Here is a 72,089-nt window from a genome sequence, read left to right as displayed (position 1 = left end):
CAATGAGAGGGATATGTGTAGAGAAATACCTAATATAGATGACAGGTTGATGGGTGCAGCAAACCACCATGGCACATGTATACCTATAGAACAAACACGTTCTGCACATGTATCCCAAAACTTAAAGCATAATAAAAATAAATTAAATTTTTAAAAGCCTAAATTATTCAGCCATGAATGACAAAGGGATTACTTGAACTTACTTAGAAAATTTATACTCAGTAAGTAAAATACATTTACTGAAAAACTTTTTCACATCAAATTTAAGTCCTATTGATGTTATTATTGAAGTTACTGGAAGAAAAAAAATATCACTCATTCCTGACTGGATTAAGGATTAAGGAATTCCTGACAGGAATGTTGGAAGTATCAACAACTAAAATTGCCTTACATACAGAAACATCCTTTAAAATACATCATTGTAATCCAAATAATTTCCAACTCTTGTAGATTTATTTGATGATAATACATTATTTTCTTGACTCTTTTTGTGTGTCTACATGACCAGTTAGGAAATAAAATCTCCACATTAAATGTAACTCTCTAGTCCAATCTAGGGCAGTTATTCAGAAAGTCTCCCAAAATAAATTTGAAGATGTTTAAGAGGGTTTTCCTAAACATGTCATCAAATATGGGCATTATAATGGCAAATAATTTCTTCAATTATATAATGACCAAAAATGGTTGTGTTAATATACTGATTATATGGCAAATGGGTTTAATAAAATGGTAAAAATGGAACTTGTAAAACAATATGACTTAAAGTTTGACCCTGAACAACAAACCTGATGGTATTATCTCCTTCTAGAAGAAACAATATTAAGTAAGGGTTAAAGGCACAGGCTACTGAATCACATTGACTAGTTTAAATGGTACCACTTGTTATTTGTGCAATCGTAGGCAAGTTATCTGAATTCTCTGTGATTTTGTAACTTCTTCTATAAAAAAGGAAAAACAACAGTACCTGTCTTACAAAGTTTGTATATGATTACATGATTTAACATATTTAAAGAACCTAGAATAAAAACTGAACAATGGTAAGAATCTGATTAGTGTTAACTACTGATATTACCAATTTAGTGTGAATATCTTGTTTCCTAAGCAAGATAATAAACTATGCCATGGCAAGGACCAATTATTACATTTATTTTTACTTCAAATATTAGAATGTAGTAGGTATCCAGTGAAAACTTGTTGAATAATATAAAAATGCACTAAGTTATATCTTATAACAACATCGTAGCATTAACTAAAATTTGGATCTGATAAAGATTCCATGCAAACCTTTCAGAATAAAATAATTATACCAAAGCAGATATCTGTAGGTAAATTACAGATTCTCATTTTATCAAAAGCCCAGACATATATTTTACATGCATTATTTTCACAAAAGACTGTGTTGTCAGCTTTTGAAGGGAAAGATTCAAAATCTCCATCTCCTAAATGGTGTTTCATGAACATATTTATAAGGGTTATTATTAATAAGATATAGTTTAAATTTTATACGTTAATTTATAAGGTAAAATATTTAAGTATATACTGGGTCATCTGAAAATCATCCTAAACCTGTGAACTACTTCATAAATTCAGCACCCAGTTTCTGTTCATGATAATCATATTAAAAGAGGTTGTCAGAGGCTAATAAGAAAATAACCATTTATATATAACTAATGAATTTTTCCAAGTGAAGATTAAGTTACATTATCAATGTTAAATGAACAAGGTATTCAAAGTATTTCAAAAAGAAAAAAGTTATAGAGAGTTATCACACAGTCATGTGAAATTATAAGTAGTCTTTCCTTTAAAGGAATGAGTATCACATACTAAATCTATTTGATAACACAACAGCATAATTACAGCCAACAATTTATTGTACACTTTAAAATAAAGAATATAATTGGAATGTTTGTATCACAAAGAAGTAATAAATGCTTGAGGTGATGGATACCCCATTTACCCTGATGTGGTTATTAAAAATTGAATGACTGTATCAAAATATCTCATGTACCCCATAAATACATACACTTACTCTATACCCATAATGATTTTAAAAAATTAAAAAGGCTGGGCATGGTGGCTCACACCTGTAATCCCAGCACTTTGGGAGGCCGAGGGGGGTGGATCACCTGAGATCAGGAGTTCAAGACCAGCCTGGCCAACATGGCAAAATCCCGTCTCTACCAAAATTACAAAAATTAGCTGGGCGTGGTGGTGGGCACCAGTAATCTCAGCTACCCGGGAGGCTGAGGCAGGAGAATCACTTGAACTCAGGAGGAGGAGGTTGCAGTGAGCCAAGATCATACCACTGCACTCCAGCCTGGGCAACAGAACGAGACTCCATCTCAAAATAAAATAAATAAATAAATAAATCTATCATTTTCATCTTGAAGAAAGTAATGCATTTTTAACAAGATATTCATTACATCAAATTAACATTGTTAATTTTATTTGTTTTGTGTTTTGGTTATATAAATATATATGAACTGTAAACAAAAGAAATTTATACCTATTTCTACGTTTTAACATATTTAAGTAACACAGCAGTAAACATAATTTAAATAACTATTATGGATATAAAAGAGGGCTTTCCTTTTGGTTCCATTCATTACTTAGGTGAGAAATAGTGACTAAGATGATGGCAATGCCTTTAGCATATTAAACATTGTAGTGCTAGACGAATCTAGCACTACAATATAAATATTGTATATTTAGAAAACACTGAATATTCAATCATCTCAATAATGAGATTTACATGAATTGTGACTTGTTTCTTTATAAGAGTGGTTGGCATACTGCAGCCTAAATGAAATACAAACTATGATATGTTTTTGTAAATAAAATATAAATGGAATACAGCCACACTCTTCACGAATTGTCTGTGACAGCTTTTTCATGATAACAGCAGAATTGAATAGTTGTGACAGTGACCACAAAGCCAAAAATATTTACTATCTGAACCTCGTTTTGAGTATGTAGTCAGTCAGACATGAGCAGGGCATGAGAGGGTCCCTCACCCCACTAGGAATGTCTGGCAACTATCAGGTGATGATCAGGTGCTTGTTAGCTGTCTCTCTAAATAATTGGTTGCAGTCAGCACCAGGGAAAGGAAGTCTCCCAATAGATAGAAAAAAACCTGAAACTGGTGATCAGCAGCCTCCTGATAAGATCTTAGGAGTTGGGCAAGTGGGTTCAAGCATGCGCACTAAAAGGCAAAGTGGCATAGCTTAACTGGTTTATGACCTTCCTCCAGGAACACTTGACTGGTAAGGGGAAAAGGCCTCAAGTGAGCATGCGTACAACTTCAGTAAACACACTGCACATATGGCCCCTCCCAAGTGCTGGCAGGCCACTATGCATGTGGACAGCCCACTAAAAGCGAAGTATTGGGGGAGAAGACCTGCAACCCTCTGTAAGTCTGCCAATGTATAAAATCCCAAGGTAAAGGTCAAACACACTTGAATCTCTCAAGTGACCTACTTAGCCCTCTTCCAAGTATACTTTATTTCCTTTCATTTCTCCTCTAAAACCTTTTAATAAACTTTCACTCCTGCTTTAAAACTTGCCTTGGTCTCTCACTCTGCATTATGCCTTGGTTGAATTCTTTCTTCTGAGGAGGCAAGAACTGAGGTTGCTGCAGACCCATATAGATTTGCCACTGTTGACATACTTCGGTGCCATGTAACTGAGATATGTTCCCTAGTGGCAAGACACCTCTATGCCTTGCCTGCTTCCGCTGGAGGCATTCAACCCCCAAATGCAGTTTCCTTCTCCCATTTCACTGTCCTTCTTACTAACCAACCCCCAAAAAGATTCTTCTCAGCCAAAGGGGCTCTGTTCTCCCTGGCTGATCTCTCAGCTCACCCTGATGGATGGCTCATGGGGCAGGGAAGGACCTTGGAGTCCACACCAAGTAGACCTGAGACTAGTTGAGGAGGCTTACAAGAGTGGTAAGGCTAATGCCTAATACCTTGTCTGAGGTTTCCTCTGCTTTTTCAACTAAAGTCAGCTCTTTCCCAAAACCCGCACTTATTTAGTGACAACCTTCATAGAACTAGGAGACTTGGAAGACATTTTGAAAACATTGTTACAAAAGCACTACTAAATGATTCAGAGGATGAGTAACCAGTTGGAAGAAAGGATCCTAAGGACGTGATATTGTTTTGTTGTTGTTGTTGTGTTTTTCGAGACAGAGCCTCACTCTGTCATCCAGGGTAGAGTGCGGTAGCATGATCTCAGCTCACCACAACCTCTGCCTCCCAGATTCAAGTGATTCTCCTGCCTCAGCCTCCCAAGTAGCTGGGACTGCAAGTGCATGCCACCACACCTGGCTAATTTTTGTATTTTTAGTAGAGACAGGGTTTCACTTTCACCATACTGGCCAGGCTGGTCTCAATCTCCTGACCTCAAATGATCTGCCTGCTTCGGCCTCTCAAAGTGCTGGGATTACAGGCATGAGCCACCATGCCTGGCCATGATGCTGGTTTTCAACAATATGCTGAGAGAACTCCTGAAGTGGAGATCAAGTGTCAACTCAATGAATACAATGTTTTCATTGAATTTATTTTTTGAAATTTATGGGGTGATAGTGTGGCTTTCTGAAATGGGAAAATACTCAAAAGATCTTTTGCATTTTCAGCTACCAGGTATTGGGGAGAGGGAACAGGGGAACAACCTATGGAAGGACATGTGTGCTATGTATGCTAGGCATCACTGTCAAGTTTCCGGGAAGGGATGGGAAAGGATAAATGGGTTTGCTTGGCACTGTCCTGTGCTGCTTGAGAGGACCTGGGAGATTGAGGGAAATGTGAGTGACGGGGTGCCCAGGTCATGGCCCCTCATTTCTATGCTGGGTTCCCACAGCCTGTCATGTTTCCCTTGGCAATATAAATGAAGATGGAGGGGCTAATTCATTATTTCCTGCTACTGATAATAAATGTCTTGTGAAAGAAAATAAAAAGGAATTCTGTGTATGAACGTATTAGCTAAAATTAAAGGGATATTACTCAGTTTATTTATAAATTGATGAACATTTGAATAAAAGCATAACAGAATTTTATTAAAGCACTAATCTGCTCTTTAACCAAAAATAAATTGTCAAAAAAAATTACAAAAGGTTTATGAGAACCTTACCTTATGGTCAAACTGACTAAGATTGGATAGATTTGTCTATAAGATTTTAATAAGAATTGGGTTTACCATCAATAGTACACTAATTCAAAGGTAAAATCTGGCTTCCTTTGGACTATATTTGTATAAATACATTGTTGGTATGTGTTCCAAAACTGTGCAAAACTCCTGCAATTCTGATATTACTTAGTATACATTATCAGTAATAATTACAATTTTTATGTAAAATTATTGTGTGCCACAAAGGTAACCAAATTTCCTTATCTATTGTGTTTTTTTTACTGTGGCTACCCTAAGACTTTTTGTCATCTATTGTCTTGTTTTCATCCTCTTTAAAAGGTGGTTTTATAATCAGCTATAGTACTCTAACAGGTGCTTTTGAATGCAGTTTTCAGATAACTTTGGAGACTGTGACATTAAAATGGAGAGAAAATTCCAAGACTCTCTTGGAAAACTAATGTGTTCATAAATATCAAGCAAAACAGGAATTAAGTGCATAGACTAACCTAATCAGAGGCCAAAGCAATCTTTTTTGACTTTTTGCTTAAAATTTTGCTGATCCTTTGTTTATCAGAGTCAACAAAGCTTTTATTTTGAGATATGTACAGCTTTTAAAAACTGTAAGGTACATTCCTTTAGACAAAATTTGGAGCATATTTCTCTCTACCAGATTTCTGCAAAGTTTGGAAACTATTTGTGAGTATTCTTAACTCATGGCAATATAGTTATTGGCATATGTGCAATAAGAATCTGTTTTCTTTTACAACAGGATACAATTGCAGAAACTGCTTATTTTACCAAGGCTCTAACTGGGATGGCATGCTTTCTTTTAAGGTAGAGGTGGCCAATCTCTGGTCCATGGACCAGTACCAGTTCATGGCCTGTTAGGAACTGGGCTGCACAGCAGAATGTGAGTGGTGGGCAAGCGAGCAAAACATCTATATTTACAGCACCCCCCACATCAGTCATATTCTCATCTGAGCTCTGCCTCCTGTCAGATCAGTGGCAGCATTAGATTCTCACAGGAGTGCAAACCGTATTGTGAGCTCTGCATGCAAGGGATCTAGGTTGCGCACCCTTTATGAGAATCTAATGCCTCATAATCTCTGTCTCCCACAACCCCTAGATGGGGGAGTTGTGGAAAAACAAGCTCAAGTATCCCACTGATTCTACATTATGGTGAGCTACATAATTATTTCATTATATATTATAATCTAATAATAATGCAAACAAAGTATACAATACATGTAATGCACTTGAATTATCCCAAAACCATCCCCCTCAACCTGGTCCGTGGAAAAATTGTCTTCCATGAAACTGGTCCTTTGTGCCAAAAAGGTTGAGAACTGCTGCATTAAGGAATCAAAATTGACCTATAGAGCCAATAAAATCCCCTCTAGAAAACTGGCCTCATTCCTTGTCTACACAGTCCCTGTGCAGGGTTCCTTACTTGCAGTAACTAAAAAAGCCACTTTCTGACAGACTCAGGAGTCCCAAATTATCTTGGGAACTCAAAAGGAGAGGAATTTGCTTAACTCCCACAGGTATTCAATAGTACACACCTATGGGTGGGCTTAAGGCTATAAAAAGTCTTATCTGAGATGTCTTATGGAACAAAGTTTCATCAAAGCCAATTTTCAAAGGAGTCTATGTAGCAAATAATTATTCTTGTTGTGCTTTATGCAAATAATGAGGCCAAGTATAATAAGACTAAAGCTTCTTTTGCAAATAAGTCAGTCCTATCGTGATTGTTTTTAATAAAAATGAGGACTAGAGAGTAAATAATTATGCTTCAAGACGTATGGTACACCTGTTATTAAATTCTAGTCTCATCAGTTGTTTTTAAATTTTTGTCTGCAATTTATACCAACCCTGCTTATTCCTCTTATATAGGTGATCTCAGGCTATAGCTCAAAAATAAACAAGAGGATTGGGCCACTAAGCTCCAGATGATTCTCAGTGAGGGATATCATCCTCTCAATATTCAAGAGTTAACCCTCTATAGAAGGCCACTAGACTTCCTATCAGAGACACAAAATACACACACAAAACAACCATCACTCCAACTCTGTCAGCAGGAAGTTACAGAAGAATAACTCTCACTCATTTTCCCCACAGAATTGGGATCTTGGACTCTTAAGGGGTAAATGTTAGAGAGGTAGTTAGTCAGACATGAGCAGGGCAAGAAAGGGTCCTCCATCCCACCAGGAATGTCAGGCAATCATCAGGTGATAGGCGGTAGTTAAACTATCTCCCTAAAATAATAATTGGTTGCAGTTAGCCAGGGAAAGACATTCTCCTGATAGATTTAAAAAAAAAAAAAAAAACCTGAAACTGGTGATCAGCAGCTTCCTGATAAGATCTCAGGATTTGTGTAAGTGAGCTCAAGTATATGCACCAAGAAGCAAAATGGCAGAGTTTAACTGGTTTATGACCTTCCTCTAGGGACACTGGTAAGGGGAAAAGGCCTCAAGTGAGTATGCATGCAATTTCAGTAAACGCACTGCACATGTGGCCCCTCCCAAGTGCTGGCAGGCCACTATGTGTGTGGACAGCCCACTAAAAGGGAAGTGTTGGGGGAGAAGACCTGCAACCCTCTGGAAGCCTGCCAATGTATCAAACCCCAAGTCAAATCAGTCACTTAAATATCTCAAGTCATCCCCTTGACCCTCTTCCAAGTATACTTTACTTCCTTTCATTTCTGCTCTAAAACTTTTTAATATACTTTCACTCCTATTAAGAACACTGGCAAGGATGCAGAGACACTGAATCCTTTATACATTGCTATAGAGATGCAAAACAGAATAGTCATTATAGATTTGTTTGGCATTAATTTTTTTCCTCTTTTTTTCCCCCCTCTTAGAGACAGGATCTCACTCTGTTTCCCAGGCTGAAGTGCAGTGATTCCATCATAGTTCACTGCAGCTTCAGCCTCCTGGGCTCAAACAATTGTCCTGAGTAGCTCAGACTACAGATGCACGCCACCATGCCCAGCTAACTTTTTTATTTTTATTTTTGTAGTGACAGGTCCTCGATATATTGTGCCCAGGCTGGTTTCAGACTCCTGTACTCATGTAATCCTCCTGCCTCAGCCTCTCAAAGCGCTGGGATTACGGGCATGAGGCACCATGCTCAGCCTCAGTTTGGCAATTTCTTATAAAACAAAATATACAATTACCATATGGCCTAGCAATTGCAATCTTGGACATTTATCCCAAAGAAATAATACTTATGTTCATGCAAAATCTACAGACAAATGTTCATATCAGCTTTATTTGTAATGGCTAAAAACGCAGATGTCCTTCAGTGAGTGAAAGGCTAAACACACCGTGGCACATTCATACCATGGAATACTACTCAGCAATAAAAAGGGATGACGTATTAATATATGCAACAAATTGGATATGCTTCCAGGGAATTATACTCAGTTGTTATTAAAGCTCACCCTGAAAGGTGTTATACTATATGATTCTACACATATAACATTCCAAATGATAAAATTATAAAGATGGAGAAGTGATTAGTGTTGTTAGAGGTTAAAGAAGTAGGGGTGCAGTGGAGAAAGATGGGTCTGGTTCTAAAATTGCAATAGGAATCCTTGTAGTGATGAAACTAATTTACCTTGACTGTGAAGGTAGTTACATGAACCTACACATGTAGTGAATAAAACTAAATACACACATGCAAATTGATACATCTAAAACTGGGCAATCTGAATATGATGAGTGGATTGCATCAGTGTCAATTTCTTTATTTTTTTTCTATACTTTATACGATAGTATCACATTGGGAGAAACCAGGTAAAGAGTATATGTTACTGTGATTATCATCATTATTATTATAGCTATTATTTTCCCAGCTGTATGTCAATCTTCAAATATCTCAAAATCAAAAGTTTAATCAATTTTTTAAAACTATCCTCCACAAAATAAAATTTGCTCTCAAATATTGCTCCCCCTTCTTTTCTTTGAGCAAATTTTACTGATAAATTTCAATGCATAATTTATTCAACATCTATGTATTAGGTATTCATAGTATTAGATAACATTGTATAATTAATAATTTATTCAACATACATGTATTAGATATTCACAATATTAAATAATGACATTGTATTAGGCACTTAGGAATGAAAGTAAGACTAAACTATGGCTACAATAGAACACTTACTTAGAAGATAATATTAACCAATTCCACCTGAAAGTGCCCTCAAATTAATTATACAAATTACCACAAAATGTATTACTGTTCTGTTGTGTTAATTCTATATATCCCAGACACAATAGAATTACCATATTTAAAACGCTTTGGCCATTCATAATTAAGAAAATGAGCTCTGGATTCAGAATGCCTAGGTTTCAATTAAGTCTTTGTAACTTACTATAAGTTTGGCAAGTTAATTGACTGTTTTATGTCTCATGCTATAGTTTGGATATTTGTCCCTTCAGATTTCATGTTGATATATTATTCTATTAATAGTGGAGTTGGAAACCTAATAGGAGTTGTTTGAGACATGGAGGAGGATCCTTCATGAGTACATCAATGCCCTCTCGTGTGATAGGTGGGGGGATTTGACGGAGTTCTCACTCTATTAGTTCCCTTGAGAGCTGGTTGTTTAAAAGAGCCTGGCACCTCCCTTCTCACTCTTTCTTATTTCCTCCCTTGCCATGTGATCTCTGCCCACACTGGTTCCCCTTCATCTTCTTCCATGAGTGGAAGCAACAGAAGGCCAGAAGCAGATGCTGGCACCATGTTTTTTTGTACAGCCTGCATAACACTGAGCCAAATCAACCTTTTTCTGTTTATAAATTACTCAGTCTCAGGTATTCCTCTAAAGCAACACAAATGAACTAAGACACTTTCCTAACTTGAACAAAATTGAGATAATAAAGTACCCATCTCAGTTTTTGTGAGAATTAAACAAAAAGAGCTTGGAACAGAATAATAACTAAATTACCTTTGTTGTCTTTCATAGTAATGAGTGTAAAAGACCAAAATGATTTCATGTTCTCAGCTATTTTTAGCAATTTAAAAAATCATATTTAGGATGACTCAAAAGAATCATAAAAATGTACAAATGTAGACATTTTGTTGGGTTCTGTTTTTAAAGTATCTTGTACTTCTATTTTTTAAGAAATATAACAAATATCATAGAAATATATGTTGATTAAACTACTATTAACTTTTGAAGTTGTGGTTTACATCATTATCTTTCAGATATGTTTACTTATTTTCAATGATAAAAGACTGAAATATTATGAAGCAGATATCAAAAGTTCAACCAGTGAAGTATTTATTACATGAGATATTCAAAATTACAATGCTACCAGTATTCATTTAAAAGGCTAGTAATTTTTTACTTCCTTAACACATTTGAAACAGAAACATGTTTTTTTTCTTTTAATGCTAGTAAATATTGAACTGGTACTGTTAAAATCTGATGCCATTTAAAGTGCTTAGCAGATGTTTTCCGCTTTCCCTTATTTTTTTAAATTTTCATTATATTAGCCCTCTTTCTTTCCCACTTTTTATTTTACAAAATTATTTTCCCAGAGAAGTAATATGTGTGAATAAAAATATGTAACAGAGACTGACAACACTTTACAACACTTTTTATTTTCAAAATTCTTTGAAAGTCCTCATTACCCTTACTACTTAATAGACTAGTAAAATGTGACTGTATTTTATTAAAAGAATCATGTTACCTGCACTAGTCACATTGTTTTTAAATTTTACTTTCCAATGGCAAATACTATATAAAAGTTGCCTTTTTATTTAAGTCACACAAAGTAGATATGGCAAAGGCCTATCAGGCTCCTACTCAACTCAACCACTGTATAAAATGACTCCCGGGGTGTATTTTTAATGCTGTTTCCAGGCTGGTTTTGAATTTTTAATAAGTGAAGTTTTCACACTTCCCATGGGAGGGTATTTCATAGCATGATTTTAGTATTAGAATATTTTCCCTGAAACTCTATTTATTTAAAATTTCCTTTTTTATATTATAATATAATATGTATTCAGTTCTCTAAACACACTCCACATTTATTTGTATGAATTCCTCATTTGGTTATCTCATGACCAACTGAGTACTTTATCATTAATATTTCATATAATTTATATTAACAGCTATTCAAAGAAATGGAGAGAGTCTAAGCATATATTATTCGGAATCACAGATGACTTACCAAATATGTGATTTCTAAATGTCTATTAAAATTATATTTATTAAGCTGACAAATTTTGCAGGGTTTCAAAAAAGAAAAGGCACATTATAAATACATAATGAAATAAAACTGAATTGGAAAGATTGCCAGGATACAGAGGGATTAAAAGCATAAGGAACAGGCCAGGCATGGGTGGCTCACTCCTGTAATCCCAGCACTTTGGGAGGCCGAGGCAGGTGGATCACCTAAGGCCAGGAGTTAGAAACCAGTCTGGTAAACATGGCGAAACCCCTCTACTAAAAATACGAAAATTAGCTGGGCGTGGTGGCGGGCACCAGCAATCCCAGCTACTCAGGAGGCTGAGGCAGGAGAATCGCTTGAACCCGGGAGGCGGAGATCGCACCACTGCATCCAGCCTGGGTGACAGAACGAGACTCCGTCTCAAAAAAAAAAAAAAAAAAAAAAGAAAGAAAAGAAAAAGAAAAGAAAAAAGAAAAAGGAATAATTGCCTTATCTATACAAGAAACCAGCCTGGATATAAGCTCAATCTTAAACTAACTGAAGGCAATTGCCCCGTATATTTTTTCTAAGAGTAGCTGAGAGATAAATATAACCATTCATTCTTTAGGCCGGGCGCCCGTGGCTCAAGCCTGTAATCCCATCACTTTGAGAGGCCGAGGTGGGCGGATCACGAGGTCAGGACATCGAGACCATTCTGGCTAACACAGTGAAACCCCGTCTGTACTAAAAATACAAAAACAATTAGCCGGGCGAGGTGGCGGGCGCTTGTAGACCCAGCTACTCAGGAGGCTGAGGCAGGAGAATGGCGTGAACCCGGGAGGCGGAGCTTGCAGTGAGCCGAGATCTCGCCATTACACTCCAGCCTGGGCGAGAGAGCAAGAATCCGTCTCAAAAAATATATAAATAAAAAAATAAACATTCTTTAAATTTTTGATGAATGTAACTAGTACAAATAAGCAAGAAAAAATAAAACTGTAAATAGATAAAATTTCGTGTGAAACATCATAACATATAAAATCTGGTGCAAGTATATTGGATTTCGTAGAAATAATAATCACCAAAGTAAATATCTAATAGCAGCAGTTATAACTAATAACATTTTATAGAGACAAAAAAATCAGCGTATCAAATCACAGTTAAAAACTTAAGAAAAAAATATATTTTGATAAAAATTTCAGTAAATTTAAAGTGAAATAGCAAAGTTGTGAATAGATAACTGTACAGAAATTGATCAATAAACTGACATGTTTAGTACCCAAAATATTTTTTCTTCCAAATTTTTTCTCAAAAATAAACAATTTTGTCATAATTTCTGATTAAAATGTTTTAGACTTCTGAATAAAAAACAAAATTACCTTAGGGTCAAAATCTAAAGTTAAGTACCCATTACCTAAAATCAGTCAAGTCAAAATATTCTGTGCCTGTATTTAAAATATGCAATAAAGACATTCAGATGTTTAAAAACAAGATAAATATTTTTATAGGATCCACTATTCGCTAATTATTCACATAACCTTTACTGAAGGACTTTTAATTGTCAAATTGTGGTTAGTAATAAGAACCAAATTGCTGTCAATATCAAGATCAAAATCTGTGAAATATATAGAGAATCAGATACTGTAATTTTAACAAAGCTTCAAAACTATAATACGCTTTAATATGAATGTTTCTTTAAAACATTTACTAATATTTTTACAACGATTTGTAGTTCACAACACATTTTCACAACAAAACTTCTTAATTGATACTCCTTAAAACCTTTTTATAGGTTAGAAGCATGTGGGCCTGAAAAATATATACCCAAGATTATACACTTGTACTCAATACCAGGTCTTCTTACTCCAGGTCCTGGCTCTTCTCATTACATGTTGTTTTTTTTTTTTTCTTATAATTTTAGTGTACAGCTACTTTCATTGTTTTCCCCAATTTGACTCTTTTATATTGCTAAAAAGTCACATATTATAACAAAAATTTAATAAGATTTTAGCAGTACCATTGGGAAACTTAAGCAGAAACAAAAATTAAATAAACATTTCCTTAATGGTAAATAAACATATATTTTGCTTTTAATAAGAGTAAAGACATCAGCAGGATGGAGGAAAAGATCTTAGACTTCGTATACTCATAAGAGCAACAATTAGACAGCTATCCACAAATGGAAATACCTCTGGAAGAGCTCAGGAGTTCAGTTAAGAAGGTGCAGCAATGTGGCAGGGAAGAAAAATGAGGATAATCTCACAGAAATGATAGAAAGAACAATTTTATTTTTGCCTGCATCATCCCATCCCCCAGGTCCACACAGCTCAGTACTGAAAGGGAGCCCTGAGCTCATAAGTTTCCTTCATGAGGGAAAAGGAGAGCAGGGTGAGCCTTTCAGAGCACTGCCTGAAAGTTTGGTTTTATCCCACCCAGATTAGTAAGGAGATAGGAATAGTCAAGACATCTGGAGACAGCTAGGAACAAAGAAGGTTGTGCACTATAAGTATCAGCCATACTGCAGGTGCCACTGTGGTCCCCAGTGGTGTGCTCTACAGATGATCCCGGGAAATTTCACAGCTGGGGACATCAACAACCATCACAGCCACTGAGACTCACTATGTTCACCACCAAAGACCTCACGGTGTGGGCTGTCAAGGACCCCAGAAGTGTGCTCCACACAGAAACCAATAGTTCTCACCACTGAGAAATCCAACAGCCAGCACAGCTGCCACAGACCCCTACATCTTTTGCCACAAAGGACCCTGCAGTTTTTCACCTCTGCAGAGCCCAGCTACCTGAGCTGCTGTCCCTACCCCTCTACCAGGGCCACCCCAGTCAGCACACTATGAGTGCCCTGACCTTGGACAGAGTACAGCCACCCCATATGCTCCACAACCAACCCCAGTCCCATCAGTAGTCTCATCTATACTTCCACGTACATATCTACTGCCAACCCCAACCACCAGTCCTCATTACCTCGCACACACACACACTGAGTCCAGAACCCACAGCCAAGCATACATATGACCAGCTCTGACCAATATTGCCAACCCTCATTTCTATGTGCACATACACCACAGCACCAGCCCTCGCAACAGCGCATGCACATGTAGACAGCCCTGATCCCAGCTGCTGGTCCCACCATAGCACATATGCCTGCAGCAGACCCCTGCAACCACAATCACAGGGCACCAGCTCCAACCTCTGTAGCCTCGTGCACTCACCACTGATTTTGCCACTGTAACCATGCATGCCAACAATCAGCCCTAACCCCTTAGACTGGTCCCAGCCCTTGACACTGGGTGCATACCTACAGCTAGTTCCCATCACTGTGCACACACTTTACACATACCAGTGCCACATACTTGCCCACTGCTGCCCATGGTTTTCACCAACATGCATGTTCATCACTGACCCTCACTTGCTATGACCAGCCTCAGCACATGCCTACTTAGGTATACCCACAACTAGAACTGGAGGCACTGCTGAGGACTCCAACAGCTCTCAAAGCCACTACAGACCTAGAACAGTGGGTCTCTTACCACTGAGGACCACGAAGTTGCTAATACCACTGACACTAACTGCCTGAGCCCCCTAGCCACCACACCTTCCTAAACCTAGAATCACTGCACATTCCCACACTTGGCACTCCATGCCATCAGACTTGCTACCATAGTGTGCTCCATCATACACCCCATAGTCACCACCCCACATCTCCTTCCTACCCCCACCTTCCTATAAGTGAAGGTCTTTCCTTACCAAAGCCAGTCCATAAAATCTGGAAGAAGTAATTACTTATTCAAATGTACAGACGCTTACGCAGAGCTACAAGAATCATGAAGAATCAGGGAAACATGATAACATGAAAGGAACACAATGAATTTCCAATAACTACACGAAAAATAACATAAAATGAATCAAACCAAACCACCACAAACATCATCAAATACCAAAAGAAAACAACAAAATAGGGGGGGGGAAAAAGAAGAAAGAACTGCAAGACAAAAAGGAAACAATGAACAAGATGGCAATAGCAAGTTCTTACATATCAATGATCACTTTAAATGTAAATTAATAAACTCCCAATCAAAATGAATAAAAATACAATATCCAGCAATATACAATCTACACGAAACTAACGTTAGATACAAGGACATACATAGACTAAAAGTAGATGGCTGGGAAAAGGTAGTTAATGCAAATGGTAAGAAAAAGAGATCTGGGTGGCTATACTTATATCAGACAAAATAGACTTTAAGTCAAAAAATGTCACAAGACAAAGAAGGTTATTATGTAATGATAAAAAGCTTAATTCATCAGGAAGACAACAATTATAAATATATAGGCATTCAGCATTAGAGCACATAAATTTATTAAACAAACATGGACAGAGCTGAAGGGAGAAACTGACAATACAGTAATAATAGGAAACTTCAATGCTTTCACTTTCAATAATGGATAAAACATCTAGGCAGAATTCCAATAAGAAAACAGCTAATTTAAACAAAACTATGCACCAAAGGGACCTAACAGATATACACAGACCTTCTTCCCCAACAACAGCAGAATACAAATTATTCTCAAGCACACATAGGACATTATCCTAAATAGGTCATATGTTAGGTAACAAGTCAACAAGTTTTAAAAGATTTAAACCATATCAAGTGTCTTCTCAGATCACAGTGGAATGAAATTAGAAATAACAAAAACACAACTGGAAAATTCTCAAACATGTGGAAATTAAGTCACAGCTTTTGAACAACCAGTGGGTAAAATAGAAAACCAAATGGGGAATTTTTAAAATATCTTGAGACAAACAAAAATGAAACTACAATTTACTTAAACTTATGAAATTCAGCAAAAGCCATATACTAAGAGGGAAATTTATTGTGTTAAATGCCTACATTAAAAATGAAATATCTTAACTAAATGACCTAACTTTATAACTCAAGGAACAAACTAAACCCAAAGGCAACAGAAGGAAGAAAATAATAATGATCAGATCAGAAAGAAAGAAAATATCAGATAGAGAAACAATAGAAATATAACAGAGTTGGTTTTTTAAAGATAAACAAAATTAAAAAACTTTTAGCTAAACTAAGAAAAAAAGAAGATTCAAATTATAAAAACAAGAAATGAAAACAGAGGTTTTACAATTGATGCCACAGAAATAAAAATGATATTAAACAATTATGATGAATAATTATACAGCAACAAATTTATAATGTAAAAGAAGTAAATTCCTAGAAATATACAACCTACTAATGCTGAACTAATAACAAACAAGGAAATTGAATCAGTAATAAAAAACTTTCCAACAAGGAAAAGCGGCTTTCATGAGAGGCTTCATGAGTGCATTCCACCAAATATTCAAAGAACTAATACGAACCCTCTTAAACTCTTGCAAAAAATAAAAATAAAAATAAGTAATACTCTCAAACTCATTTTATGAGGCTAACACCACAATTCTAAAGCCAGAAAAAAACCAACACAAAAAAAGAAAACTGCAGGTCAACATTCTCAATGGCCATAAATGTAAAATTCTTCAATAAAATATTAGCAAAAGAATTAAAATAATCATATATCAAGACTAAGCAGATTTTATCCCTGACATGCAAGCACAGTTCAACATATAAGAACCAATCAATGTGATATACTAAATTAACAGAAAAATAAACTACATAATCTCAACAATGCAAGAAAAAATATTGGAACAAATTCAACATTAAGTTAAAAACTATCAACAAAACAGATATAAAAGAAACTTTCCTCAGCACAATAAATGACATATATGAAAGAGGCACAGCTAACATCATAATCAATGGGGAAAATCTGAAAGCTTTTTCTCTAAGATCTGTAAGGAGGCAAGAATGCCAACTCTCACCACAGCTATTCAGCACAGTACTGGAAGTCCTAGCCAGAGCAATCAGGCAAAAAGGAGAAAAAAAAAATAAGTATCCAAATTGAAAGGGAAAAAGAAAAATCATCTCTTTCTGCAGATGATATGATCATATACCTGGACATCCCTAACGACTCTACACAAAACACTATTATAACTAACTTAAAGAGTCAATAAAATTACAGGATACAAAGTTAGCATACTTAAATCAGTGGTGTTTCCATACACTAACAAACTTTCTAAAAGGAAAACCTGGAAACAAGCTCGTTTAAATTAGCAGCAATAATAACAAGGAAATACTTAAAAATTAAGAAATAAAAGACCTGTACCCTGAAAATTGTAAAACATTACTAAAAGAAATTTTTCAAAAGACACCAATAGAAAGACATTCCATGCTCATGGATTGGAAAAATTAAAATAGTTAAAATGTTCACACTACCCAAAGCAATCTACAGATTCAATGTCATCCTTATCAAAATCCCAATTGCAATTTTTACAGAAATAGAAAAGACAATTCTAAAATTCACATGGAAGGATAAAAGACCCTGAATAGCCAAAGCAATTTTAAGAAGAAAGAATAAAGCTGGAAGCATCACACTGCTTGACTTCAAATCATATTACAAAGCTATAGTAATCAAAACAGTATGGTATTATCATTAAAAACAAACATCTAAATCAGTGTAAAAGACTAGAGAGCCCAGAAATAAACCCATACATTTATGGTCAATTTATCTTCTACTAGGATGCCAAGAACACATAATGGGTATAGTTTCTTAAGAAATAAAATTGGTGTTTGGAAAACTGGTTATCCACATGCAAAAAAAAATTAAATTGAACCCCTATCACACACGTACAAAAACCAATCTATAATGAATGAGAGACTTAAACACAATATGAAACTGTAAAACTCCTAGAAGAAAACATAGGGAAAAAAATTTTTGACAGTGGTCTTGGCAATATGTTTTTGAATATGGCAACAAAAGCAAAAATAGATATCCAGTATTACATGAAACTACAAAGTTCTGCACAGCAAAGGAAGCAATCACCTAAATCAAAAGGCAACTGATGGAATTGGAAAGGCATATGCAAACCATTCATCTAATAAGAAATTAATACTCAAAATATATAAAGAACTTATACAACTCAGTTCCAAAATACAAATAACTTATTTAAAAATTGGGCAAAGTACTTCAACACGTATCAAAAGTAGAAATTCACACGGTGAACAGGCATATGAAAAAGTACTCAACATCTCTAATCAGGGAAATGCAAATCAAACCACAATAAAATATCACCTTACACCTTTAGGATGACTATTATTAAAAAAACAAAAGATAACAAATGTTGATGAGGCTGTGGAAAAAAAGAGAATGTTTTTCCCCTGTCTTTTCAAAGGGACCTTCTCATAGAAACAGTTCATGATTACTAACACACCCTCTTTACTTCTCAACACAGCAATCAGGTTCCCACCTTGCCATGCCACTGAAGCTGTTCTGGCAGAGGTCACATCCAGTCTAATTGCTAAATCCAGTCAACAGTTCTTAGTTCTTGTTTCGGTTCTTAATTCTGCAGCATTTGACAATAAATTATCCATTCCTAAAAGTATTTCAATTCTTGTCTTACATGACCTTATTCTCTAGATTCTTATTTAGCTTCCTGGCCATACCTTTTCAGTCTCAGGTGCTGTGTCCTCCACCTCCCCCTTCCTGAGTTACTGTTAAGTGAATTGCAGTTCAAAAACAGGATGCATATTATGGCACTATGATTATGTATACGTAAATATGTTACTGGATAGAGTTGTCCAGGTTCTTGCCCTGTTGAACAAAGAATTGAACAAAATGCAGAAACAAAGTGACAAAAGGAGAAAGCAAGGAAAGACAAAGCAACAGGAGAATGGAGCAAGGAAAGCACACATTTGTTGAAGACAATTCACAGAGTGGGAGCCGGCTGTAGCAAGTGGATCAAGAGCCTCTCCAATTAGGGTTTTTTTTAAAGTCAAAATAACTTGGCAACACCCCTACGTGCCGTTTAGAGGCCTCCAATTGCTTACACCCTATGAAGGATGGGCCTGAAACCCAACAGAGGCTGAAGTGGAAAATTCTGTCTTGTTATCACAGGAGTGAAGATGTGGCCTGTATGCTGCCTAATCTTGCCTAGAACTGACTGCACCTGCTATTCCTTTGCCTAGAACTGGCTGCACCTGCTATTCCTTTGCCTACAACTGGCTGCACCTGCTATTCCTTTGCCTACAACTGGCTGCACCTGCTAGTCCTTTGCCTACAACTGGCTACACCTGCTATTCCTTTGCCTAGAACTGGCTGCACCTGCTATTCCTTTGCCTACAACTGGCTGCACCTGCTATTCATTTGCTTACTTATGACTCAAGCCTTGGCTATCCTAGTTCCCTATTTTTCTGCCTCAGATATATTATACATAGATATTTAGAGTGTACACATATAAGTTGTGTTTATGTGTAAGATAAGTGTGAAATACAAATATGTATATTATTTATGTGTATATGATACATATGTGTAAAAATGTTAGCAGGCAATGGAAGTAATCTGTGTGAATTTCACTTTAATCATTTCTGTAGCTCTTGAATGTTTGTAATTATTATTTATAACTCTAAGAATCAATGTTATTACTCCGTTTTCAGACTGCTATAAAGAAATACCCGAGACTGGGTAATTTATGAAGAAAAGAGGTTTAATTAACTCACAGTTCTGCAGGCTTAAGCACGACTGGGTGGCCTCAGGAAAAATACTCGTGGTGGAAGGCGAAGAGGAAACAAGCACTTCTTTACCATGGCAGGACAGAAAAGAGACTGGGAGATGGAGGAAGTGCTACACATTTTCAAACAACCAGATCTCGTGAGAACTCACTCTCACAAGAACAGCAAGGGAGAAGTCCGCCCCATGATTCAATCACCTCCCATTAGGCCCCTCCCCCAACACGTGGTAATTATAATTCCCGATGAGATTTGGGTGGGGACACAGAGCCAAACCATATAAGTCAATAATAAATTATCCACTAATGCTTATAGCTCTTTAATTGTACTTATATGTTGATGATTTCTAAACTGCCCTCTAAAGCCCATATCTTTTCCCTGAATTCCAGACCTGAATGATCCATAGTCAAATTTACCCTTAAGCTTTATTGTTTTGTGCCTTCACAGTCCCCAAACAATTCTCTAGGTAATTGCTTTCTTGCAGCTATATCTTTACAAGTTTATAATATTCAAAATGGAAAGCTTCGTGAATTATTCTTGTTTCTATTCCTAGTGCCCATGATAGATACATAGTGCCTTGTTACTGATATTGGTTGAGTGAATAAACTAAGAGGACTTTTTTTTTTTTTTTTTTTTGAGACGGAGTCTTGCTCTGTAGCCCAGGCTGAAGTGCAGTGGCGCGATCTCAGCTCACTGCAAGCTCCGCCTCCCGGGTTTACGCCATTCTCCTGCCTCAGCCTCCTCAGTAGCTGGGACTACAGGCGCCCGACACCACGCCGGGCTAATTTTGTTTTTGTATTTTTGGTAGAGACGGGGTTTCACCGTGTTAGCCAGAATGGTCTCGATCTCCTGACCTCGTGATCCACCCGCCTCGACCTCCCAAAGTGCTGAGATTACAGGTGTGAGCCATTGGCGGATTATTCTTTATTCCTTGTGGTTTAAGGAATTTTCAAAGTATTTTTTTAGTTAGGGAGTAACATGTTCAGATTTCGAATTTAAGATTAATCTGGATGTATATTTAAAAATGAAATAAGGCCGGGCACGGTGGTCTGTAATCCCAGCACTTTGAGAGGCCGAGGGCGGTGGATCACTTGAGGTCAGGAGCTCAAGACCAGCTTGGCCAACATGGTGAAATCCCGTCTCTACTAAAAATAAAAAAATTAGCCAGGAGTAATGTCGCAGGCCCCAACTACTCGGGAGACTGAGGCAGGAGAATCGCTCGAACCCGGGAGGCAGAGGTTGCAGTGAGCCAGGATCGCGCAACTGCACTCCAGCCTGGGCGAGAGAGAGAGACCACTGTGTCACAGGGAAAAAAATAATAATAATAAAAGAATGGAGAGTTTAGAAGAAACCAAGTACAAAAAAGTCGCAGAAACTCTAGACACCAATGATAGAACCTTTCTGATGAAGTTTTACTTCTAAGGAAAAACAACAAAGAATCTGCATTTCTTACACATTAGCTTTTTAAGATACATACTATTTGGTTTAATGGCAGGTTGTTTACTGATTCTAAAATAAATCTTTGCTGCCATCTAGTGGACAGAAACAATTTTATCTTTTTATACGAATGTTTAAACTTTGTAGTATAATAATTATCCATAATCGTTACTCATTATTTTAAAAGAAACGTCAACTTAACTCTTAAAAATCAAAAAAAGGATTTTTTCAGCTACTTTCATGCAAACTTACTTTTAACTCTACATGGACTTTTTATTTGTATATATTTACAGCCATACTGTCTTGTTAATTATAAGTTATTTCTAAACTAATTTCTCTACTGAAATTTGTTGTTGTTCAATTTTGCTCCAAATTCTATAGGCTACAGAAAAACCTCAGTGATTATTTCATTGTGAATATATTTATTGAGCTTCTTTCCTATTATTGAGTTCTTATATATTAATTTATTCTATTTAACAAGTATCTACTGAGTACCTACCTTATGTAAGTCATTGCTCTAAACACTGAGGATGTAATAGTTTTAAAAAGAGACAAAAATTCTTTCCTTCCAGGAGTTAATATTTTAGTTAGATATATGGAGTAGAATTGTATGTGCTAATGTTCCTTAAAAATGTATTTCCCACTATAACAAACTATATAACTTTCTGATTTGGAAGAAAGATATAGGAGAAATTATCTCTAAAATAGACTTTTTTTGAGAAATATGGTCTGGAATACTCAAAAGTTAGGGTCAGACATACAAAATTTGGTAGAAACTGCAAGTCTTAGTAACTTTCTGTATTGATAGGATTATAGAAAAGTATACTACCAATATACAAAAATTCAGTCAAAAAATTCAAAACTGTAGGTAGTTTATTCAAATCTGAACAAAGCAATTCATTTAGCACTTGTATGCTCCATTTAAAAAACTAAAGTTTAATAAAAATTGTAATGGTTTGGAAAAGCTGGGATTTTAGATAATGATGGAAAGGTAATTTTTTTGGAAATGCCAGCCATCATTGCACAAAAAAATTGTTCTTCCTAATCAACAACAGTTCCGAACACTCTGCCTGTAAACTTGTTTTTGTTATTAGTAGAGCAGTTAGTTCATAAAATTCTGAAATATGATTAATTTCATTTTCTGAATCTTTAATTTAAAAAAAAAAAAAGATGCTCAGTAAGAATGCTTGTATTTCAAAATATTTCAGTTTGTCTCATGCCTACATCATCTCCAAAAGCAGAGCTGAATATAAAGGCTTGTAAGCAGATTGTTTGTTTGTTTGTTTGTTTGTTATTAAATTATCTCAAAGAAGAGAAGTGGGAAACCGGGAAGAGAAAGAAAGGAAGGAAGAAAATTAAACCTTAGAGTATACGGTTGCACTAATTATTGTAGTATTACTTGGGGCTCAATCTTTCTGAGAAGTCGTGTAGAAATCATCTCAGGTGTATTTTCCACTTCAGACAGAATCAGGGAGAATTTACACATCAGTTCCCATTCCTAAGTTGGACAAGTGTTGCACTATTTTGCATTTACTTCTCTCACTTCCAGGTTTTATAAGCATCTTTCTACCAGACATTCTACATATTGGCAACAGAGAAGCCGAAAAACAGAAAGATAAAGGTACATGACGCAAATGTGTTTTCAGATTACTTTGCACAATGACTGGAGGAAAACTGTTGCCAAGAGAATGTGAGGTGGGGCACAAAATGTCTATGCATCTCAGCTCTTTTACGAAACTATTAAAACTAATTAAGGAAATTTTAAAAGTAAAAATACATATAAGATTTTATCGTAAGAAAGTGTATTTCACAATTTGGATATAAACATTTAATAAATTACTCCCATCAAGATTACTGTTTATAGAGGAAACTCAAACATGAGTAACATTAGAAAAGTTGTATTCCTCAAATAACTGTGTGTATGGTTGCATGAGTGCACACAAGCACGTGCTAAAGAGTAAAAATACATATGTATGTTTTTTAATATACAACTTTATCATCTCTAGTTCCTCCCACTCTTTGTTTCCATTTTAGGTTTTTCCTTGCTTTGTACGGATAAAGTTCAATGTATTCTTATTTGTAATCTTTATTTTTAAAAACCACAACTCTCTAAGAATTTCCAAAGCTGAATGTTTTCTGGCAATCTAAATTTATTAACTGTTTTGTTTAAAGATGTTCTGCTCCTTTTGAAAAGAAAATGCAACCGAATTTTGGAAGAATCATTTATAAAATATGCAATACCATTTTGTTGATTTACAACATAGTGAAATATAGTAGTAGTGTTTATGTTGATTTACAAAGTAGTGAAATAAATTTAGGACATTTCTAAAAATTTTATTGATGCTAGGAAGAAAGAGAAGAAAACGTCCTGCCATACTGAGGTTTTGTTTGTTTGGTTTTCAGGAAGGGAAGGAATTCAACACAGGCTTCATCACAAAAAAAGTTCAGTTTAGTCATTCTATGGTATACAAAAATATTTGTAAATTCTGACAGAGTTATATTTTAAATAGTACACTATCATAGTTTAACTAAACAAAATTATAATGTACCAACACTAATCTCAAGTATATTTCTGCTTCATAAATTTCTTAATTTCATAACATTGTACCATCCTGCTGTGCTCCAACAAAATTGGTATTCATATTATATTCCTAATCATAAAACACTTTTATTTCCAATGTAAAATTACTTAAGTGAATTTATAATAGTATTCACCATATCTCAGATGTACAACCTTTATAGAAAGCAATACAAAAAACAAAACGATAGTGAAGCAACATTTTAAAAAATGTCTAGAAGTATATAAAGGATTTTATATCAAGCTCTCCTTTAAGTTTCAGGCCTTTAGAAAAAGCTATTTTAAACATATAAGAACTCAAGGAATATTGTTTTCATAGGCTATTCCTAAGGATTCTGCTACAGTACAAGCTTTATATGACCACAAGAATGACTGAGGAAACTGTACCCAAAAGATGGATGGCAACCAGTGAATATATTTATTTAATATATTTATTATAAATGAATAAATTTAGATCAATTTAATATATATACTTATAAATGTAGGTCAATATATAAATATATTAATAAATAATTTAGATAATATATTTAAACCATAAATGCATAATAAAGCTGGGCTTAAGGGTGGAAGACTATTACATAAATGCTACATTTACTGACTAATACGGCTTCACTCTGTACCCACCCAAATCTCACCCTGAATTGTAATAATCTCCACATGTCAAAGGTGGGGCAGGTGGAGATAATTGAATCATGGGGGCAGTTTCCCCCATACTGTTCCTGTGGTAGTGAATAAGTCTCATGTGATCTGATGGTTTTATAAATGGGAGTTCCCCTGCACAAGGTCTCTTGCCTGCCATCATGTAAGAGATGACTTTGCTCCTCATTCGCTTTCAGTCATGATGGTGAGGCCTCCGCAGCCATGTGGAAGTGCGAATCAATTAAACCTCTTTCCTTTATAAATTACTCAGTCTCAGGTATGTCTTTATTAGCAGCATGAGAACAGACTAATACATGGACAAAGTAAAAAAAAAAACTTAGAGAAGATAGAAGAAAGAAAAATAATACAATAATCTCGTTGATTGTCCTGTAGAAAGCAGTTAAGGGTAACTCAGTTAAAGCTGACAAACTGAACAGTAGAAGCCTAAGTAAGAAAAGAAAGAGGTAATTATATAAAGATATTAATACACAGAAAACCACTGAAACAAAAATGCAAACGTTCCTTTATACCAAAATAAAGACAATTAAACAAAATAAAACAAAACTTGGTTGATATCATTTGTTGCAGTCTTCTATTTAAATCTCTTTTCTTTTTGTCTTTGTGGATTTACATACTTTTTTAATTCCTATACTATAATTTTGGTGGAATCTGAGGAGAAAATGGCAATAAATGTATGTGTTCAATATGACATGGCTTACCAAAATAAAGTCATTTTTTAAGCCCTGGGGTTGGAACTTCCTGCTGTATGTAAGTCATCGGGTTAGGTCTATAACTAATCCTATGTGGTATTCCACATTCACAACTTATCATGAAGGAAGATGAAAGGTGACTTCTCATTGCTGGATATGCTATGTCTCTGGCTTGGGAGGCTGGATGGATGATGGTACATAAATTGGTTGTTTACCGATTTCTATCCACCTTCCCACGGTCCTTCACTGCAATTAAGGGTTGCAAGTTCTTTGTCTAGTCAACACAATCCACCACAATCGTATCTAATTTGATTACTTAATCTAATTTTATGCATAAAATTTTTCTGCTATAACTTTTTTTTTTTTTTTTTTGGAGACGGAGTCTTACTCTGGTGCCCAAGCCGGAGTGCAATAGCGCTCCACCTCCTGGGTTCAAGCCATTCTCCTACCTCAGCTTCCCGAGTAGCTGGGATTACAGGCACCCAACACTCACCCCTCCCCAGTTAATTTCTGTACTTTTCATAGAGACGGGGTTTCACCATGTTGGTCAGGCTGGTCTTGAACTCCTGACCTCAGGGGATCCACGTGCTTCGGCATCCCAAAATGTTGGGATTACAAATGTGAGCCACCATGCCCAGCCTTTCTGCTATAATATTTAAGAGCTGTGTCACCACTGGAAATTTCAAAATACTTAAATACTCTAGGCCTCAGATTCTCATGATATGGAAATAATAATATGGAAAAGTACATAAAATATAAACATACTGCTTTATGAATCGTAAACATTCATGATCTAAAGAATATGCCAGTGCCTCAGAATCATTCCTCTTTCCTACCACAATCTCTCACCTCCCCGTAACCATAGCCTGTTTTTTTGTAATAATAATTTTTAAATTTTTCTATGTGGGTTTACCATGATATACGTATTCTTAAATCTAATGGTTGCCTTTTTTCTGAACTTTATGTAAATATAATTACGCTGAATGCATTTTTTTCTTTAGCTTTTTTTTACTCAACATTATGCTTGTGAAATTCATCACTTTTTGTTGCGTGTATCTGTAATTCATTTGTTCTTAATTTTGTATAGTATGACGTTGTATGGTTATACCACAATTTATGCATACCCTTTATAGTTAATTAATGCTTAGATTACTTCCAATTTTTGATTGTGTAAGTAATGCTGTTCTGAACATCTTTGTACATATTCCTGGGTATCTTTGTGTGTGCATTAATATACATGCAGCATTGCTGGGTCTGGAATATGCTCATCTTCATCATTATGAGAAAGTGCCAAAATTTGCCAAAGTATTTTTACCAATTAACATGAACCAGTAGTTGTACTTTCTTGCAAACACTTAAAGTACAATATTTTCGACTTTAGCCAAACATAAACGTATGGTGGTATCTTAAAGCACATTTTTTTCCAACTGATTAATATTGAGAAAAGCATCTGATCATATGTTTGATGGTAATTAAAATTTTATTTCCCCTACTGATTTCTATTACTGTTATGTAAATGTTCTTTGTACGATGTTGATACAAATGTCTATCAGTTACAAATAATTTAGCTCACTTCATAGTTTGTTTTTTCAGAGTCTCATCCATTGATGGAAAAGTTCTTAATTGCAATATCATACTTTATATATTACTTAGTGGTTTTTGTTTTCTTTATTCTGTTTCAAAAATCATTCTCCAGTTCTTGTATGTCATCTTTCAGAAGTTTGTTTTTCATTTTATTTTGTTTTGCTTTTACTTTCATATTTGTAATCCAGTAAGAATCCTTTTTAGGTATGTGGTAAGAGATATAGGTAATAGTTTACTCTTTTTATGTATGATTAATTAACCCAGCAAAACTTTTGTACAGTTCATCTCTTTCACTACTGCTCTGCTGTGCCACCTTTACCATGAATAGTATTTCCATGTAACCAATGTGGTGGAAATGGAGATGTCATTAAGATTTTCCCTTCAAGAATTGTTGCTACAGAGCACTATACAATCTCTGTCAGTTGTATCAGGTTACGATTAGCTTCAGCTGCAGATAGCCACCTTACATAATAGGATACATTACCAGGCTGATTCACAGGCAATGAGTGATTGTCATGTCAATATAAAGACCTGACCATTTCACTTCACCACAGGACAATGTATTTTTCAGAGCTCCCCATGGGATTGGCAAGATAATGTTGAGCCGGCGTCATAGTTTGAAATCTCCATCTATCCAATCCTGTTTCCATCTCCTTCCTTCTACAGATATTGATTCCTGTAAATATCCTGTATGCCAAGCATGGCTCAATGTCTGTTTCCACAAAGCCCAACCTGAGACAACTGGTACCATTAGTGGTTTGAAAAAGCATTCAAAATCTCTTGTGACATTGATTCTAACCAAGACAAAAGAAGAGAAGCGAGATTTACTTTATTTCCCAAAACACAAGCAAACAGATAAAACGTATGGAACAACACTTCACAAGACAATGGACATTGGGCAATAAATGACAGTGATCTCTGAGAGACAAGACACCAATGAGATGAGTAATACAATAACCCTAGCTTACAGTCTAGAGGAAGTTTCAAGTTTACAACACAGAGGAACTTAGGCATGGTAGTGGAATGGTCTTCCTGAGTTTAAAGAGAGAGACCTGGAGTTCCAAGGAGGCCAAGGTGGATAGAATTTGTGAAGCAGAGTACTGAAAGGTAGAGAGCTGCACAGAAAAAGAATTCCAGGGATCTACCGAGTCCCACTTGAGGAGCTGCTGCATACTGAGCAGCACATGAATTTGAGAAAACGAATCAAAGATGGGAAAAGCATCATCTGAAAAGGTTAGAGAAAACAACCCAAGCAATCATACAATGTGACAATATTTTGGTTCCCATCAGGTCAGTTAACCTCACAATCCATGAGGCGTGAGCTAGAGTACTCTGAAGGTTTTTGTCTCATTAGAAGGCAAAAATACCCACAGATTAACTGTTGCTCTTGTTCTCCTTTTCCCTAAAAAAGCTTAAAAGGTATATCCAAATAATAAAATTTTTAAATAATTTAAGTGCAACGCAGAACAGATATTCAGCACCCACCAGGTAAAGTTCACAATGATAGGAAGTAAAAATTTAATAGGTATGTAGAGAAGAAGGAAAATGTGTTCAATAATGAGAAGAAAAAATCAAACAAATTAAACCAGGGATGGCACACATAATACAATTAATAGGCTAGGACATTAAAAGAGTTATTATAGCTCTTTTATAGCTCTATACCACATGTTCAAAAAACTAAATCAAAGATAAATATGTTAATTAGACACATATTTTTAAAAAACTTCTACAGTCGAAGACTACAATGTAAAATACTGCATGAGATTAATGATGAATTAGACATGGTGGAATAAAAGATTAGTAATTAGTATCAACAGAAATCATTGAAAATAAAACAGAGGGAAAATTTTTAAAAAAGTAGTGGACAGAACATCAGTAGCAATGAGAGAACTTCAAAAGCCTGATATTGGAGACCTCAAAGGAAATGGAAAACCAGAAAAGATGTTTGAAAAAACAATGGCCAGCTTTTTTCCAACTGTGATTAAAACTATAAACATGAAGATTGAAGTATTTCAATCAACCTTGAGCACAAGAAATATGAAGAAAACTACAGTAAGTTTTGTACATGATAATCAAGTTTCCCAAAGCCAGTGATAAAAATAAAATCTTAAAAGCAGCAGCAAAAAAAAAAAAAAAAAAAAAAAAAAAAAGACACAGTACAGAGAAACAGAGATAAGGAAGACTACCTATTTCTTGTCTAAATGCAAACCAGAAGAGAGTGAGGCAACATTTTTAAAATAATAAAGGAAAAAGGTGATAGCCTAGAATTATATACCCTGTGGCAATTCAAAAAGACTGGCAAAATAAAGAACTTTTAAGATATGAAAAAGCTGGGGCTGGGCATGGTGGCTCATGCCTGTAATTCCAGCAATTTGTGAGGCTGAGGTGGGAGAATTGCTCCGCCCAGGTGTTTGAGTCCAGCCTGGGCAACATGGCAAAAACCCATCTCAAAAAGAAAAAAAGAAAAGAAAAGAAAAAAAAGTCAGGCATGGTGGTGCATGCCTGTAGTCTCAGTACTTGGGAGGCTGAGGTGGGTGGATCACTTGATCCTGGAGACAGAGGTGGCAGTGAGCCAGGACTGCATCACTGCACTCCAGCCTGGGAAACAGACAGAGTGAGACCCTGTCTCAAAAAAAGAAAAAAGATATAAAAAAGCTGAAAGATTCTTTCACCACAGAGGCTACTACGAGAAATGTTGAAGTAGGTACGGAAAGCAGAAGGAAAACGATATCACATGAAACCCAAACAGGAAAATAAATGAAACACAAAAAGACAAATACTGTATTAACTCACATGTGGAATCATAAATAGATGAATTCAGAAGCAATAAGTACAATGGACTGGGATGAGAGAAATGGCAAATGTTGATCAAACTGTAAAGTTTCAGATATGTAAGATTAATAAATTCTTGAGATGTAATGTACAGGATGGTGGCTATAGTTAATAATATTGTATTGTGTACTTGAAATTTGCTAAGAAAAGTATAAATTGTTATCACAAAAATGGTAACTATGTAAGGTTATAGATATGTTAAGTCGATGGTGGTAAATATTTACATTTAAATGTATATTAAAACATTATGTTGTACATTTTAAATATATACAATTTTTGTCAATTATACCTCAATAAAGCTGGGGAAAAAATGCCCTCAAACAAAAGTTCAGGCCCCGAGGGTTTCACTGTGGAAAGAAAACAAAGTTTTTCAGAAAAATATATATTTTTTTCACAACATCTTTTAAAATTAAAGATGAGGAAATAGTTTCCAACTCATTCTATATGTCCCCTATTACTCTGTTTGGAAAATTTTTTAAAAAAGGCATTAATAAGAAAAAAAAATTACAGATCGATATCTTTCATGACCATAAATTCTGTAATTCTTCAGAACATGTTACCAAATCTAATTCAACTATATGTGGAAAAGGCAATATATCATGATCATGTGGAGCTTATCCTAGCAATGTAAGGTAGGCACAACATTCAAACTTCAATCAATGTAATTCACCACACTAACAAATAAGAAAAGCAAATTCATATGATCATTTCAATATATGTAGAAAAAGCATGTAACACAATTCAATATTGTTTCATGATAAAGTCTCTCAGCAAACTAGAACTAGAGAAAATTCTTCCACTTATTAAGAAGTAACTCCTGAAAACCTACAGTAAACATGATATTTAATGGTAAAAGACTGAGTGCTTTTCCTAAGATCAGTAACAAAGCAAGCGTAGCAGCCCTCACCACTTCTATTCAACATATAGGTGGAGATTCTAGTCAGTGAGATATAGCAAGAAAAGAAATAAAAGACTGCATTGGAAAGAAAGAAGTTAAACTGTCTCTATTCTCAGATGACATGATTATCAATTCAAAAAATCCAATGGAGTCTATAAAAAGTAACTGCCCTAATGAGTGAGTTTAGGTGTCAGGATCAAAATACAAAAATCAATTGTGTTTCTATATACAAGCAACAAACAATTGGAAATAGAAATTTCCTGAAGTCCCAGCTGCTCAAGAGGCTATTTAAGTACAGTCTGGGCAACATAGCAAGACCTTGTCGCTAAATTATTTTTTAACTAAAAAAACGTAGCTTTATAATCATATTCAAAGTTTTGGAATATTCAAGAATAAAGGTTACAAAAGATATGCAAAACTTATAAACTGAAAACTTTGAAATGCTAAGAGTAATTACGGACCACTTAAGTAAATGGAGAGATACACCATGTTATAGGTAGGAAGTCTCAATGTTGTTATGTCAATTCCCCCCAAACTGATTCAAGATTCAACACAATGGCAATCAAATCTCAGCAGGCTTTTTGTGAACACTCAACATATAAGATTTCGGTGACCAAATACGGGGGTTTCTCCCAACCACCAAGCAAGCAATCAGTTCTACAAGCAGATTCTAAAATCCACATGAAAAGGCAAGTGAACCCAGAATAGGCAAAACAACTTGATAAAGAAGAATGATTTTTAAGGACTAACATCTGATTCAAAATTTATTATTACTTCATGTCTATCAAAATGGCTAAAATTTTAAAAATATAGTGAGGATATAAAATGCTGGCAAGGATTTGCAGAAAATAAAGTCCTATCATATTGCTGATGGGAATATAAATAGTGCAGTATTATGGAAAAGAGTATAGTACTTTCTTAATTAAACATGTAATTCACCATAATAACTCACCATATGACTAACTTACAATATGACCCAGCAATTATACTATTTCATTTATCTTTATTCAAGAGAAATGAAAATTTATGTTCCACAAGAAAACCTGTATATGAGTTAAGTGTTTTTAAAATGTTGTTTCTGATTTTTTTTGTATGTTTGTTTTAAGACGGAGTCTCGCTCTGTCGCCCAGGCTGGAGTGCAAGCTCACTGCAACCTCCACCTCCCTAGTTCAAGCCATTCTCCTGACTCAGCCTCCAGAGTAGCTGGGACTACAAGCGCCTGCCACCACGCCCGGCTAATTTTTTTGTATTTTTAGTAGATACTGGGTTTCACCGTGTTAGCCAGGATGGTCTCCATCTCCTGACCTCGTGATCCGCCTGACTTGGCCTCCCAAAGTGCTGGGATCTCAGGTGTGAGCCACCGCACCTGGTCTTTAATTCTTAAGTTCTGTTATATAATTTCTGTTATTCTAATTCTGATTTGTGCTGTTCTTTTGTGTTTTGAATCATTTCCTTAAAGTTTTTCAGCCCATTTTGAAACATTCTATTAAAGTTGCATTTATTTCTTGAATATGTCTTTCCAGTTATTCTGTAGGATTATTCTTCTGCTTCTAATTCACATTTTTTTCTTCTCATGGTAGATTCACGTGGGATTTGATCTTAACATTTTGTGTCTCTCCTTTTCATGTGAAATTATTCTTTCTGGACTATGTGAAGAGATTTCGATTTAGATAGCTTTTATAACTTAATAGTTTCCCTTCATCCATTTTTTTGTATGTGTGCATTGTTAAAAAAAAAATTGACAGTTTATTTTCTGAGATTCTCTAGTTCTTTCTCTCTAGCACTTTTATCCAACCCATCTTCTTCTTGCTCTGTCATCCTTATTGTGATTCCACTCCAAGCAGTTCCTCGTTATATCTGAGCCCTGCCCTGGGAGGAAGGCCTGATGGTTCAGTTTGAAAGTTCATCGGAAATAATCAGTTTCAGCTCCCTGAAGCCTTACTATGGGTCGCTTGCAATTAGCCACTTTTACAGTGAACTAAACCCATCAGTTGTGTTACATTAGCGCACTGTGCTTTCTAGTGAATGCATGCTGCCTATTTTGGGGTTCTGTTCTCAGGTCTGTCAGTGCTGTGTTGCTTCCCTCTGCTTTCCTCTACACAGATGTTGATAACACACAAATCTTATGGGTCTTAATGGTTTATCCTCTCCCCCTTGTATTTTGGGGTTCATAAGGATATATCATCACCTAAGCTTTTGTTTTGCTTTTGTAAATGTCATCCACAGGCTTTGATTTTGGTAACTACCCAGTTCCCACGCAGTGATTTGGAAAGATCCCAAATCTGTATTTCTATTGATGTTATCATATTTCCCAAATCCCTATAACCTTCATTTTTGATGTTTTTTTCCCTTTGATCACTTTAAAGATTTTATTCTATTGTTTTCTGGCTTCCATTGTTCTACTGAAAGCTATGCGAGTTTAGATGTAGCTTAAAACTCCAAAAACACAAACTGTCTTTCTTCTACTCTAATACTGCAACAATCAATACGTAAGATTTCAGTGACCAAATATGGGGGTTTCTCCCAACCACCAAGCAAGTCATCAGCTCTACAGCAGACACCACCTGAGTGTCTTCCAATTCAATTCTGACACTATCTTCCTGTCAGCAGCATCAGATCTCACAAAGACCTGCTTCAAATTGAGCTTCCCATGACACCCTTTTTGGGCTTAATTTTCTAGCATGGCCCACAGAACTCAGAGAAACACCTGTTACCTTTACCAGTTTATTGGACAAAGAAAACAAATGAAGAGATGCACAGGGTGAGGTATGGGGGTGGCGGCGGAGCTTTGATGAGTGTGTCACTCTCTAGGATCCTCCATGTGTTCAGTTATCTAAAAGTTCTCCAAACCCAGATCTCTTGGGGTTTTATGGAACCTTCATTACATAGGCATGATTGATGAAGCCATTGGCGTTTCATGATTGACTTAATCTTCAACCCCTCTATCCTCTCTGGAAGTTGGAGATAGGGCTGAAAGTCCCAATCCTCTAATCATGTCTTGTTTTTTTCTATGACCAGCCTTCATCCTGAAGCTACCTAGGGGCTATCAGCCATCAGTAAACTTGTTAGTATACAAAACAACATCGATTTGGAGATTCCAAAGATTTTAAGAATAATATGCCAGGAAACAGAGACAAAAGCCAGGTATATAACTTACACAATAAAATACATAGTGTGCTATGTTAAACATTAAATAGCAAAGTGCTGACTACTTTAATGACATCATGAATTTAGCTGGTTCAGGGATATGGATAGACTCACTCCCTTTTATTGTCAAATGTTTCAAGGATAAGTTTTGTCTTGTGTGAGCATGTGTGTGCGTGTGTGCATGTGTGTGCACGCGTGTGTGTTTTCTCCATCATTCTTCTAGCAAGACTTTGAATCGCAAGCACTGTGAGACTCAGGGAGATCTTCACTCTACCTTTCTGGTCTAGCTCCCATATTCCTATACCACCGTTTCACTTAAAAAATGTCCCTTAGGGAAAATTGGATGTGTGTTGTGAGACAAAGTAGCAAATGTAAGAAGTCATGTTTGTTCATTTCTGCTTGCCAGCAAAATTTCGCAAAGCCCTGATTTGTAATGACATGCAGCTCTCCAGAAGGATGATTTGAAAATAAAACACGGATACAGCACATGGACACCAAACCTCTCGCCTGAGTCACTACATTCCTTAAAAGATAAATGACCCTAGTCTTTGCCTTTTCCTACACATAAGACAACTTCTGACATGGTTAGTGATTATGACTCTGTGATCCACAACCAGATATACTCTTGCACCTAAACGGTGATGTGATTTTGCTTTAATGTAAGTAACTTCTGAGCGCATACTTGTAACTGGCTGAAGCACAGCTGCTTGCTGCTCAGAGGCCGAAAACTCAAGAAGTGAAGTGTGGTGAAAGGAAGGCAGTTTTATTTATCAAATGCTACCAACTGGGAAATGGCCAGGCTCATATCTTTAAAAAACCATTTTAGGTGTTCAGCTGAGGGGAGGGGTTTACAAGTGGAGGCTTGGTATGAGAAATACCCAGAAGTAGCATAGGATGCAGGTCTGCATGTCTTGCTCCACGTGCTATCTTGGATTAGTGTCCACCTGGAGTTCCAGCTGATACCATGTCAGTTAAAGACAGGTTGTAGATAATCCATCTTGAGGTAATTTCCAAGTGGAAGAGAATCCACAACTGGGCTTCCATGCCTGGCTTGTTGTAAAATAAGTCCCTGGAATTTTTAAACAAGAATACAGTTAGATAAGTGTGTGTATTGAAAGGGAGTGTCTGGTGGGAAAGAGAGAAGAGTAGAGTTTCAAAGTACATTTCAAGGCTATATTTTAAGACTAAGAAAAAAACATGTCTACAGTCTATTTCAGGGTTACATCTTAATAGTAGGGAGAAAGGAGAAAACAGTTTTAAAATGCATTTCATACATACTGAACTTTCACAACCTTTATATAAGTTATGAACTGAAACACTGTTTTGAAGCAGTCTGATAGAATCTCCCCGAAACAATCCTCTCAGGCTATAATCATCTACAGTCCTCAGTAAGACTTCAGAATGAAACTAACTTTAATTCTTTAAAAGCTTTATTTTTCTTTCTTTAGTCAACAATGTCTTGGTTTCCTTGGATTTCAGTTTGTCATGCCAGCCCATGTAGCAGTTTTTAGAAAGCTCACTTTGTTTATTCATTTAGCTAAACCTAGTAGAGCTTTTCTATGTGTGGCAAGCTCAGTCTTCATCCAGTGACCTCGAAGAGGAAAGACTGATTAACAATTCAACTAGGAAGAATTATTCTGTCTTTAAAATTTTACTTGATATATAAGCTTCTTTGCTTCTACACCTATGCAGTGTCTTTAAAACTATTAATCTTATGATGTATTCCATTTTATAGTTGTTGAAATAGAAGAAGAAAATAGCTTGCCACTACCTACTATATTTTAATACAGAATAAAATTCTCTATTCACCAAGAGCAAGAGAAAAGAGAAACATTCCTGGATCTGCCTGAGGTGGAACTGTTGACATAATTTGCCCTCCCTTCCTTTATTAAGATGGGAAAGCAAAGGGCTGTATCCTTGCTATAAAAATGAAATAGAAATAAACCTACATTGCTCTTCCTGCTTCTTTTCCTTCATCCTCTACAGAAGACTACCAGGAGCTTTATTTTTCTTTTTTTAGTCAACAATGTCTTTGGTTTCCCTGGATTTCAGTTTGTCATGCCAGCCCATGTAGCAGTTTTTATCTATCTTGTCTTTTTTTTTCTTTTTGGAGTGGATCATTCTACTTAATCTGTCAAAGGCTGAGGGGTGTTCTAATATAACCCATTATTATTGTATTTCGATCAGTGTTATATATTTATACACATTTTTGGTTCATTTTGAATATTATTGAGTATATAACGTTTAATGAAACGGTTAAAACATTTTTACCTTGGCTATTGATAGTATAATGCTGCTCTTTTCAGACTTCCACTGTCAACTGCTGCATACTCTGTCTTTTCTCTATAGCTTCTTTTAAGATCTCTTCTGTTTTTGCTACTTTACAATTTTAAAAATATTGTAATTTTTTTTTCTTTCTGCTTGAGATTCATTGAGATTCCTATATCTGAACATAATCATCTATCATTTCTGGAAAATTTTTACCAATTATCTTCCTACATACTATCTCTATTTAACTCTGCCCTGTTCCTTCTCTGATTAGACAAATATTTGACTTTCTCAATCTCCTCGTCTTTACCTTTTTTCTGTATTTTCAATTTCTTTTTCCCTCTCTTTTGCCTTCTATGTATTTTTTCCAGTTGTATATTCTAGTTCAAAAATCCTTCTTTGGGGTGGGTCTATCAGCTATTAAGCTCATTCATAAACTTTTAACTATATATATATTTTTTTCTGGCTGTTTCTGATTCTTTTTCATTTTTGAAGTTTGTTGTTCTTACTTGAGTCCTTTTTATTTCTTTAAATATACTGATTTTGATAAATTTCAACCCTTTAGAGGTTTAATTCCACTGTTGTTTTGTTAGCTTTCATTCATGGTATTTTATACCTGTTTTTTGTTTGTTTGTTTGTTTTTTAACTGAGAGCTCACATTTCCTGCAACTTTATCTATGGTTATCTTTTGAGGCCTAGGTTGAAGTAGATGCATGTAGGGAGAATGTGTGTTGTTTTTATCAGGCAATTTAAGTGGAGTACTTTACACTAAATTCTTACTTTAGACTTTCAAAAATTTTCTTAACAATCTCTAGAGTGTGAATCTTGACTACCAACCTGAGTAAAGGTTGGCTTTTTTCCTTCTTTACTTATACCTGAGATGTGAAGCAGGCAATACTCCTGGTAGTCTTCTGTAGAGAATGAAGGAAACGAAGCAGGAAGAGCAATGTAGGTTTATTTCTATTTCATTTTTATAGCAAGGATACAACCCTTTGCTTTCCCAGCTTAATAAAGGAAGGGAGGGCAAATTTTCTCCACAGTTCCACCTCAGGCAGATCCAGGAATGTTTCCCTTTTCTCTTGCTCTTTGTGACAACTTGAGCACAAGATCAATTCAATATGACAGCCATCCTCAATGTTTCAGCTTTGGAGCTAAAGATTTGCACTTTCTCATAGTTTTTGTCCCCTGAGTATTTCTGATGTTCTTGCATTGGTGAATGTATAAAAAGTTTTAAAGAATTGTATCCCATGTTTTAAATTGTTTTCCATGGGACAGTTGATCAGGGTACCTAGTCTGAAAAAGTATTGAATACAGAAGCTAGCAACATATTTAACATAAGAAAAAGTCTACAAGTATCCAAAGAGGAAACACTGATAACCTATAAACAACATTTACTCTGGCTTCCAGCTTCTCTTTTGCAATACCAAACACCCAAAAATAGCAGAGTTATACCTGAAGAAGAATTCTGACAGAAAGAGATTTTGATCCAAAATTTGATGCCCAGGTAAGTTGTCATTCAAAAGAGATACCTTAGAACTATAAGAATTCAGAAAGCACATCACTCTAGATCTAAAGTTAAGAAACTGATATGAGTAAATTATGGTATGTTGACAGTGATTCAAAGCAAACTAAACATACGACTAAGTAGAAATATTGCAAATATGGTCACAAACACTGAATATAAATTTCAAAAATTATTTCCAAAGGGAATATATAACATGAAAGCTATTAGTTTAATAATAATAATGTGATTCAATTCTCATTAATAAAATCTAAAAAGAGGAAAGAGATATCCGAAGAAATATAACATCAATTTCTATGAATTAACCTGTCACTGGGATGACAGTATTATATACATTAATTAAATTTAATACTCATGAAAACTCAAACAGGTATATTAATTTTCTCTTGCTCCTGTACTAAATTACCTAAATTATACTGGCTTGAAAACAGACAAAAGTATTATTTTACAACTCTGTATGTCAGAAGTCCAACACAGGTCTCACTTGGCTAAAACAAATGTGTCAGAAGGACTGTGTTCCTTTCTTGAAGTTAGAGAGGAAATTATGTTTCCTTCCCTTTCTAGCTTCTAGAGGCTACCTACTATTATTGGCTTGCAAACTGCTTTCTCCATATTCAAAGTGAGCAACAGTGAGTTGAGTCCTTCTCACATCACATCACTCTAACCTCTTCTTGAATAGTCTCTCCTACTTTTCAGGAAGCTTGAAATTATATTGAGCCCATTTGGATATTCAGGAAAATTTCTATTTTAATGTCCACTAATTAGCAATCTTAATTCTCTCTGTAACCTTACATCCCCTTTGCCATGTAACATAATATTCAGAGTTCTGGGAATTAAGATATAGAAATACTTGGGTAAACTTTATTCTACACATCACAGTCTAGCCCTCTGACTGCCAAAGATTAATGTTAGTCCGAATGTTTGCTCCATCTCAAGATCCTCAAAATTTCTGAACCCATTATAGCATCAATACAAATCCTCAAATCTTATCTAAATTTCATCATCTAAATAATCTAAATTAGGTATGGGTGAGATTCTGGATATGATCTACCTGGTAGCACAATTTTCTTTATCTATGGACCAATAAAACTAAAGAAGTAGACAATATTGAATTCATTTTACAAAGAAGACATTGAAAGTTAAATACCTTTTCTAAAACCACATCCTTATTAAGTGTTGGAGATTCTCATCTGTTTTCAACCCCAAAGTTCATAATATTTTTAATCATTTCACTATCTAGAGAACACAAACCTCCAAAATTCTTCATTTTACAACTAGGGAGTTTAGAGGGTATTAATTCACCAGGAAATACATAAATCAGATATTGGAAAAGGCTTTAAATATTTATATCACCCAGAAGTAGTTTAAGTCAAGGATAGATATGGATAAGACCAAACTGATGGGACCCATTTTCAGTTGCTTTGGAGAACCTTATGATATTGGTATTGTGGTAGGCTAAATAATGCCTCAGTCTCACAAGATGCCAACACACTAATACTTGAAATCTATAAATATTATTATACTTAGTTTTCGAAGTATAATTTTGCAAAATATAGACTACTTACTTAGTTGATTATATTATTCTTTTGTTACTTTGAATGTGTCATACTATCTGTTTGGACTACAGAGTTTTGGAAATGAAATCATGAGTTAATGTTAGAGAGAATCCCTTGTATGTGGAGAGCCATTTTTCTCTTACTGCTTTCAAAATTCTCTCAGTAGTTTTGGCTTTTGACAATTTTATTATTTTGTTTATATTAATCTCTTTGAGTTGTCTTACTGGGGGTTCCTGAATTTTTCAGATGTGTACTTAATGTTTTAATTAAATTTGAGTAGTTTTTAGTTATTATATCTTCAAGTAGTGTTTCTTCCCCTTTTTCCTATCTTCTGTGATTCTAATATGTGTATGCTGATAAGCATGACACTGTTCAATTAGTCTCTGAGACTTTATGTATTTTTATTTATTCAGTTTTTTTTTCCTGTTCCTTAGGCTAGATGATCTAAACTAACCTATATTCAAATTCTCTTTTTCTTCCATGACTAATCTTCTATTGAATCCCTAGAGTAAATTTTTTAGTTGTTATTATACTTTTCAATTTGATAATTTTTACTTTTCTGTTTCCTCATTGGTAATATTTGCTGAGACATCAGTTTTTCATTTTTAAAATTTTTTTTAGGTTTTTAGAATTAGTTTCCTCTATTTCTTTGAACATATTTATAATAATTGATTTAAAGTCTATCTATTATGTCCAATATCTACCTCAGCAACACTTTATATTGCATGCTTTTTTTTCCTTCCTGTATATGAGCCATTCTTGATTATTTACGACTTCTAATTTTTTATTGAAAACTGGATATTTTATATAATATAATGTGGCAACTCTAGCAATCAGATTATCTCCTCCCAGGCTTTCTTTTGGTTGCCATTTATTGTTGTTGTTGTTATTATTTCTCTCCTGGACTAATTCTTTATTAGTCTCTGTTATGTGTGGCCACTGAGTCCTCTGTACAGTTAGCTTTGTAGTTAGCTCATGCCTGGACAGAGATTTCTTTATATACCCTGAGTGAATAAGCTGTATGTTATTTGTCGAGAGACTCTTTGTATTATGACGTGGTGTCAATGTTTTGATAGTTTACAATTCTGCATTAGTCTTCTCTTCCTGCTTCACAGGACCTAAAGTTCAAGTGGAGGTGAGAGGATGGAACCTTCTCAGATCATTCTTTTACATGCACACAGCCCTACTCATGGATGATGCTTTCTTCAAATTCCTAAGGAATATGTCAGTGTTGTTCAAAGATTCTTGTGTTATCTCACTCATAAACTCTTCGGTTTACATTTTTATTGGCCAGCTTCTTATTTGCCTCAACTCATATAGTCTCCTCAGGCAGCTGTCATGTTAAACAATCACTTTTGATTGTTTTCAGCAAATGTCCTAGAGACAAGATTTCTCCCAATCCACAAGCTTTCAGTAGGTCAAAACAATCATAAGCCTTAAAAATTGAGCTTTTCCAAGGAGCTGTCAGATGGATCAAGGCTTAGACAATGCCATTCTGCCTCCTCTTGTAGTTTCTAGAATTCCACTTTACATACCTATTGTTGAGAGGCTGCTGGATTTCATACCAACCATTTAGATATAAAGAAGAGAATGGAAATAGGGAAATTAAAATGTCAGACAACTTGTTGTTCTTACCAATATTTAGCACTCTTGTTGAATAAGTGCTCTTTGGATTATTGCATGCCTTCAGTTAATTTTGAGATTCCTGGAAAAATGTGATTTTTCCAGATTCACATTCATGGAAAATTCCTTTCAATTATTCCTCTTTGCCCTAAGGATAAAAGCCTTTTAATCATCCTTACAGCTGCCTCTCAGGCTGCCTGTGTTGTTGGGCCTCTGTCTACCTTTCCAGCCTCAGTTGGTGTTATAGATTAGATATTCGCCCCCACCCAAATCTCATGTTGAAATATAATCCCTGATCTTGAAGGTGGGGCCTGGTGGGAGGTGTTTGGATTATGGGAGTCGATCCTTCCTGAATGGCTTGGGCCATTCCCTTGGTGATAGGTGAGCTCTTGCTCTGAGATCTCATGGTCATTTAAAAGTCTGTGGAACCTCCCCTCCCCCACTCTCTCTCTCTTTCCCTGCTTTTGCTATGTGACATGCAAGCTCCTGCTTTGCCTTCTACCCACTTCCTGAAGCCTCACCAGAAATTATGCTTCCTGTACGGCTTGCAGAACTGTGAGTCAATTAAATTCTTTTTCTTACAAATTACCTAGTCTCAGGCATTTCTTTATAGTAATGAAATAATGACCTAATATAGAAAATTAGTACTCAGAGTGGAGTATTACCACAAAAATACCTGAAAATGTGGAAACAGCTTTGAAATTGGATAACGGCCAGAGGTTAGGATCATGTGGAGTATGTCTTTCTAGAGAAGACAGGAAGATAAGAGTAAGTTTGCAACTTCTTAGAGACTGCTTAAATGATTGTGACTAAAATGCTGATAGTGATATGGAAAATGAAATCCAGGCTGACAAGATCTGAGATGAAAATGAGGAACTTATTGGGAATCAGAGCAAAGGTCACACATGTTATGTCATAGGAAAGAGCTTGGCTGCATTCTGTTTATGCCCTGGGTATCTGAGGAAATTTGAACTTGAGAGCGATAACCTAGGGTATTTGACAGAAGAAATTTCAAAGCAGCAAAGTGCTCAAGATGTGGCCTGGCTGTTTCTAACAACCTATGCTTAGATACAGAAGCAAAGAAATGGCCTAAAGTAGAAATTTATATTAGAAGAGGAAACAGAGCATAAATGTTTGGAAATTTTGCAGCCTAGCCACATGGCAGAGAAAGAAAAAGCTTTTTTGGTAGAGGAATTCAAGCAGGTTGTGGAGCAACCACTTGCTAGATACACTGGCATAACTAAAAGGGAGCCAAGTGCTACTATCCAAGACAATGGGGAAAACAACTTGAAGGCATTTCAGAGACCTTCATGACAGCCCCACCCATCAGAGACCTTAGGAGAGACCATGGGCCAAGCCCTTGGCAAACTGCTCTCCCCAAATCCCAGCCACTCCAGTTCCTGCTATGGCGTAATAGGGTCCAGGTACAGCTCGGGCTGCCACTTTGGAGGATGCAAGCCATAAGCTTACATGATTTCCACGCCATGTTAAGCCTGTGGGTGTACAGAGTGCCAGAGTTGAGGCTTGGAAGCCTCTGTGTAGGTTTCAGAGGATGCATGAAAAAGCCTGGATGTCCATGCAGAAGCCTGCTGCATGGGGCAGAGTCCTCACAGACAACTTCTACTAGGGCAAAGTGGAGGGGAAATATGGGGCTGGAGCCCCCACACAAAGTCTCTAATGAGCACTGTCTAGTGGAACTGTGAGAAGGGGGCCACCATTCTTTAGACATGAGAATGGTAGATCTACCAGCAGTCTATACTCTGTACCTGGAAAATCCACAGGCACTCAACCCCAGTCCATGAGAGCAGTTGGGGGAGCTGTACTCTGCAAAGGTATAGGGGCAGAGCTGCCCAAGGCCTTGGGAGTCCTCCCCTTGCACCAGTGTGCCCTGGATGTGGAACATGGAGTCAAAGGGGATTACATTGGAGCTTTAAGATTTAATGACTGCCTGCTTGGGTTTTGACTTGCATGGAGCCTGTAGCCCCTTTCTTTTAGCCAATTTCTCCCTTTTGGAATGGGAATGTTTACTCAATGCCTATACATCCATTGTATCTTGGAAGTAACTAACTTGTTTATTTTACAGGCTCATAGGTGGAAGGGATTTGTCTTGTCTCAGATGAAACTTTGGACTTTTGAGTTAAATCTGGCAAAGGTCAAGATTTTGGGGGACTGCTGAGAGAGTATGATTCTATTTTGCAATGTGAGGACATGAGATTTGGGAGGGGCCAGGAGAAGAATTATATAGTTTGGATATTTGTCCCTGCCCAAATCTCATGTTGAAATATAATCCCCAATCTTGGAGATGGGGCCTGGTGGGAGGTGTTTGGGTCACGGGGGTGTTATCTCTCATGAATGGCTTGGGCCATCCCCTGGGTTACGAGTGAGCTCTCCAGTTGAGTTCACATGAGATCTGGTCATTTAAAAGTATGTGGCACCTCCCCTACCACTTGCTCCTGCATTTACTCGTGTGAAGTACAAGCTCCCACTTTGCCTTCTGCCATGAGTTAAAGTCTCCTGAGCCCCTCCTGGACAGCCTGCAGAAATGTAAGCCAATTAAGCCTCTTTTCTTATAAATTATCCAGTCTTGGATATTTCTTTATAGCAATGCAAGAATGTCCTAATACATCTGGCATCCCTTCTTTCTGAGCATTGGTTTATCTCAATGACTCTGTGCTTTCTTTAATATTACACTACCTCCCATTGCAGGACTTCTGTTTAGACTAACACCTATGCCTGCACCCCCAACTCAAGATTAGGCAAATTCCCATCTCCACTAACTTAGAATAACATACTTTTCATTCATAGCAATTATGGCAATTATCCGTGATTGAATTCATAATTGGGAATGTTTGATTCACATCTTTCTTATAAAATTCAAATACAATGAAGACAGGTAAAATGTCACTTCGGTTCACAACCATATCCTGCATCTAATGTACCAACACATATTAACTACTTAATACCCGCTGAAATAAATGAAAACCTATATGTATATGTAAAATAAATCGTGGACAAAATAAAAAAGCAAGCACATGCTCTACTTAGAAAATAGAATAAAATAAAAACAAGGAAGCAGACACAACTGCATACAAAAGGGAAAAGTGAAATAACCAAACATCTTAGTTGACCGTTTTCATTGCTAAACTTTTGTGAAATTAATATTCAGTGCTTACACTAAACTGTATGTTTCACATACATTGTTTAACTTAATCTTCACAGCACTCTATTATCAATGTTTTACAGATAAGAAAACTCAGGCTTATTGACGCTAATTGACTTACAAAACCATTAATAAGTTCTGGGCCACTTTGGCACCTGAACTTTCAAGCATTAACAGGAAAAAAAAAAGGTTAAGCTTCTCTGTAAAACAAAAAGATTCTCAGATTTGAGTTCAAAAAAGAAAAACAAGATGAAATCTATCTATTGCTTACGGCAGATATGCCCAAAACAAGATTACACAGGTTAAATATAAATGGATAGGGTGAAGTCTATTAGGCAAAAGCAAAGAGAAACATAGCAAAAGTTGAAGCATCAATAACAAGGTAGATTTCAAGGCAAAAATACAAAATGATACAAAAAAGGTCTTTTATATTAGAAACATAAACTATGTAAATATAAAAGACATGCATCGTTATAGGATGAATAATACATGTTCAAAATACATAAACCACAAACTGCTCAAAGCACAATAATAATGGATGAAATTTTCATATCTTTCTAAGTATAAAGTAGACCAAATAAAAACAGTCATTGAAAAGTTGGTTTTTTGTCCTCTTTACGTTAACTATATCAAAAATGAATATGTATTTATATTTTCAAAAAAGTCTAAGAGTATAAAATAAAATATTAACTTTACTCCTTTAAGCTCATCCTTGACTTTATACATAGCCATTATTATAAAAGATTAATGGTCTTTTCAAATATTATTTTATACACTTACATAGATACATACACATCATATCTACAATCGTTTTTAAGATAATGGAACTTTATTATTATTATTATTATAACATTATTATTTGAGATATAGTTTTGCTCTTGTTACCCAGGCTGGAATGCAATGGCGTGATCTCAGCTCCTTGCAACCTCTGCCTCCCAGGTTCAAGCGATTCTCTTGCCTCCGCCTCCCGAGGAGCTGGGGTTACATGCGCCACTATACCCGACTAATTTTTTTGTATTTTTAGTAGAGACAGGGTTTCGTCATGTTGGTCAGGCTGGTCTCAAACTTCTGACCTCAGGTGATCCACCTACTTTGGCCTCCCAAGTACTGGGATTACAGCCGTAAGCCACAGCACCCAGCCCAAGATAACGGAGCTTATTTAACTTAATTTTTTTAGGAAATATTTTTAAATGCAGAAAAAGAGAATACTATGATAAACATCCACTTTGCACCAAGAATAATTGACAATTGTTTTATGTTAACATATTTATTTAACTCTTTTGTTAATAACAAGATAGTCAAAGTTAAAGCATATTTTGATATGTATGTGGGTAAAGAAGGGAGGGAAGATATACTCAAAGTGTACATAAAATATACACGTAAATGCCAGAAAGTTTTTCAAACAGTGGGTGGTAGTCAGCACTGAAGTGTTGGAATGGAAATGTAAGTGGAGGTGGGATTGAAACAGGCTGTTGCTGTATCACTGTTTTTCTTAATCATAAGAATGATTTAATTTTATAGTTTCTCAAAATACCCAAGGGAGGAACATAAACTCCTATATATAATATGACTCTTTTTAAACATATATACCTACAAATGCTTGGGGTGATAGGAAACACTGAAAATAAATTTACCAAAGAGTTATTTTAGCCATTCAGAGCTTATTGCTGGGTGGTGGAATTATCGCTGACTTTGTTCTTAGTATACTTCTTCATTTTCCAAATTATCTACCATAAGCAATTATATTCTGATTGTAAAATGCTACAGATGAAAAACTAGAAATAAACATTAAAATTATTTAAAAGGTTTAGTTCACTAACAATCCTGGCAATGTTGCGTTGATACTAGGATACTCAAGACAACAGATTTGGTCACAACTAAAACTTTTTAGAGCTCTCCACTTATTCATTTCCAATTATGTATGATTAATTTCTACGGTCTATTACTTACATTCACAGCTGGTGAAACTGTAAATTGGTACCACCTTTTGGAAAGCAATTGGCTCTATACATCTTCAAACTCTTAAAAGTTATTTAAAAAGGCTTATGCCCTTTACCCCAGAACTGTCGCTTTCCAAAAATTTTCCTAAAGGGGGAAATTTGAAATAAGAAAAACATACACAAGATGATCATTGTAACTTACATATAATAAAGTTGGAGAAGGGTTAAATTACCGTGCATTTATTCAACAGAATACTCCGTCATTTGTAACAATGATTATGAAACCAAATAGAAAAATATTCACTTTAGGTTAAATGAAGAAGAAAACATATCTATCTATGTTGGGATTGCAATATGAAAATTTAATACTTCTAGGTAGAAGAAGAGAAGCAGAATATGAAAAACTAAAAAGTCTTCAGGGGTAGGAGGAGGTGAGCAGATCTCTAAATAATCTTGAGATCAATGGAAACAGTGTATAGATTTTTAGGTTTACTTACATGCTACTGATCTTATTTTAAGATACTTCAGAATATGTTACCAAAAAGTGTTTGCTTTTCTTGCAAACGCCCCATGTTTGGGAAATATGCAATTTGAAGCCAAGGCATTACTGTACTTTTTATAATGCACTTGAAAGTTTTACTAGCTGTTCCAAAGGTGGAGTACTGAGTATTGATAAATCGCTTAAGTGGAGGCTCATATGAAATATTAACAATTACCCCAGGGCCTTAGAGCAATTGTGATCAATTCTGGCACAGCATCAAATCCATAATTTTCTTTGCTACTCTAATTTTTACTTTTTTTGTATTTTGAAAGTAATGTGACCGCAACTGTTACTAAAATTGCTCCTGAGATGAGGACACCGAAACACAGACACACGGAGAGGTTCGTCCGCTCTTCCTCCCCTCATTTACTAAGCTCATACGTCTATCCTGAGGATTTGGAAACACCGTACGATTGTGCACTTAGTGTGCACAGCTAAGGGGTAAACAGATACCCACCGGGCTAAGGCGCAGCCTCAAGGCAAGAAAAGAAGAAGGGTGCTGGGTCGCAGGGGATGTGAGGGCGGGGCGGCCACTTTGCTGCGGGTGAGACCCACAGCCAGTGAGCACTGAGGAAGTCAGAAGAGAGCTATCAGTCTCTTGGACACCTTCATTTTCTGCCCCGTACATTTATCTTCCGCTATTGTCTGGGCTCCACTTCCGACCCCCAGTTGCTACCAGCAGTAGCCCAACCTATGGCGGCTGGGGCTAGTGCCGGCCTCCCGCAGCTACCTCCGCCTCTTCCCGTTTCCTCTGCGCCTGCGCGACCGGAAAATTCGCGAAGGTTCCTGAAACGCAACAGATCGTTTCCGGAAGCCGGTAGCCGCCTCAGTCGTCAGACCGGTGCTAGCGACACGGGAGTGGCTAACGTGTCCTCTTGCCGTTCCCGGTGCTTGGGCCTTGCCTGTGACGGTGGGAAAAGAAAATGGCCTTGCTGTGCTACAACCGGGGCTGCGGTCAGCGCTTCGATCCCGAGACCAATTCCGACGGTAAGAGGAACGCGCCGCCAGCCCTCCCGCCCCTCTCCACCTCGTCAGTGGGGGAGGCCCTTTGGGCCCGAGGGTGCCCGCGGATCTCCTGCAGCCGTCCTCGCGCGGCCCCAGGTCCATGCCCCTCCTGGGCCTCCCTTGACCGCCCGCACAGCCCGCCGGCCGCCCTCTGGTGCGCCGCGTTCCCTTGGCGAGCGCCCGGCCCGGGCGCCTGACCTCTGCCACTGCGGAGAGAGACGCATCTCTGGATCCACGTGTTTCCCCCGTCGTCCCCTCACTCCTTTTAAGTCGCCTGGAATTTAGAACGAACATCTTTCTCCTCGGGGAAGCAAAAGTTAACGAGGTGCTGGTGAGCTTGCTTTGTAGCTCCCCAAGTAGTGTTGGCTGTGATTGCCTGCGCGAGAGGGAGAGGTGGCCGGGATGAGCAGCGGGTTGCCCTAGCATGTAAGCTCTTCCTTGTAGAAGTTTGTGTTCAGTCGATCCGCTGTTACAAACCTCTTACAGGTGTTCTTGATAAGGGACAATACTCTGTATCTTTACGCTGTTTTGATAGGTTCATCCTGGTGGTACGTTAGTTATCTTTTTCTTACTAGCGGCATTTGTTGGTTGTTCTTGTGGCCTCCACGTTTTACTACCATGCTGACTCCACTATAAAACGAGCGAATGTCATCTGCAGCACCTAGATGTCGAGCTAAGGATCCAAAGCGAAAATGACTATTAGATGAAGGACGGGAAGTGATCAGTGAATTGAAGTTTTGATTGATAAGGAAGATGATTCCTTGCGTAGTGTGAGAAGTGACAACACGTTTTCAGATTGAATTAGCATTTAGTTTATGTTTTCTGCATGCCAGACATTATCGCTTTATCATCTTATTTAATCTTCATAACAACCCTGGGACGCATGCCGTGTTACTTAGACCCTTTTGATAGAGAAGCTCAGTTCAATGAGGTAGTATTAATAAGATCCTTCGTTATTGTGGAGGAGATGAAAACTGATGCCTTTTGAACTCTTCACCTCTGAGATGTTTGAAATACTTATTTTTGGAACACAGATAAATTAATGGCGCTATTTAAAATAAGACCATTGATACAGGGTTTTAAGGAAAAGGAAAATCCAACCTATGCAATACTCAAGTTACCGCCACTGACATTTTTATGATGCAAATATGATGCTACTCAAGAGGAAAATTGTGAGATTTCAGTGGATGACAAAATCGAGAAGTGATTTTAAAGCCCTTTGGTGTTGGCAGCCTATGTAAAAAATTAATTGCACTTATGTCTGCAGATATTCTGCTTTTATATAGAATACAGGAGAAAGCCTGACGCTTTGCTTATGGGAGAGTAAAGTTCAGGGGAGATAGTCATTTGTTGGAAGTCTGTATCCATCTGTGAATTGTTGCAGTGCCTAGGAAACAAAGCGACCAGGAAAACTGTCTCAAAAATTGGGTGGTCAGCAGTATCAGTTACAGCAGAGAAATTTAAATAAGATCGCTAAAAGTATATTTACTTTTGCGAAATGACGGTTTTTAAAGAGACTTAGAATAAATTTGTCAAGTAAATTGAGTGAATGGAAGGAGAAGAAAATGGAGATACGGAGTAGGAGACAAAAACTACAAGGTTGGTTAGGAGGTTTTTTAGGAAGAGGTTTGGCTTTGTACAGTTCACGGAAGTAAGTTAAAAGAGGTAAATACACAAGCAAGTTACATTTTGCGTAAGCCAGATGCTAGATCTGTTATCTTTAAATATTTCTTAATCTACAATAAATCCTTTTTTTTCTTGGTGCTATGGCATAATTACCATGCTTGTTGACTTAGTCTCATGATTTATTTTTCCTCCTGGGGACAGAAATTAGACTCCCTTTTAAGCTGATAGAACGTTTAAATTTTTAACGCAAGTTAAAGAGTGTTTAAGGAAGACACAGTTGGTAACTTACATAGGTTAAACACTTATTCTTTAATAAACACAGCTTCACAAACAGTATTTTATTTAATCGACGTATACAAGGAAAACTGAGGGAACTATTAGCGAGCAGCTCAGTGAGAAATTTAGCCAGGGTCAGACCCACAATGTTAGAAGCCCTGGACACTTAACCACTACTACTGTGTTGTAGCTTCTCACCCATAAAACATTAATTTTACCAAAACTCTTAAAACTGATAAAGAAAGGATGGACATTAAATAAATTATGAATGCCCATTTGCTTGTTACTTCTTGTTTTTGAAAGCAGTGGCTTTCAAATTGTGTTCATACTAGTTGTATGGTTCAGATCTGACTCATTCCTGCTGCCATGCTGCCAAAATTGACTATTATTGTGACATTTTATGCCTCTGACTCTGTTATACGTTGTGCGTTTTATGTTTAAGTTTAGTGTTTGAAAATACTGAATCTATTCTCTGCTTCCATTCCCCTCTCAAATTCATGTCCTTTTGCGTATCCTTTTCTACTTCCAGCCTCCTTTTTCGGCCCTTAATTCCACAGCTACCCTTAATTAATAACATCTTTCTGATCCACGGGTTTACTTACTGTATCAGGAAGAGACCTCTAACACTTTCTACATTAGCTGGTATCTATGCAGCACATGGTTACTAAGGAAGCAATACTGGCTAATAACGGAGCGGGGAGATTTCTGTGAGCACCAGTAATGAATTATTTTGAGGCAGCACCAGGAATCAAGTGGTAGAGCAAGGGTGCCCAATGTTTTGGCTTCCCTGGGCAACATTGGAAAAAGAAGAATTATCTGGGCCACATTGGAAGAAGAGTAATTGGACCACACATGAATATACACTAACACTAATGATAGCTGATGAGCTTAAAAGAAAACAAAAACAGAAAAAAAATTCATAATGTTTTAAGAAAGTTTACGAATTTGTGTTGGGCTACATTCAGAGTCGTCTGGGGTGGCATGTTGGACAAGGTTGTTGTAGAGCATTGAAAGCTAAATAGAATTGAAAGGTTGAAAGATAGTCTTATAAGCAGATTGCGGAGGGATGAAGCTGACTGTTAACCTGATTTTTAAAAATACGGTACTCCATCTTGCAAATTGCTGAGACCAGCTCAGTCGTGGATACCCTAACCTGGTGGCACTAGAGGAATTAAAGACACACACACAGAAATACAGAGTGTGGAGTGGGAAATCAGGGGTCTCTTAGCCTTCAGAGCTGAGAGCCTCGAACAGAGATTTACCCACGTATCTATTGACAGCAAGCCAATCATAACATTTACTGAAAGTATTCCTTACCGGAAATAAAGGGATGGGCTCTGGGTAGGTGTCTGCAGCATGAACGTGTCCTTAAGGCACAGATCGCTCATGCTATTGTTTGTGGTTTAAGAACGCCTTAAGCGGTTTTCCGCCCTGGGTGGGCCAGGGGTTCTTTGCCCCCATTCAGGTAAACCCACGACCTTCTAGCCTGGGCATCAAGGCTGTCACAAGCATGTCACAATGCAGCAGAGATTTTGTTTATGGCCAGTTTTGGGGCCAGTTAATAGCCAGATTTGGGGGCCTGTTCCCAACACAAATTGTAATAAACCCCTTTACATAAGAGAAGTAAAGATTGATGGTGTAGTGGGGAGGGAAGTACAGAATAACATCCAGTGAGAATCTTGAAAATAGGCTGTAGAACTTCAGAGTGAGTTTGTTTTTAAGATGGAGTCTTGCTCTGTTGCCTAGGCTGGAGTGCAGTGGCCTGATCTTGACTCCCTGCAAACTCTGCTTCCCAAGTTCAAGCAATTCTCCTGCCTCAGCCTTCCGACTACAGGCATGCACTACCACGCCCGACTAATTTTTGTATTTTTTAGTAGACAAGGGGTTTCACCATGTTGGCTAGGCTGGTCTCAAACTCCTAACCTTAGGTGATCTGCCCACCTCAGCCTCCCAAAGTGCTGGAATTACAGGCGTGAGCCACCGGGCCGGCCTAGACGACTTTTTTTTTTTTTAATTAAAAAGTAAACTTTAATGTCGAAAATTCACACTTGGGGAAGGCAGAAATATCACACACACGGCTGTCACTTCACACTTGGAAGGTTGCACAGCGGCCGGGCAGAGACGCCCCTCCTCACTTCCCAGACGGTGTGGGGAGGGGGAGGGGGGGCGGGCAGAGGCGCTCTAGTCGTCTTTTTAGTGAGGTTTGTAGCTAGGAATTGACTGCTGTCTAGGAAAGTTAAATTAGCAATTAGATACTGCAAAAAATCTTTACAGTATTTAAAATCTTGAGCCTGTTATTACAAAATGCCTTTTAGGAAATCTCTTGTGAAACCTTTATGGATTAATGCACGTAAGAATACTTCAAGTTTGATAGTATATTTGTAAAAGCAGATTTGAAAAATGCTGGTCAAAATTTGGGGGTTTGAAGTTTTGGTACTAAACAAATTTTACTACCAAGATTAAGGGAATATAAAATATAATTGTTACACGTAAAGAATTCTGCATTTTTATCTTTAGTCATCATACTCTTGAATTAGAATTATTACTTATTTTAATATAGTACACTTTGTGCTGCGCATCAAACTCAGTCATTTGTACCTTTTTAAAGTACCTGCGTTTGGTAAAAGGATTAAAGGTTAACACCTTAAGGAGATGATCATATATATATTTTTCTTCATTGTAAAAAGAGTGGTACTTTTTTTTCTTCTGTTTTCTGCAGATGCTTGCACATACCACCCAGGTGTTCCAGTCTTTCACGATGCATTGAAGGTAGGAAGTATATTTTCATTTTCTTCATAACTGTAGTGAATTGAGAGATGTAATACTAAATCTTTATTTTCTCGTCTTTTTTTTCTCAGCTGGTGAGTTCTTAATGACCTTTGGAGGGGGGGTGCTTTAAGTGGCCTTTTCCACTAAAGGCAAAGAAAAGACAGTAGATGGTGATCTTAAGGTCTTTTCCAGTTATAAAATTGTATTTTAATTCTCTCTCTTGTGTGTGTTTTTTTTTTTTTTTTTGAGATGGAGTCTCACTGTGTCACCCAGGTTGGAGTGCAGTGGCGCGATCTCAGCTTGCTGCAACCTCTGCCTCCTGGGTTCAAGCGATTCCACCTCAGCCTCCTGAGGAGCTGGGATTACAGGCACCCACCACCATGAGCAGCTAATTGTTGTATTTTTAGTAGAGACAGGGTTTCATCATGTTGGCCAGGCTGGTCTCAAACTCCTGACCTCAGATGATCCACCTGCCTCAGCCTCCCGAAGTGCTGGGATTACCGTGCCTGGTCTTTATTTTCATTTTCTGCACCCCTTTCTTCACTTTTCTAATTTTGGGGGGAAATAGAGTGGTCATATTGAATCTCAGTCTGTCACTACTGGCTAATAACAGCTCTGAATTTTAGAAAAGATTGTTATAAACACTTAGTGCCAGTCTCGGGACAGAAGTGCCAGTCTCCGGACAGACATGTAAGTTTAGTGTGTTTTTACTTAAAAGAAACGTTACCTGTTTTCCAGCTATACTTCTTTGATGTTATGGAGAATTAGTACAGTGTTGTTTGACTAGATTTTTGCTGATCGTCTTTTTAAAATTCATGATAATATGATACATTTAAGGAGTTTCCTTTGTATATCTCAAAAGATAATGCTGTGATAGGGCTGCCATGGGTTTAGGTTCTGCAACTTTGGTTCTCAGGAACATAAGCAGTCTTAAACATGTTTAAGTATTGTTGGTGCCCTTTAAATGTCTAATTATACCTTCCAGAGAGTAGTTAGACTGTTTTGGCACTTCACTGTTACACCACCAAATCTAACAAAAGATGTATTAGTCTGGTTAGTCCTGAGTGAGGAAAACAGAAGACATTCAGTAGGACAAGTTGAGACCTTATTCCTCCATACATTTTTTTAGTTTTTACAAATCTTTGTGGTGGTGGAAACTGTGGTGCTGTGGAAATGTTTATTTTTCCTTTTGGGGAATTTTATCTTTCCTAGACTGCCATTTATTCTGCTATTTTTGTTTTACTGTATCTTTTTCTTTTTTTCTTTATGCTGTTTTCCTCTTAGCTGTTAAAGGTAACCTTTGGCTGTTTTCTCTCATTCAGTTCATTCATTCGTTTTCTCAAATGTCACCTCTACGCCGGTGGCTCTTACAACACATTTCTATTTATGTGTCTCATTGGCAACGTCAGACCAGTTTCTAGTGTGTACCGTGTATTCCAAAAGTAGTCTGCCTCTCAACTTTACTGCTTCTAATAATGATACTACTGACTTTCTGATCATTTGGTCCATTGCCTGTTTTTTCTCTTACCGCGTTGTTAATCAGTCCAAGTCTTAATGATTTCACTTGGAAATATTTTTGCTTCTCTCTCTTCTGCAGTTGTAGTGTTTATTATGGTCTCTATTTTATAACCATTTCTTAAAATCCTAGACTTTCCAAGGTTATTGGATCTCACAGTCCAGAAGATTTCAGACACAATGTATATACATCAATAAAGGGATACTAGTTGATTGACGAAGTAAGAAGTTAAACATTGCATTGACAAAAGAAAGACTGTTTTAGTATTGGAAGGGGCATGTTCGGAGAAAAGGACAATCTTGCTGAAAAAAGACAACTAGCAACCTTATATTCACATAACTTAAATTTATCTTTCCTTTTCTCATTGTACTGAAGACTAGCATAGAATCCAGATTGGCATTTGGGAACAGCTGGCCTATATCATATTTTACATGTATGTATCACAGTATCTGACATAATTCAGTACATGATTAAGACAGTAAAACTTTTATAGAATAACTTTTCTGTTGACTATATTATTGATGCTATTTAAACCCTATATTTAAGGTTGTAGTGATTGATCTACATCTCAGAGCAAAAGATAATTAAATTTCAAAATAAAGGAAAAGTTGAATTATAGGATATTTGAAATTACCTTTAAAGAAAAGGAACCTACAGGTGCATATTATGAGAAAAATCACTACCTAATTTTTATGCAGTCTTTTGAAAATCAGCGAGGTCCAGCTGGATGGGTGCAAAGTTGCCTCTTAATCTGAATTTAGTCCCAAATCTTCATCTGAAGTTCCACGTTTTGAGATTTTGCATTTTTGTTTCCCTATTCTCTATAAACATTGGGATTAAGAGATAATTATTAAAACCATTTTTTGGTAAACTACCTGATTGTTCAAAAGTTACAAATAGTAATAGTTTCTGTGTCTTTATGCTTCTCACTGAAAAGATCACCTTCAAAGACTTAACAGTGCTTTGGCTACTGTGTTAATTAATCTTTGTTGTTCTGAAGATAGAATGCTTATTGTGAAACTGTAATAGATTTTGTTTAAAAACTAAATTATAGTTATTATCGTTAACTTAGTAGATTTTAAAAGTAAAATACCTAACTTATTTTGAATATTCTTTATGTGATAGTTTTAGGAATTATAATGTGTTTTTCTTCTAATAAGCAGACCCGATTGTTGAAAAGAAAAGCCGTTTTTGTTTTATAAAGGTGCTTCCCTTGATGATAGGGCACAACGCAAATCACTTTAACATTGGTTAATTGGTTTTTTAAAAATCAAAGATTAATATTCATTTTACTTGATTAGGTGAATTATATGCAACACTGAAATTTTACACTCTATGTATACGCAAGTTACTGCAGGATTCAAGTAGATAAGTGTAAGTAGAGTGTTTTAGTGGGTCGTGGTTCCCATGCAAATAGAGTTTAATTTCTTTCTCTTGTTTTCCATAGGGTTGGTCTTGCTGTAAGAGAAGAACAACTGATTTTTCTGATTTCTTAAGCATTGTAGTAAGTACTAATTTTTTTTTCTAGATTATCTTCCTAAAAACACATGTTACAGAAAGCTTCAGATTTGAGGAGTCTGATTTCTGATACAGATTGATTGGTGTCTTCATCAACTTGCAGATAACACCTTTTAAAAAGCAGCTCATCTCCCTTCCACAGCTTGTAAAATAAAGAATCTGTTTTGGAAGTTAACGTTTTAAGATATGAGTTACCTGCTTATCATTTTAGATTTGTTCTTTCTGTTATGTTGAAAGAACATCAAGAAGGATAAAGTGGTAAGCAACAATTTAAAGCCTTTTCAGTTAGGAATGATAAAGTTTTATCTAAGATACTGTTGAAATATTTTGTATATCACTTTTATATAAAACCATTTTATATACCACTAAGAAAACTAAAGATACTAACAAACTGATAATGCTATTGATTGTATTATTTCAGAGGTGTTAAAGAGTATATATAATTCAGTAGAATGTAGTAGAAAAGTAACTAACATTTGTTGAAGGTTATCACCTGCCAAATGTGCCAGGCATTATATTATTTAACCCTTTCAGAAAATATCTTACCCAAGATTACCTCCATTTTACAAATGAGGAAATGGAGGTTTAAAAAGATTGTCATGCTTAAGGTCATGTAACTAATAAGTATGTTGAGAACTAGGTCTCAAATTGAGACCTTTTTGAGTAACAGATTTTTATGTGAAACTATTTTTTACAGTTCTTTGTGAGATTCTCCAGAATTCCTCTGTAAACAAGAAGTTTATGCTATATTTTTAATCGAATAAGTAGATGTTTATGAAGTGTAATTCAAAAACTTTTTTAAAAAGCATTCAGAGATTGAGCAAATATAGCACATTTGGAATTCTATTTTTAATTTCTTAAAATCAATGTAATGAAACTGGAGAAAACATGAAGTAGAATCCATAAAGAATCGAAAAGATAGTGTTTCTATCATGAAATGTAAAATATATAGCTCTTAATGAATATCTTTCATTAACAGGGCTGTACAAAAGGTAGACATAATAGTGAGAAGCCACCTGAGCCAGTCAAACCTGAAGTCAAGACTACTGAGAAGAAGGAACTATCTGAATTAAAACCTAAATTTCAGGAACACATCATTCAAGCCCCTAAGCCAGTAGAAGCAATAAAAAGACCAAGGTATACTTTATATAGTTACATATTTTTGTCATACTTCAATAGTAGCACTTGTGCATGGTACTTTCCATTATGATTTAGCATGATACCATTTGTAGCTACCACGTAGGCCACCAAGCTTTGAACCATTTGGTTTCTCCCTTAAATCTGCCTTAAATTTTTATATCTCTTCAACTTGAGAGCATGTACACAATACAACCACATAACAGATTTGCATATTGTATTGTCATAATTACAGGGACATGTATCATCAGGGTGGGGAAGTCACACATTTTTCTTGTGCATCTTTTTCACTGTGGCATGGTAAAATTCTTTGACGCAGTTTTCCGTGTCATGGAATCTGTTTGAAGTAGAAAATAATGCAGAGGCCTAATCATCCATCTTTACTTTCAGATCCCTGAAAACTACTGTTAATCTCATTACTACTGGTCAATTTTTAATGCATTTGATTTAGGTGACATATTTGTGAAAGTCTTAAAAAAACTTTTGCTCATTGTGCAATAGAATTGTACAGATTCTTCATACTCGCCTTCTGATAACCAGACTCTGTATTCCCACGCATGTATATTGAGTACCTTTGTTGAACCAGGTCTTCTTCATGCTACACTTGAGTACTAAATTGTTTTAGAAGAAAACTTCAGAACTTAAAAAAAAATGAATTTTTTTTTGGCTGCAAGTAGGCATCTATTGCAATTTTTATTCATGCTATGAACTCAGGATTTTCCCTTTATTCTCCATTGATCCTACTTAAATAAATTTATAGAGTATTGAATAATATAGAACCAAGACAAGAACCCTAAGAAACTTTAGGTGCTTATTTGTTCATTACACTCTGAGTACAGATTATTGCTAAGTAAACTACTCAGGATGATTTTATTCTCTCTCCATCTTCATAGTTAGAAGAAACCATTGAATGCCTTGTTGGCCAATTTAGCAGTTAGAAAAATAATTGGGAAAAGACAAAACTTCCGTCATGGCTCATTGTTAATCTCTTTAGTAATATAATAGAGTCTATACTGTAATAGTATGAGTTAATTTTTTCTTTAAATGTTGAGCCATTATTTTACTAAAGGGCAGTAAGAGGCAGGCACTGTGGCTCAAGCTCATAATCCAGCACTTTGAGAAGCCCAGGAGGGAGGTTCCTTTGAGCCCAGGAGTTTGAGACCAATCTGAACCAGATCCTATCTCTCCAAGAAAAAAAAAAAATTAGCGGGGTTTAGTGGTGTGCTCATGTAGTTGCAGCTACTCAGGCTGAGGCAGGAGGATCTTGAGATTGACTCTTTAAAAAAGGAAAAGAAAAAAGGCAATGAGGTGAGAAAAATTAAATATTTTATCCTAAATTCATTTAGTGGTATTACACAAATTATGAGGATGTAGGTTTTTACATACTTTTTTTTTTTTTTTTAAGAGGAACAGTCCCTCTCTTACCCAGGCTGTAATGCAGTGGCATTATAGCTCACTGCAGCCTTGAACTCCTGGGCTCAAGCCATCCTCCTGCCTACCCCTCCCTGGAACTATAGGTGTATGCTACTATTACTATATTCACACTGTTAGGAAGAAACACTCAAGACTAAGTGACTTATAAAGAAAAAGAGGTTTAATGGCCTCACAGTTCCATATGGCTGAGGAGGCCTCACAATCATGGCAGAAGGCAGACGGAGTAATAAAGCAATGTTTTACATGGTGGCAGGCAAGAAAAAACCATCAGATCTTCTGAGACGTATTCGCTATCATGAGAACAGCGTGTGAAAAATGCATCCCCATGATTCAGTTACCTCCCACCAGCTCCCTCACACACCTTGTGGGGATTACGGGAGCTAGAATTTGAGATGAGATTTGGGTGGGGGCACAGGGAAACCGTATCAGTGACTGACTAATATTTTCTATTTTTTGCTAGACAGGGTTCTTTGTTGCCCAGGCTTCAAGCAGTCCTCTTGTCTCAACCTCCCAAAAGTGTTGGGATTACGGGCATAAGTGACCATGCCTTGCCTATGTACTTTTAAAATGCCTCTTTCGTCAGATTTTTCATTGTGGATATAGAACAAATAGCCTGCAATTTTTGTTTTTGTTGCTGTGTTTATTAATATTATTACTACTTATTTATTGAATGTACTTAAATAAATTGTGTATACAACATTTAGCCATTATGAAATATTAGATGTTTTTTTAACCCTACTGAAATTGCCTTGCAATACGATTATATCTGAATTTACAGATCCATATGCCAGTGTCCACATAAATTATCCCCACTGGTAGAAGTGAGTATGGATTCACTTAGAACTTACTTATATTTCATGTTCATTATGTGCTCAGCATTTGCTTGGGCATGGGATGTAAAAGTACATTATGGTCCCTTCCTCAGCATTACTCATCTTGAAAAAGTTGAATTCCTAGTCTTTATTCCCTTCTCGTTAGTGCAACTGATTAATAATTAAATATGCTGACAATAGCGTGATTATTTGAGACTTGCTATTCTAATATAAGGAGCTTTTCTGTTAAGACAGAATGTAGATACGTTGTAACAATTATTTATAAAACACCTTCTTTTAACTTTTTAATGGGAATCATTTGATTCCCAAAGCATTTGGTTTCTCAAAACACTTTTAAGGTTTTTAATTTGGAGTACAAAGAAATATTTTGGTATATAAATAATGGTAATAAGGTTTCAAAATTCTCCAGCCCAGATGAACCAATGACAAATTTGGAATTAAAAATATCTGCCTCCCTAAAACAAGCACTTGATAAACTTAAACTGTCATCAGGGAATGAAGAAGATAAAAAAGGTAAGATTTTATTTTGTTTTATTGTAATTATTTTATGGTGCAGTTAAGCAGTTATCCAAAAGAGAGAACAGTAGTTTACTGCATATAAATAGTTTGGAAAAGTAGCAAATTGTAGTTAAGAAACTTTTTTTCTTCTAAATGTCAGATATGAAAAACTACAAATACGCCTAATATTTTAATTCCATGTCTTTATTAAAAATGAGAACCTATATTAAATTTTTTTTCTTTTATGGTTCTTTTTTTTTTTTTTTTTTTTTTTTTTTTTTGAGACAGTCTCACTCTGCCGCCCAGGCTGGAGTGCAGTGACCGGATCTCAGCTCACTGCAAGCTCCGCCTCCCGGGTTTACGCCATTCTCCTGCCTCATCCTCCCGAGTAGCTGGGACTACAGGCGCCCGCCACCTCGCCCGGCTACTTTTTTGTATTTTTTAGTAGAGACGGGGTTTCACTGTGTTAGCCAGGATGGTCTCCATCTCCTGACCTCGTGATCCGCCCGTCTCGGCCTCTCAGGCCTCTCAGGTTCATTATTTTTTTAAGAATCAGCTAAATTTCTTTGATATTTTAAAATGTTTTCTTGTACATTATACAAAATGTATTCACTATTCTCTGACTTTATACCTGGTACCATGGGAGGAAAACACCCTTTCATGATTTATTTTACAAAGTTAAAATATTGGATATAACATTTTGTTATGGAAAAAGTTGTTTCCTGCATTGTCGAAGACACCAGGTCCTCAAAAGAAAATAAGAAGAAGAAATGTGTCATATATCATTTTGGGGATATAAGCAAAACCTAGTCAGTCATTTTTTAAAAAGTGTTGTTTTCTGGGAAAACCTACTTTTTAAGAATGATGCCACAGTGAAGTTCTATTTTAACTTTTAAACTTGATTTTTTTTTCTTTGTTTCAGAAGAAGACAATGATGAAATTAAGATTGGGACCTCATGTAAGAATGGAGGGTGTTCAAAGGTATGTATTACAAGATTCGTGATGTGTTATGAAGTAAAATTTTAATTTTGAGAAAAGTGCAGTTCACTGACTCAATTCAAACATTTGGATGCATGTTATATATTGGACATTATGCTGGGGACTAGGGCTACAATCATGGATAAGAGACTGAGTAGCATCATGTCCAGTAGAATAATGAAAATAAGTAATTCCAATTTACTTAACATTTACTGAGCACTTATTATGTGCCAGACATTTTATGGGCTGGAGACATAGTATCAAATAAAGCAAACATTTCTGTTCTTACGGAGCTGATATTCTAGAATGGGGAGAAGAGCAACAAATAGTTAGGTAGATATTACAAAATCAGGATGATAAGAAAACATACTAACGAGTGCTTAGCCCTTCTTGAGATAGTAACACTAAATCAGAAATCTTCATATTGTACTGGATGGATTATGTCAACCTGGGTGAAGTGTTTTGGATGCAGTAGCATGAGCAGAGGCTTTAGAACTTGGCTATTCAAGGAATAACAAGGTCTGTAGAGCTTGGGCAAGGATAGCAGGTGGGAGAGAGAGACAAAATTATGGTGGTTCTTTTGAGCCAGGATGAGGTATTTGGGCTTTATTCTAAGTATTATGAGAAGCTATTACTTGCTTTACGGAAGGGTTTTAAAAAGATTCTGTGACTGGTGAATGGTAAATATGTAGTGAGGGAGCAGGAGTGGAACTGGAAGAAGAGAAACCAGCTAGGATGCTATTATGGAAGACCAGATAATGTGATTGGAGAGTAGTTTGTTGAGAAGTGATTAAATGTGGGATGCAGTCGAACATACCAGCAAGGCCTTTTCCTACCTCTTGCTACTTGATATAAAACTTGCATATCCTCCAGTATTTCTTCTCCCTTTCCTTTTTTCTCCATTGCTTTTATGACTTTATATTATTTTGCATACTTATTTTGCTTCTGATCTATATCATCTAACCCCCCTGCTGAGTAAAAGTTGTGAGGATAGGGATTTTTGTTGTTCTTGTATCTTCAATGCTTAGAACAGTGCATGTAGAATGAAAGATAGAATATAAAGTACAGGTGGTTCCCAACTTACCATGGTGTAATTTAAGGTTTTTTTGACTTAACAATGGTATTATCAGGCTATAACCACGTTGTAAGCAAAGGAGCATCTGCCTGTATTAGCAGGATTTGCTAATGGATTTGATGTGAAGGGAATTCAAGCATCTGGGTGATTGGTGACACCATTGACCAACAAGGTGAAAATGGGGTGGGGGCAGGTTTGTACTTTTTCCTCATGTTAAATTTTAGATCATTTAAGGAATGGAGATATAATTGTATTTACATGTGTATGAGGTAGAAGTAGTAGATAAAAGAGAATTAATTACTGGAGTGGGAAAGGCAATGCAAATGGTAGGGTAATAGAGGAAGATCAAGGAGAAGGTATCAGATGCGTTTTGAAAAGTGAATGACAGGAAAAACAGAGAAAGGGTATTTCAAGCATAAGTAATAGCAGAAGTATAGAGAAAATGATGTAATGGTACAAATTTGCTGCTGTGGAGTTGAGATTAATAGAGATAAGTAGACCTGGCCAGATCCTAAAAGGGTTTAGTGGTGCAGGGAAGTTAGATCGTACGTTAGATTGTGGAGGCCATTGAAATTGAAGACATTTTTAGTCTTTTTCATTGAAACATAGCATTGAAGTTTGTTAAAGGATATACCAATATAAATTTATAGCTGAAGGGATTTTCACAAAGTTAGACACACCAGCAGTGTAGAGCACTCCTTATGTGTTTTCTCATTCATTATCTCCCTCAAATGTTTTTCTGTCAATCAACATAGGTTTTTTTCTGTTTCAGAGTTTAATGTAAAAATAACCATAGAATATGTACTCGTGTTTGTCTTCTTCTGTGTAATAATGCTTGTTTTATTTATCTTTGTTGCATGTAGTTACGGTTTTGTCTTTGTATTTCTTTAAAGTATGTCATTATTTGAATGTGCCACAAATAATTTCTACTTTATTTGTCCTTTAATTAAAAAAAATTTTTTAATAATGCTATTATGAACATTCTTTTTGAGATGGAGTTTCGCTCTTGTCACCCACCCTGGAGTGCAATGGTAGGATCTCGGCTCACTGCAACCTCCACCTCCCAGGTTCAAGCAATTCTTCTGCTTCAGCCTCCTGAGTAGCTAGCTGGGTTTACAGGCACCCCCCACCACGCCTGACTAATTTTTGTATTTTTACTAGAGACAAGGTTTCACCATGTTGGCCAGGCTGGTCTCAAACTCCTGAACCTCAGGTGATCCACCCACCTTGGCCTCCCAAAGTGCTGGGATTACAGGCGTGAAGCCACCGCACCCACCATATTATGAACATTCTTGTGCATGACTTTTATGACACATATACACATTTCCATTTCTAGTATTTTGGATTTTTTAAAAAATTTTGGTGTATGTGCATTATACTTATCAATTAGTTCAGCATCCCTAATCTGAAATGCTCCATGAGTATTTTCTTTAATTGTCATGTTGGCTCTCAAAAAGTTAACAGATTTTGAATTAGGTATGCCCATCTGTATATCTCTAGCATTAACAGATACTTCCACATAGTTTTCCAAAGTGGTTGTATTTCTACCAGCAGTATGTGAGGCTGATTCAAGTTGTCCTACAGTTTGTTAACATTTTGTTGTACCATTTTTTTTTGTATTTTAACCATTCTAGTGTGTGTAGTGTTTTCATCATGGTTTTGATTTGTACTTCCTTCATCATGACTGCTTTTATGTATGTTTATTAGCCATTTGTATATCCTCTTGTGAAGTGTGCAGAATCTTTTACTTGTCTCTCTAATGTCTCTTTCCTACCAATTTGTAGGAATTCTTTATGTATTTTATCTGTGACTCTTGTCAGAAATTCTGTGCGTTTTCACTGTCTTAATGATGACTTTGATAAACACAGGCTTTTTAATTTTAACAAAATCCAATTTGTCCATCATTTTCTTTATGACTAGTGCTTTCTATGTTCTATTTAAGAAACCATTGCTTACTTCAGGGCTGTGAGTGTTTTCTCATATGGAGGCACATTTAAATATGTAAATGACCTAGAACTGATTAATGTATAAGGTGTGACATGGATGTAAAGAACTTTAAACAAGAGGGTGATAGTAATTTGATAATTAGATAGTAGAAAATAGAAATCAAAGACTGAGAAATAGTAGAAACTTGTTAGTGTAGTCTGCTTAAAGTCTGCAAGCTTATGAGGAAGATCAACAAATTGATATATTCAAGTCAAATTGATGAGATTTCATTATAGACTACCTATGGGTGGAGGGAGAGGAGATGCTGAAAAGGAACTAATGGATTTTGCTTTGACAAACTGAGTCTGTATGGTGCCATCAAATAATATGGGGAAAAGAATAGAATGTGGGGGCAGTAACATTAAGTTTAGTAGATGCTAACATACCAAGTTTTGTGTTCTTGTGAAATAAGGAGATATACACATCTAGTACTGTACTTTGGATTTATAAAAGATAAACACAGAATTTTCTGTTTGTAGGTAGTGCTATAAATAGAAAATATACTACTGGCTACATCCATGTTTTATTAACATAATTTTTTGTGAATTCATCTGTAGAGCCTCCATCTACAGCAGCAATGGGGCCCGGATCTTCCAGACAAACCCTGGATATATATATAGGTCTGCAGCTCATTTTACCCTTTATAGGGATAAGAAATCACCATCACTCTAGAACTTCCAGAATTGCTTATTAGATTTCTCATATTATTTGATAATACCTACATGGAGTTTACTATACACATAAGTCATGCCATAACTGTATTTCTGTTGAGAGTATTAATCCCTTGGTTTCAACATTGTTTTCTAAATTAGTACTAAGTAAGTACTTGAATGTGATTGGATGGGATCTCATACTTAAAAGGCTGAAAGTATCTTAATATGACTTTCTCACAGGGACCTAAAACTTAACCAAGTCCAAAAGGGAATCATTTTTCATTTTTTAACAGAATGGCGTGGGATGGATTTATGAATTTTCTAGGTAATTGTCATTTAAGTATTTTGCAAAGTTCATAGAGGTCAACAGTACTGCAATATGTATGATATGTAACTGTGAGATGCACAGCTAATTTTTTTCCTCTTTGTTTCATTTTTAGACATATCGGGGTCTAGAGAGTCTAGAAGAAGTCTGTGTATATCATTCTGGAGTACCTATTTTCCATGAAGGGTAACTTATGCATGACTTACTAAAATACTTTATGGTAGAGTTTAAAAAGTTAAACCTTTCTGTCTTTAAACATTGTTTGCCATGCAGTGTTATTAGGCATTTTACTTACATTGTCATTAACATCTTCACAATAGCCTACACAAACACAGGGGTTTGTATGTTGTATGTTTATACATGAGAAAACAGAAACAAGGTTACAGTTCTTAAGTGGTCATTATGATATAAACCACCTGTTTCTCTTTATATCCTGTATTTAAAAGTGATGCTGTTTATTTGGGGTAAATGTTTTGTTTGAAGGACCGTCCTACACACTGCAGGGCATTTAGAAATTTGGGCCCTGGGGCACTAAGACACCATTATCCCAAGAAGACCCATACTTCTCCACGTCCTGCAGTTGAGAGCCTCTCTTCTATATTATGCTCTAGTTTACAGAAATGCAGCACTATGTAAACATCTTCCACTGTTTCCACATTCTTCAGGACTTGAAACCTGAAGTTTTGCCATGATATTTGACTTCCTGTTTTTGATTTATCTCAAGTAAACAATAAGTAGGTTTCACCTACTTTGGGATTTGTTGTATAATCATTCATTTTTAATTTGTTTATATTGGTTTATTGAAATAGATTATAAATCTTAGGTCATACAAGTTTTTGGTAGCTTCACAAGAAAAAATGGAGTGTCAGCCGTCAGTGATAAATGGATTTGGAATAGGTGATGATTTTAAGTGACTTTATTCAGGAAGACTAAGTGTTTCAGGTATCATTTCTGTAAGTGTCTACTCAGGAATGCCAAGATTACTATAATAAATGGCAACCTGGTTTTAAAATACAGTCTTCCTGATATACTGTCCATTCATTTTTAGCTGTTTAGTAACTTAGATACTTGTAAAATACTGGAGTTGTATACTTAACTGACTTCTTAAAAATCAGATTTATCCCTAAAATACTTCTGGATTTAATTGGTTGTGAGATTTTATTTCTGAAGTTTTTCTGTGATAATTTGAAGGATGAAATACTGGAGCTGTTGTAGAAGAAAAACTTCTGATTTTAATACATTCTTAGCCCAAGAGGGCTGTACAAAAGGGAGACACATGTGGACTAAAAAAGATGCTGTAAGTAACATAACTCTTCCAAAAATAGCACACTGGGTTTATATTCATCTGAGTCATTTTTTAAAGATTTTAAATTATTCTGTCTTTAGATTTTTTTTTTAAAGTATTCTTTTTTCACCATAGAGCTTTGATATGACTACAAAATAAAATGAATATGAGTGAGGCTGCCAGTGCACTGCCTTTTGAGCAAAATAGCCATCGTCTGTTTTGATGCAAGCTTGTGGGGTTTTGTGACATATTTAAGCCTGACAAAATTGAAGCATTTTTGTCTTTTTTAATTAATAAAATCAGCTCCATGGCCTCTTCCTGCTTTTTGTTTTTTAAAAATTACTTTTCTATGAATTTGGTGATGTTAAAACATTTAGACCTGATTATTCTTTTGGCCACTTAAAACTTCAATCATTTACAGATGCACAAATTCTCCATCTAGTGGCCAGAGAGGAGGATTACAGTCTTGCTTCAGTGGAATTCTGAATGCCTCTGCTTGCTAATGGGATATTTATCAAAAATGGGGGAAAAAAGCATCATTTCCTACTTCCCTGGAGACCTTTTTAAAAAGACTTCGGGGCTATGCAAATAATTTCCCAAAACCCCATTAAGTTGTAAGAGGATGAGCAACTTATTGCTCAGTAAGTTTTTGTCTTTTAGCTATAAATGTATTTTATAATGTATTAAATTTTCAAATTAATTTAGAGATTTCTATATTTGAGTATTCTGTAGTTGCTGCCCCTCCCTGACCTTTTGTTTTCTTGAGTCAGAGTCTCACTCTGTTCCTCAGGCTGGAGTGCAGTGCAGGCTCACTGCAATCTCTGCCTCCCAGGTTCAAGCAGTTCTCCTGCCTCAGCCTCCCCAGTAGCTGGGACTACAGGCACGCACCACCATGCCAGGCTAATTTTTGTATTTTTTATAGAGACGGATTTTCACCATCTTGCCTAGGCTGATCTTGGACTCCTGACCTCGTGATCCACCCACCTTGGCCTAGTCCTAAAGTGCTGAGATTATAGGCATGAGCCACTGCACCCGGCCCTAGTTGCTGCTTTTTAATAACACATGGTTGGATATTATGAAAATACCCTGAAGTTATAAAAGTTCATCTACCACAAAACTATCAGAAATGTTTTTAAGTAAAAAGTGAGGGAATCTGTATTAGTCCAAAAGTTTGAAAATTTAAGTTTGAGAAAGTAAAATACTGTTTTCTCTTATGTTAAGTTTGGAAGTATAATCCTAGATAAAATGATGTAATTTTTCTTGTTTTTTAATGTATGCAAGTTTTAAGTAAGTTAGTAGCTAAGGGCAAAAATGTGAGTGATATATATAATTGAAATTTAGTTAATGTAATTTTATCAAAACGAAAATAGTACCGTTTACAAGAGTAGTGTCTCAGAGTTTCCTGAATTATGTAACTAAATTGTTCTTGTTTATATAACAAATCACCATTTGCCTCTATAAAAAAAAAATACTGGTAGGGCGGTATACTACTGTTATGTAAGGATTATTTTCATAATCAGAAAAATCCAAAAATCATTTGTTCTTTATTAAAATGGGAAGAAAGTAATAACTGGTCAGATTTTTTTTTCCTAGGTTCTGATTTGTAGAAAATAAATAAGGTTTCTAGTGCATGAGGTTAAGGTGTTATCTGATTTATCCCAGTAAACAAATGTCTTTCATTTCAGTCTTCAAAGAATGTTTTGATGACAGTACTTAGTAGGTTACAGAATGTTAAAATTGGATTAAATGAAGTAGGAGTTCTTAAGTTGTCTTTTTAAATGTGCATCAATATTAATGGTCCTAAAAGAGAAAAACAAAGGGAAGGAGAAAGTGTGTTCTCAAATCATAAAGTTTATGAAGAATCTTTGTATCATGATATATTTTGTTGTTTAAGCCTCTTGGGAAATTTAGAATTTTTTTGTCCTTAAAGATAAGTGCTTAGTTGTGCATGGTAGTTTTTTTCTCAGTTAGATGGGTCAAATTCCTCTTTTTAAGAAATTATGTGGCACTTTTTTAACTTACAAAGTTTCTCTTATATTACAGGGTAAAAAAGTTGTTCCATGTAGACATGACTGGCATCAGACCGGAGGTGAAGTTACCATTTCAGTATATGCTAAAAATTCACTTCCAGAACTTAGTCGAGTAGAAGCAAATAGCACATTGGTAAGTACATCTAAAAATTTTGAGTAAAAATTCTTTTCTATACATCCTTCTTTATGTTACTATATTTTGAAGTATTGTTTATATCTCAGCTGATTTGTGGGTAAGATTTTATAATGACTCCCATTAAAAAAAATTAAATCTATGAAACTATTTTAAATGAAGATTTCTGCATAATAGAGTTACTGCTGAACCATTCTGGAGATACTGTAGTAGATTTATCAAGTAATACAGTACTTAGTTATCAGTGTGAAACTTGAAGCCAATTACTCTTTTTTGTCAGCGGCTTTTCTCATATGAAACAATACAGTATTGGCAGTTTCTTAAAATAGTTTAATTCATTTTTGTCAGTCTTATTTTTATAATCAGTGTTTGATACCATAAATCTTCAGTTTGAATTTGATCAATTAACTGTGTATATCTTTTTCAGTTAAATGTGCACATTGTATTTGAAGGAGAGAAGGAATTTGATCAAAATGTGAAATTATGGGGTGTAAGTATTACAAATTTATAATAATTTTTTTCTGATAAGAGATCATTTGTAGAATAAAAGACAGTGCTGTAGTAAACATTGATGCAAAGTATAGATCCATAACTTAAAAGTGTATCCTACCAAAAAGTTTAAGTCTAGATATAAAAGAAGCCTTTAGAAGCTTGGATTTGAGATTATTGGCATAAGCAAGTCTGATGTTTTCCTCTGAGACGAATAAAACCACCGAAGTTTCCTGTAATTCTCTTTGATATGTTACAGGTGATTGATGTAAAGCGAAGTTATGTAACTATGACTGCAACAAAGATTGAAATCAATATGAGAAAAGCGGAACCAATGCAGTGGGCAAGCCTTGAACTGCCTGCAGCTAAAAAGCAGGAAAAACAAAAAGATGACACAACAGATTGAATGGGAGATGGGAGGAAGGCTATTACATATTTCAGAATTCTTAATACTGTGTGAAGTGGTGGCTTGCTGCTGTAATCTTTTGTTTTGTTGTTGTGTTATTGAATGTGGCATTTCAGGGTTAACATTAAGTTCTTAAAAGCCAAAGTCAGTTTGTCTTTTTGTGCCTCTCATCTTTCTTTTGTGTTATGTAAGATTGATTGATTATTCATTTCTCCTTACTGGTAGGAACCATAGTTGTGTCCTTTACTTGAAGAGGCTGGAAAATAGCCCATAACCATAATTGCAGTATTTCTTTGTATTTCTTTGTTAAGCAGAGAAATATTAAGGAACTTTTTTTTTATGTCTTCGTATTATTCCATAATTAGTAAAGCAAGATGAAATATCAAATTTTAGTCAGTTTTTTCATGGATTTGTGTTCTTACAGTACTTGAAAATATTTAAGGAAGAGATGAAGCTCTGCAGTTTTTTTCTATGTGGGATGATTACTTTTTTAAGGAGGATTAATTCTGAGTATAGTAAATAAAGGGGAATATATGAATTGTTTAACAAATTAGAATTTGTTTACAACTACTTGAATTTTTAAATTATGTCAAAACTTACATTACTTGCCAAGCAGTATGATGTAAGAGTATAGGAAACATAAATAAGAATACAGAGATACCAATTTGGTTACAATTTACCATTTTATAAGACTAAGCAATAATCTTAAAAACCTCTTTCCTGAATATTTAAATGTGTTTGTATGGTGTTATGACTGATTGTTACTGATTTAGAGACTAAGCCCTCTTAAAACCTTTAGTTAAATATAAAAAGAAATTATATATACCTTGCCTCCCTGATGGAAAACTATATAAAATTGTAGACTTAAAAGGTTTGTGGAAATACATTAGGATATCAGAAAACTAAATATATAGAGTTGCTTTATGACTATTACATGTTAAATAAAATAGCTTAATTCTTTTGGAGTTTTTTTTTAAGTCATGAAGAGCTTCACAATTCTAGTGATACAGTGTTGATTATATATTGTACTTTATATTAAATATAGGTAACACAGAATTAGATCGTTTGGATATGTTTGAGGCAGTGCAGAGCTCAAGAAGAAAAATTAGGAAATATTCTGAAGGCCGGAACTCTGGAAGAACTTAGAAAGTTTGGGGATAAATTAAACTTATGTAGATTTAAAATTAAAGGGGGTTTATTTCCCAAACCCCTTGAATCTTTTCTTTTCCTTGGTATTTATGGAATTCTTAAAGAAAAATTTGTAGAAGTACTATATTCGTTAATAAAGCATATATATCATTCTACTACCATTAGCAAATAACTTAGATGTAGTTAATATAATTGTTAAAAGGTTTAGCTCTGTTACAAATAAAAACAAAAAGATCTGGCAACCAGACTTTCATGACATTACACTACCATGACAAGAAATATGGGCAGTAAAAGTTGGACCCACATGGAGTACATAAGCATCTAATACCTTGAGATGTATTTAAAATTTTTCAAGTTATCTTCCATGATTTAGGAACCATTTAGAGACATGAAGTCTTTATGGGTTAGGGGAAAGGTTGATACTTAGTTTGATTAAAGGTAATGATTAATATGCCTTTTTGTTAATACTTCTTTCTGAGGCTGTTTTCCCCTAAACAGTATCTTAATCTTTACATGTAATTGAAATATTATTTAAAGCAGTGAGTTATTGTAACCTCAGATTAGTTGCATTGATCAAAACATTGATTTTTATATACACACACACACACACACGGCTTTTATATTTAGTCTGGTTACATTAGTGACCATGGTATTTCATTTCTTTCTTCTTAAGGAGCCTTTGAATTTCTTGTCCAGATAAAAATCTGAATGATATTTATCTTAGACTTAAAGGGACACAGTTGTATCATTAGGTAGCATATGTTTTACTCTCAGTTTGTCAAAAAAGTTAATAAAAAAAGCTTATTGATTTGTTTCTCTAGAAATTTGCTTTTTTTTTTAGCATTAAAAATAATTTACTGCAGCAAAGCAGTCAAAGTTAGGTGTATTATATGTATGCTTGGTGACTAAACATGGGAAACCTAAAATGCTATTTTTCTTTCATAGCGCATTTACTAGTATAAAGGAAGTAAAGTCCTAATAAACTGAGCCTTTTTTTAACCTCTTACTTCGACCTAGTTTTAGGTTTACAGAAAAGTGGTAAAAATATAATACAAGAGTTCTTTATATCTTATATTAATCTTCTCTTAATGTTATAATCAGACGTTATCATAGAACATTTATAAAAGTTAAGAAATTAACCTTTGTATAATACTATTAAATAAAATAGAACATTTTATTTTTACCATCTGTTTTTAGTGGAACTCTTCAAGGTCTTAAGACTTGTCCTTTTTGGTAATAATTTATGCCAGTAATTTATAAACAATTATGATTAGGAATCAACAAATGTTTATAGGTTGAAGATGTAACTTCTTGGTGTAACTATACTGGCAAAGGACTGTAATGATTTTACTTTATTCTAATTTATATATTTTTACAAGGATTTAATTAAGAATTTTCTTCAGAAAATTATTCAACCATCAAAGTGAAGAGAAACTTCAAAGAGTTCTTGCAAATATTTTAAAGGGACTTTGAGTTATTTCCCCTCTCCAAACTCCCTATTTTTTTTTTTAATCAGTTATTCCTCAGCCTGATAATTTATGTCATGTATATACTCACAGTAAGTAAATTCTTAAAAGCTCATTTATGAGGGCTGGTGTCCCTTTTAGGATATATGGGTATGTACTCTGTAAATTATTTTTTTTAAGTCAGGTACTTTTAAATTATCTATTTGAACATTAACAGGTTTTTTTGTCGTTCATCTTTTATTGAAAATTATTTTGATCTGGCATTTATGTTTGGTATTTACTTTGTTTTCGCCAGTATCCATGGCTTTAGTTTTGAAATGCAAGCTATTAAGTCCAGCTTGTTTTTAGGTTTTGTTAATAGGTTTTTCTGTTTCATTTATTTTGATTGTTTGATAGATAGGGTTTTGTTGTTGTTGTTCATTATCCCTGACTGCTTCCCTACTGCCCAGGTATCTTACAACTTAAATTAATCTGGTGGTGTTGGATGGCTTGCCTTCTTTAATTATGTATATGCCTATGGCTTTATACATATGGCACTGTCTCAAAAATACCAGGCTTGCGTAGGTTTTCTTCTGCATATTGTTTGATTTTAACTTTTTAGGAGAATTCTTCATTGTGAAGACTATCTTTAAGAACAGTTTTTCTGAAGACCATGTTTTCACTAAAAACTCAAATGACTTTTCTTAGTTTTTCCATTTAGTGGGCCACCTTTAATGTCCGTTGAAAAGAAATACAACTTCCAGCCTTAAACATTTTTATGTTGCTTAAAGATTATGTGTCAATTCAATTTGTCATTCCTTCTTAATTTGGCAGAGATGTTGTTTAACTATTTAAATTCTTTTTTAAAGACTTTGCTGATAAAAGTAAGATTAGTGATTGAGTCTGGAAAAGGGAAACCTTCCTGAACTTGAGGCACTTTCCCCTCCTTCATTAAAGAGGTTAGATTGGTGTATTAATATTTTTTAACACCCTGATGCTTTTCTTCATTTTGCTTATTTCATTTTGTAGTTTCATATGTATTCAGATTTTATTTTTATGATTAACTTGTTAATCTTCCTTACCACCCTATTAGGTAGATTCTTTTATTCTTACATTACAGATGAGGAAACTGACTTATGAGATTGGTTAAGTAGCTTACCTAGAGTT

General features: G+C 35.7%; 1 protein-coding gene across 4 annotated transcripts; it reads left to right on the top strand.

The window, feature by feature from the left end:
• Positions 1–47,184: 47,184 nt before the first annotated feature.
• CHORDC1 (cysteine and histidine rich domain containing 1) lies at positions 47,185–70,301 on the top strand. 4 transcript variants are annotated; one of them, XR_012422784.1, is made up of 12 exons: positions 47,185–47,343; positions 51,983–52,032; positions 54,996–55,052; positions 56,046–56,203; positions 58,880–58,983; positions 59,891–59,949; positions 63,565–63,627; positions 64,101–64,171; positions 65,177–65,282; positions 67,314–67,433; positions 67,861–67,923; positions 68,182–70,301. XR_012422784.1 is itself a non-coding variant. In XM_005579341.5 (11 exons), exons 1-11 carry the CDS (start codon positions 47,280–47,282, stop codon positions 68,326–68,328), a joined length of 996 nt encoding a protein of 331 aa, XP_005579398.1. In that variant the 5' UTR covers positions 47,185–47,279; the 3' UTR covers positions 68,329–70,301. The 4 variants fall into 4 exon arrangements, 2 of the variants coding, with proteins under 2 accessions (XP_005579398.1, XP_045227137.1); XR_012422785.1 differs by having other exon boundaries at positions 59,894–59,949; positions 68,182–69,288; XM_005579341.5 differs by lacking the exon at positions 63,565–63,627 and having other exon boundaries at positions 59,894–59,949.
• Positions 70,302–72,089: the final 1,788 nt, after the last annotated feature.

The sequence above is a fragment of the Macaca fascicularis genome, chromosome 14, assembly GCF_037993035.2.
Source record: "Macaca fascicularis isolate 582-1 chromosome 14, T2T-MFA8v1.1".
NCBI lineage: Eukaryota > Metazoa > Chordata > Mammalia > Primates > Cercopithecidae > Macaca > Macaca fascicularis.
The sequence above is the reverse complement of the archived record's forward strand: the minus strand, read 5'-3'. Positions and strand labels throughout refer to the sequence as shown.

What these genes read in the sequence shown, in the direction of transcription:
- CHORDC1 (XM_045371202.3), top strand. Translation starts at nt 47,280, where the DNA reads ATGGCCTTGCTGTGCTACAACCGGGGCTGCGGTCAGCGCTTCGATCCC. An exon ending in GTACCTATTTTCCATGAAGG is followed by an intron (nt 64,172 to 65,176) that starts GTAACTTATGCA and finishes GATAATTTGAAG; the next exon opens with GATGAAATACTGGAGCTGTT. An exon ending in TGTGGACTAAAAAAGATGCT is followed by an intron (nt 65,283 to 67,313) that starts GTAAGTAACATA and finishes CTTATATTACAG; the next exon opens with GGTAAAAAAGTTGTTCCATG.